Here is a 72,089-nt window from a genome sequence, read left to right as displayed (position 1 = left end):
TTGCTCCAACTCATGTAATCGAGCAGAAGATGCAGGCCTCTGAGTAGACGATGATCCAAGGTCTCGATACCTCCCAAATCCTTGACCGCGAACTTCCCTACCAGGCCTAACACCTAATGTCTCCATTCTCCATCAAGATCTCTCGACCAACCTCTACAGGTACAGTAATATCTTCAGTTGGTGTGCCCTCAGGATGTTGTGTAGCCAATTGCTCTAGTAGTGCATTCTTCTTTACTACCATCTCATCCTTAAAAAAAATTTAAGAGAACATTAATGTTAGAAGAAAGTAATATTTCGTCGCATAAAGACTACTAGCATAATAAAAACACTTACATAATGACTCTTCACTGCATCACTAGTCCACACTCCCTGGCCTTATTTGTATAAGCCTCGCTAAATGTATCTATCTCAGGAAACTGTGAACCTTCCTACAAAATAATAAGAACAAAACACCCCTAAAGACCACCTCAAGGACAATAGATACCGAAGCCAAAACCACCGAAGACAAACAACTGAAGCCAAAGCAGCAGCTAAACAAAGATCCTCACGAAGAGGAAGACCCCAGCAGACTAAGCAGAACCAGAGAACTCCCACCATAAAAAATGGCAAAAAACCAGCAACATAAGATTGCTTTATGGTCGAAGAAGGTGCTCCCATGAGAAGGGATCGCAAAACTCAACACAAATGAGCACAACCAGCCTTAAAAAAACAACACCAGGAGAAAATAGAAGAAAAAAACCAACAAAATAACCTCAGTTGAGAGCAAGAAACCAGCAAAGAACCAAATGGATGGTCTAACAGAGTAACACTAGCGCTCCAAAAAATTTAAACAGCAAAACTACTACGCCATAAGCAGTCTAAGACAATGAATATAAAGGCAACATTAAGCAACAACAGCTTAATATTTTGAAGCAAATATTTATGTGGATCTTTCCTTGATTCTATAAAAGCCAAATATAAAAGCAAGAAACAACATTGAAAACAAAAACATTCAATCTAACCATATCCAAAGGATTAACATCAATGCTTACCTCAACAAGTTTTTCATATCACAAAGAGAAAAGTTTGGAACCACCGTGATGCTCATATTTCTTCTTGGCTCAATTTTCTTTATTAGCCTTGCATTGCTTCTGCAGTAAGTAAACATTTACGTGAGTTTATGATATTTTCTAAATAATGAAAATAATTGAGTTAATATTACCACAAAAGTTGTGTTAGCATTTCAACCACATCTATCAACTTCCCATGCCTTTTTGAAGAAATCATGGACATCTGTTGGACAAACACATAAAGAGAATACCATAAAGGAATTTCATAAATGACATTAATGACTTAAATAAACAGAAGTGGAAAATCATTGCGTTAATTGTGAAATTACTATATAATGGTTTGACTTATAAATAAAAATAAACACCTTTCTTTCTAGTTTTAATCATCATCATCATCATTTACATCTTCATCTTCATCTTCATCATTGTTAATGAAGACATCATGACGAACTCTATCAATCTTTCGTAATGGATCAAGATCAATAGTTATAGCATTGATCTCAATAGGAGGAACATCAAATCGAACATCTGGCATAGCAACCCCTCCATCTTTTGTCGGGGATATCCTTTGTTCTAAGGAAGATGAATCTTCTTGATAAACATATACTTCTATGTTGGGTTGCACTTTATTCTTGTGTGGATGTCCCATATGTTTCGGTGTGTCATCTCTTGAACCACTTTCCAACCATGTCCATCCTTATTATCGTCCAAATAAAATATTTGTTGGGCTTGTGTTGCAAGGATATATGGATTATCTTCAAACCAACGTGTGTTTGTGTTGACCGATTTCAAATGATAATTGGACTGAACATTACCTCTAACTCGAGGGTTTGTGTCATACCAATAACACCTAAATAAAACCACATTATAGAGTTGTCTATATTGCACTTTAACCACATCTATCAACTTCCCATAAAAGTCTATTGATTGTGTTTCTGAAGATTCATGGACATAAACACCCCTGTTCTATGTACTCAATTTGTCATCACGCACCTCACCGATAAACTTGTTTCCATTGACAACACAACCCACATATGTTTCAAATTTAATTGGCCCTGAAGCCAACTCAAGTTATTCCACAATATTGTATAATGGGGAACCTTCTTTTCGTAAATCCTCCATCTAATAATAAATATGACAATGTGTAAGGTCAACAATTCATAGGAAAAAGTCTCTTGGGAAAAATGTGAATGATGAGGTGAAATACATACTCGTTGCTTAAACCAACATGGAAATTCCTTCCTATCAGTCTTCCACGTTAAGCGTTGAAGTGACCATCAATAGTCTCGCATGCTCCCTGAAAAGCATTGATTTTTTTAAAGGTAGGTTTTCGACCACAAATAATAAGTTAAATATAATGGAATAACTTACTCCATGTATTCATTCACTGCTTTGCAATTTTCCAAGATATACCATTGAATCACCTTAATCTCTTTTTCGAACAAAACTTTAGTCGACCTCTAAAAAAATGGGCGAGCCCTCTGTGCAAACACGTCAATTGTTTCGTTTCGCACACCACCATCATCATGTCTATAGATTAGGTTGAATGATGTCTCAACATTTTTTAGGTATATTGAACAAAAAGTAAGAGATTCCTTAGAGATGCTTGTCTCCGCTATAGATCCTTCGGGATGAGCATTGTTGAGCACATATTTCTTATATGTGCCCATCATTTTGCAATAGTATAAGCAAGTTTCAATATGATTAATTAAGAGTACATTAAAAATATTGAAATGTTAGGTTACCTTTTGATAGGATACATCCAACGAAAAGTTACAGGACCTGCGATCTTAACATCACGAGCCATATGCACCATCAAATGGATCATCACATCAAAGAAGGCTGGAGGAAATACTTGTTCAAGCTTGCGTAGAGAGAGAGAACAATCTCATCTTCCAATCTATCCATATCAGAGACTTTGATAGATTTTGCACATAATTGTTGGAAAAAACATGATATATGCATGATTGGATCAACAACTTCACGTGGCAAGTACTTGCGAATCCTTATTGGCAAAAGACGTTGTAAAAGTACATTACAATCATGTGTCTTTAACCCCGTAAGTTTTCCAGTGTCAATATTAACACAATTGGCTATATTTGATGCATAACCATCTGGAAATTTGATTGATGTCAAAAATCACAAGAATTCATGCTTATTTGTTGGCTTCATTGTGTAATAAGGATAAAGCTTCAAAAACTTATCACCTTTCTGCTCCAACCATAACTTTCGCTTGATCCCCAAATCCATACAATCTCGTCGTGCTTTAGCTGTATCCTTTGATTTTTCCTCTATGCCCAAAATTGTGACTACGATACTGTCACACACATTTTTCTCAATATGCATCACATCAAGATTATGTCTAATTTTCAGCTTAGACCAATACGACAACTCGAAGAAAATACTTTTCTTGGTCCACATAGGCTTGGAACTCGTATCCTTAGGAGCAATGGCCTTGAGATATGTCCTCTTTCTTTTTCTAGCATCCATCACAATTGGATGCTTATCTTTCCGACAAAAATCGATGATCTTGTTCAATTGGGCCAAAAGGTCGTCACTAGAATACTCTCTTGGTCGAACTCTACTTTCAGTGCTTCCATCAAATGCTGAAGCATTCATATGCCATGGGTGATCATCTGACAACCAACGACGATGTCCCATATAACAAATTTTGCCTCTTATCCCCAAAGATGTGACATGTAATATCCTGACCCGATTATACATTGTTCATAGTACTTTGATGCATTAATCAAGGTGAAGTGAACCTCGGTGATTGTGAATCGGGATTTGGGGAGAATAAAAAGTAAATCAAGATAAAAATACGAAACTATTTTTAATAAATGAGGGATTTAAAAAGAAAATTTTTGACGTGAGAATCACTCAAATCAGATTTAAATTGAATTTATTATGAATTTTTGAAGTTAATTGAACATGTTATTAAGGGGTGTCTTTGAAAGAGGGGTGTTTCTACAAGGGAAAGATTGTATAAAAGAAAAATAAAAAAATAGCCTCTTCTTACACGATTTTCTCTCTCTCACACATTTTCTTTCTCTACATCACATGTTCAATGGCGATCTTTCATTTCCGACGATGGTGACGGTCGAGCTTGCTACCAAAAGGAGAGTATGGACGAGACGAGCATAACCTAACTTGAATCAGGTTGAACGGAGGTCCAGTTTGGGAGAAATCGCGGATTGAAGTTCCAGCCACTATGAACTTCTTTTAGTCGATCCGGCCGATTCTGATGACGGTTTGGCTTGATTCAGGTACCTATGAGTTCATCTCTTCGAGCTCTTCAATTTGATGTAAGATTTGGTAGGTTTGGGTGATCGAACCGCCGACGGCGTTGTTGGCTAGGTTTGGACCGAGTTGACCCGGTTTGACCCATTTGACCTGGTTTGACTCGGTTTGACCCGGTTTGACCCATTTGACTTGGTTTGACCATTGACTTTGATTGTTGACCATAGTTGACCGAACATATTTTCACTGTATTTTCATATATCGTGTTTTTTGATGTAGACGGTGATCCCGATTGAGATTCTGAGCGGGTTGACTTTCGGAGTCAGGGGTTAATTAGGGACGCGTGGTTGGTATTTGCATCTTGATTTCCAGGTAGGGGTTTTCGTGTCTCTCGCGTGTGATTCTAGGGTTCCGGTTTCATGGACTCTTATTATATTTTGGTTTTGTCGGTTTTCGGGGATGGAAATACGACCTGTTTGTATGTTTTATACGTATTCTTTGTTGATTATCATTGTTGGTATGTTTCTAGAAGTGGGGTGATTGGAGGTGGATGGTGTAGATTATGGGGCCCGTATAGGACGCAGTATATCAGATTTATGGTAGATAATACATTAGACCGGGTAAGTACCTGTAGACGTCTGAGGTGAGGTGCATCACAGGGGATGCTCTCTAGTGTAGGTTATGCTATCGGGATATCCGATCCTCATCCAGTTTCAGTGTGGACCTAGACTGGGAGACACCCTACGGGGATTAGGGTGGGTCTAGGGGTGGATTATAGATTATGGATTATGGATTATCGGAGATCAGTGTTTGTGGTTACGATGCTGTATAGCCTTATCGGTTGTCATGTTACTTGGTTGGATTACTGATGGTTATATGTTTACTGTACTTCATATTCTACATCATAGTCCTTGATTTCTTATTTCTGGATATTGGTGTTCCCTTTCTATGCCCTATTGAGCTTCTTGGCTCATCCCTCTTCTTGTTTTCCCTTTCAGGTGAGTTGGATGTAGGTGACGAGGGTCAGCGACAGGACGCATGAGCTGGTGTGTAGTCTCGAGCTGTTTCTTTAGCTGAGTGTGAGGACTTTGGGTATTGTATTTTGTATATATTACGTATTTCAGTTTGATCTCGGATAGATATGTCTTCTTATCTCCACTGTTGTATAGATACTTCGATGGTTTTGGTGGGTGTATGTATGGTATTTTGGAGAGACTGTTTCCTTATATGTTTCAGGAGTTGTTTTCATTTTATATACTTTATTTGGTTTATATATTGGATTAAGGCTTGGTTCGGGGGATGGGGTCCCCTACCGGTCACGTTCTTGTGGGAATAGGTACACTTCGGTATACCTTAGGAGAGAGGGGTGTGACAGTTTGGTATCGAAGCTGTAGGTTTAGATACTTACAGTGATTAGACTACCTAGGTTATTTCGTTGGCTACACATCATGCGCTTCCCGGCTGACCTGGTGAGTTTTTATTTTTGTGTTTCATGTTTTTAGATTTATGTATACGTGTGTTACATTTTGTAGATATGGTTGACACACGTAATACAAAGGTGCGAGGACATGGACGGGGTAGAGGACGACACGAGGCGGATGAGCCTCAAGGGGTAGAAGAGGTAGGTGTGCCTGAGGTGGCTCTATTAGAGCGTGGGCGAGGACGAAGAGATAGGGGTGTGAGACGTGGTAGGGGTGTGAGACGTGGGAGGGGTAGGGGCAGGCGAGGAGCTTATATAGCTCCAGTAGATGATATTGGGGAGGATCAGGAGGTACCACCGGTACAGCCAGCACCATAAGGGGGTAGAGGCGGTAGTGACTACTTTACGACAAGAGGTCAGGGATGTTACTGAGTTGGTACGAGCTCTTGGGCAGACTGCTACAAGACTTGTGACACAAATTGCCGCTCCAGCTCCAGCTACATTACAGGCTCTTGTTGAGGTTCCAGCATAGGTTCCGACGTTGGGTGGGTTACAGGAGGGTGCAGGACAAATTATGGAGGCGCAGGTAGCTCCTTTGGCGATTCATACATCGATCAAGGAGCTAGCTAAGTTACGGAAGACGAATCCTCCAGTTTATAGAGGAGTGATAGATCCGATGGCAGCAGAGGAGTGACTTCGCCAGCTACGCAGGAAGATGACTTCCTTGCAGATTCCTGAGGAAAGGAGGGCTTTATTAGCTACAGAGTTCTTAGAGGGGGATGCTTCTACATGGTGGGAGGTGATGACAGTTAGTCGGGGCAGGGAGGGTGTAACGACCCATCCCGCAGGATCAAGCCGGGCCCATGGGCCGCTACCCCCAACCCCTCTCGCCTCACAAGGACACAGGTTGTTGAAGGTGAGAATCGAACCTCCCACCTCCCTTTAACATAGGGGCTTTGCCAACCTATGCCACCAACTAAGCCAACAACCCGTGTCCTTGCGAGGTGAGAGGGGTTGGGGGTAGCGGCCCATGGGCCCAGCTTGATCCTGCTGGATGGGTCGTTACAAAAGGTATGCCATGGGTAGAGTTTGAGATAGTTTTTCTGGCACAGTATGTACCACAGACAGTGCGAGTAGCTAAAGCGTAGGAGTTCCTTGAGTTGATTCAGTCCCCAGACATGACAGTGACTCAATATCAGGCTCGATTTGAGGAGTTAGGGCAATATAGGGAGGAGTATATTTCCACAGAGGAAAAGAAGATACTGAGATTTCGGAGAGGATTGTTGCCAAAGATTTCACCTCATTTGGCAGCTCAGACTATCACCACCTATCGCGAGTGTATTGATAAGACATTCGGAGTTGAGAGGATATTAGTGGAGATTAAGGATTACTGAGAGATTCATAAGAGGAAGTTTGAGAGTTGTACATCTGCTACTGGTGAGAGTAGTCAGTACAGACGGAGGACTGATACCCGTGGGTAACAGCAGAGTCAGGTGCAGAGTTCTCAGAGTCATAGATAGAGTTATCGGGGACCTTGGCAGGGACAGCAGGGTCCTAGACTGGGTCAGCAGGGTCAGAGACAGGGTCAACAGAGGCAGAGATCGGACCAGTAGGGATAGGCTTCGAGACGGGACTAGCAGCCCCGACATTGCTATGTATGTGGTCATATGGGTCATATGCGTTGGGATTGTCCTATGGCAAACAACCCGTTATATTTTCAGTGTGCTTTGCCAGGACATACTCGGAGAGATTGCCCATAGGGTGGAGGACCTACTCCGCCAGCACCTCGAGGTTAGAGAGCTCCAGCTCTAGCTCTAGTTCTAGTTCCAGCACCAGCACCGATTCCAGCATCGAGAGGTCCTACAGGACGAGGTAGGCCATTAGCTCAGCAGCAGCAAGTTCAGAGAGGTGGAGTGTATGCACTCGGCCCTGATGTAGTACCAGCAGAGCGAGATCATTTGGGAGGTAGGTTTCTCTTATTCAATTCTTGAGCACGTGTTTTGTTTAATATTGGTGCTACGCATTCATTTATTTCTGCATCATTTGCTGAGGCACTGGGTTTAGGGATTACGGGAGTGGCGAGGAGATTTATAGTTGATTCGCCCCTAGGATCAGGTACTATGATTAGTGGTATCTATAGGGACTGTGTATTTAGTTTCGTAGACTATGAGTTTAGAGCGGATTTGTTTGTGATGTCATTTACTGATTTTGATGTTATTCTCGGATTGGATTGGTTGACTGAGTATGAGGCGATTATAGAGTGTGCTGAGAGAAGGATTACACTAACCACACCTACGGGGAGGGTTAGATTTCGTGGGACAAGACTTCTTCCGTGTCCACATTTTCTAGATAATCCCCAGTACACCGATTGTGTTGTAGCGGGTTTGATTACCTCAGAGTCTAGGGAGGAGTCTTCTGCGTCTCTACCTGTGGTGAAGTACTATATGGATGTTTTTCCTGATGATTTACCAAGGTTGCCACCACAGAGGGAGATTGACTTTGTGATTGAGTTGTATCCGTGTACAGATCTTATTTCTATACCACCATACAGGATGGCACCAGTAGAGCTAAAGGAGTTAGATACCCAGCTGACAGCTTTACAGAAGTTGGGTTTTATTAGATCGAGCACTTCACCTTGGGGAGCACCTGTTCTGTTTGTGAAAAAGAAAGATGGTACGATGCGGATGTGTGTGGACTACCGACAGCTGAATCGGGTGACAATGAAGAATAAATATCCGTTGCCGAGGATTAATGATCTGTTTGATCAGTTGAGGGGTAGTCATTATTACTCCAAGATTGATCTCAGATCGGGGTATCACCAGTTGCGGATCCGGGAGGAGGATATACCGAAGACAGCTTTTCGCACACAATTTTGTCATTATGAGTATTTGGTTATGCCATTTGGCCTAACCAATGCACATGCATTGTTTATGGATTTGATGCATTGGGTGTTCAGGCCGTATCTGGATCAATTTGTGATTGTGTTCATTGATGACATTGATTTATTCAGCTACTGAGGAGGAGCACGTCAGACATTTGGAGATTGTGTTGCAGACGCTCAGGGAGCATAGATTGTATGCCAAGCTGAGCAAGTGTGAGTTTTGGGTGCCTAAGGTGAAATTTTTAGGGCATGTGATTTCACAAGAGGGTATAGCAGTGGATCCAGCTAAGGTGGAGGCAGTGATAGCATGGAGGAGACCGAAGAATGTAAGAGAGATTCGCAGTTTCTTAGGGTTAGCAGGGTACTACCGACGTTTTATTGAGGGGTTCTTGTAGATTGCAGCGCCGATGACACAGTTGATCCGAAAGGATGTTTCGTTTGTATGGTCAGAGGAGTGTGAGCAGGCTTTTCAAGAGTTAAAGACTCGACTCATGTCGCGACCAGTGTTGGCGGTACCAGACAGAGGTATTGGTTATCAGGTATATTGTAATGCTTCATGAGTTGGATTGGGTTGTGTGCTGATGCAGCAGGACAGAGTGGTTGAGTATGCTTCATGTCTACTGAAGTCGCATGAAAGGAATTATCCGATGCATGATTTGAAGTTAGCTGTTGTAGTGTTCGCACTTAAGCAATGGAGATATTATCTTTATGGAGAGAGATTCGAGGTATTCTCAGATCATAGGAGTCTCCGGTATTTGTTTACTCAGAGAGATCTGAACTAGAGACAACGCAGATGGATGGAGTACCTTGAGGACTTTGATTTTACTTTATAGTATCATCCAGGCAAGGCTAATGTGGTGGCTGACGCCTTGAGTAGGAGATTGGTTGTAGCTCGGTTGGCTATCCGTGAATTTGAGTTAGTGGATATGCTTAGCCAGTACCGACTAGACATAGAGGAGCTTGGAGACTTATTGAGTTTACGGAGTTTGATAGCTCGTCCGACACTTACACAATAGGTGATGGATGCATAGTTGGGGGACACACTATTTGATGACGTTGAGTATATGGGGGGATGGATCAGAGGCACTAATGGTGGAGTTAGATTTCGGGACCGGTTCGTGGTCCCAGAGGATACCGAGTTACGGGAGGAGATACTTTGGGAGGCACATTATTCGTAGTTTGCTATGCATCCTGGTGCTACCAAGATGTATCGAGATTTACGGAGATAGTATTGGTGGAGTGGCATGAAGAGAGATGTTGCACAGACCGTGACTCGATGTCTTACCTGTTACAGGTAAAGGCGGAGCATCGACGACCCGTAGGATTGTTCCAGTGGAAGTGAGAGCATCTTACTATGGATTTTGTGATGGGTTTACCTATGACTCCGCGGAGACATGATGCTGTTTGGGTTGTTGTAGATCGGTTGGCAAAGACAACTCATTTTATGCCTATTTATCAGACAGATCTGATAGAGTCGTTGACCAAATTGTATGTAAGAGAGATAGTGCAACTACATGGCGTACCATCGAGTATTATGTCTGATAGGGATCCCAGATTTACTTCACGGTTTTGGGGTAGTTTTCAGGAGGTTCTGGGGACGAAACTGAACTTCAGTACAACTTTTCATCCTTAGATTGATGGGCAGAGTGAGCGTACCATTCAGATTCTGGAGGATATGCTTCAGACTTGTATGGTAGACTTCCGAGGAGATTGGGAGACTCATATTCCTTTGGTGGAGTTTGTGTACAATAATAGCTACCAGAGCACTATTCAGATGCACCATATGAGGCATTATATGGGAGACCTTGTAGATCACCATTGTGCTGGTCAGAGGTTGGTGACAAACCACTATTAGGTCCAGAGATGGTGAGGCAAACTACTGAGGTGGTGACAGTGTTGGGTCTAAATTAACCTTACTAGCAAGTGTACTAGTCGGCGACTACAGCACAATGATAAGCAAGGGTCGAATCCACAGGGACGGTGTTATGTCTAATCCAAATGTATATTTGTATGTATGTATGGACAATGCAATCAAAAGTAAAGTTGAACTCAAGATTGTTTGGTTTGGTAATTAAACTAAAACAAGCAAATAGCAAAGTGTTTTTGGTATTTTCTTAGAATAAGGATGCAACTAATGCAAATGAGATGAGTTAACGAATATGAGATGAACACCAAGGCTTTGGAATCCCCCTTGGGAAATGACTTGCAATGACACAAATTCACACACATATTTGCTAATTTGGGCATAACGAATCCGTACCTAAGTCGGTTTTAGCGCACTTAAGCCAAATCTCCCTAAAATCGATTACTAGCCATCTTATTGGTCTAGGTCGGATATTCCTAAATACATTCTAGCCATCTTATTGGTCTAAACATGCATAGGAATTCATAAAGTTCTATGGAGATTAGGATTCATACAAATTGTCACCTAATTAAAGGGAGACACATTCATAATCAAGTGTTTCAAGAAGCATAATCTACTTGACATATTATTGTCTAAGCAAATTCTCCAAACAATTTCATCCAAAAACCTAAAGTGTTGGCCAAACACCACAAGCATGAAGAAATTGCAATCAAACATAGAAACACAAGATTTATACCCAAATCAACTCATATATATGTAAATCAAGTCATAAACAAAGTCATCAAACCCAAGGCTTCATCCTAGCCTTGGCAAAAGAGATTTAGTTACACATAATAAGAGAAAAACAAAAAAGGAGAGATGAGAAAATCATGAATAAACCCAATTAGTTGAGTAGATCCAAGTTGAGCTGAAGAATCTCTCCTCCTAGCTCCAAGAGTCGCCTTCCCCCTCTGATTTCGCTCTCCAGAAAATCAGTTCTAGGTCTAAAAAGTCCCGCAGCTCGGACAAATCGCGACTTAAAACACCCCGGAAAATTGCTTTTTGCGCCTAGGCGCGTTGTTTTCACGCCTAGGCGTACCACGCCTAGGCGCACGCCTAGGCGCAATCCTAGGCGTGCACAACTTCAAATTCAAGTCCAACTCTCTGGACTGGGCGTGCAGGAGTGATCTTGGGCGTGCATAATTTGTGCGCCTAGGCGCGTTACCCCTAGGCACATGATTCAAATGACCATAACTTCTCCATATGACCTCCGATTTGCATGATTTTAGATGCTACGGAAAGCTTAAGATGTCTAGTTTCCAATGCCTTTTGTTGCGCTCGATTCCAATAACGTGACAGAAAGTTATGACTATTTGAACACACGAAGGTCGGTGGACATTTTCTTCAATTCAGCCCTTTTTCCGTCGCTTTTCATCCAAACCGCAATCAACCTATCAAAATACAAATCAACACATAAATACACTCATTATTTATCAAAAGAAAGCTTAAGAGGGGGATATTTCTACCAAAAACAATAGGTATTATCATACCTATCAGACAGTGATTCGACAGCAGCTTCTGACAGCTCAGTCACGTCAGAAGAGTTACGCGGATAGGAGACGTAGACCTCTAGAGTTTCAGGTGGAGGATCACATGTTTCTGAGGGTTAGTCCGAAGTGAGGGGTACAGAGATTTGGGAGAGCGGGGAAATTAGCTTCGAGGTTTATAGGACCATTTGAGATTTTGGAGAGAGTGGGGACAGTAGCTTATCGTTTAGCATTACCACCACAGTTGTCAGGGGTACATGGTGTGTTTCATGTGTCTATGTTACGGAGATACCACAGAGACCCTTCTCATGTATTAGATTGGTCTACCTTGGAGATTGGAGAGGACGCTACTTTTGAGACACATCCTATCAGGATTGCGGATAGACAGGAGAGACGACTACGATCGAAGACCATACCCTTAGTCAAGGTGATATGGCAGCACTAAGGTGCTGAGGAGGCGACCTGGGTGTTGGAGTCTGACATGCGAGCTAGATTTCCGAAGTTATTCACTACCTCGGTACGATTTTAATTTCGGGGACGAAATTTTCTTAAGGGGGAGGATGTAATATCCTGACCCGATTATACACTGTTCATAGTACTTTGACCTGTTAATCGAGGTGGAGTGAATCTCAATGATCGTGAATCGGGATTTGGGGAGAACAAAAGAATGTAATATCCTGAATCTCACACATTTTCTCTCTCTATATGATAGGTTCAATGACGATCTTTCATTTTCGGCGACGGTGACGGTCGAGCTTGGTACCAAAAGGAGTGTATGGACGAGAGGAGCATAACCCAACTTGAATCAGGTTGAACGGAGCTCCGGTTTGGGAGAAATCGGGGATTGAAGTTTCGACCACCGTGAACTTCTTTTAGTCGATCCGGCTGAATCGTAGGCAGCGTTGTTGGCTGGGTTTGGGCCGAGTCTAGCCAAGTTGACTCTATTTAACCCGGTTTGACCAATTTGACCCGGTTTGACCCATTTGACTTGGTTTGACCCTGTTTGACCGTTGACTTTGAGTATTGACCATAGTTGACTGAACGTATTTTCACTGTATTTTCGTATATCGTGTTTTTTGATGTAGACGGTGATCCGATTGAGATTCGGAGCGGGTTGACTTTCGGAGTCAAGGGTTAATTAGGGACGCGTGCTTGGTATTTGCATCCCGATTTTCAGGTAGGGGTTTCCGTGTCTCTCGCGTGTGATTCTAAGGTTCCGGTTTCATGGACTCTTATTATATTTTGATTCTATCGGTTTTCAGGGGTGGAAATACGACATGTTTGTATGTTTTATACGTATTCTTGGTTGATTATCATTGTTGGTATATTTTTAGGAGTGGGGTGATTGGAGGTGGATGGTGTAGATTGTGGGGCCCGTATAGGACTCCAATATATCGGATTTATGGTGGACAATACATTAGACCGGGTACGTACCTGTAGACAGTCTGAGGTGAGGTGCGTCACAGGGGACGCTCTCTGGTGTAGGCTATGCTATCGGGATATCCGATCCTCATCCAGTTTCGGTGTGGACCTAGACTGGGAGACACCCTATGGGGATTAGGGTGGGTCCAGGGGTGGATTATAGATTATGGATTATGGATTATCGTAGACCAGTGTTTTTGGTTACGGTGCTGTATAGCCTTATCAGCTGTCATGTTACTTGGTTGGATTACTGATGGTTATATATTTACTGTACTTCATATTATGCATCATAGTCCCTCAGTCTTATCATTTCTGGCTGCCTAGCAAGCTAGCACCAAAAAATAATATATATTTATATATCCTACATAAGACAAGACAATACAGGACAAGACAAGACATGGGTTCATTGCATGTTATCACTAGGCTAAATAAGTATAGGTAAATAGAGTGGGTGTAAACGTTAACACCCTATATGTCTTTTTGATGTCTTCCTATGCATTATGTTACCTAGTGTGTGGGGGTTACCGAAGGCCTGGTTAGCTACTTGGCATGTTCCTACTCCTCCTCTAGCTCTGCAACTTGTTGCTGCCATTTTTCTGGCCTACCATTTTCTAGGATCACAGGATCTCTCTATTTCATTCTCCAGGTACCATTCTCGCATATTCTCAATGAACTACACGATCAAGATATCAACTGGCATGACTGTACTCCACGTTTGTATTGCAATGATACTCTTTAGGAATTAGGACGGTAAGTTTAATTTCACTTTTATAGTTGCCAACGAGAGCATAGGTGTTAAAGTAGTATATGCATTCCTTTTGTGTGAAGCTTTTGACTGCTAGTCTTGCCTTGAACTTATCAATAATTTCATCTATCTTCATCTTCTTTTTGAAGATCCATTTACAACCTATTAGTTTTGAACCCTTAGGTAAATCGATTAATTTTCAAGTCTTGTTACCTATAATTGATTCCATTTCATCATTAATTACTTCTTTTCAAAATTAGGAAACTAACAAAAAACAATTAGAGCACTAACAAAAAAATTTGGGGCTGATATGTTGTCGCAATAATGTGAAAACAGTTGCAGAGAACACAAATATTATTTTCCCAAAAAATTTGTGAACCCAAAAATGGGCTACAGCTCTACTCTATGTATATATGGTAGAACAAAAATGACATGTAGCCCATCAGTTTGGTAGCCCATGAGAGCTTATCAGGTTTATTTCATTAATTTAATCAATGGAATAGTTTTATTTCCACTCTTTTATCCCATAATTCATTTATCCAAAATTTATTGTTTTAACATAGATTCTATTGTTTTTTAAAGCACAGTCTATAATACTTTATTTTAGTTCTAAATTCATTGTTTTTGAAAATTCCATTGAAAAAAAATAATGAAATTAAGAAATTTTATTTAAAAAAACAATGGAATTAAGATTTACCCGATAAAACTCATCGACAATGGATCTTTTTAGAAAGAGTTTTATGCGTTGATTCTGAATATATATTTTTTTTTAAAAATCTGATATGTATTTTGAGAGTTAAAACGTTTTAAAATTTCATTTAAAATACTTAGCTCCCATGGGCTATCGATATATGTACTACTTAGCACTACTCATGATATAACCATTAACTTTAGATTTGATTTGGATAAAAAGTAAATAAAGTAAAAGAAAGAAAGAAAAGCATATTCACAAACTAGCAAAGAAAATTAGGAAATAAATTAATATGATGTATATCAACAATCAACAACATATTTACAAACTAGGAAATAAATTAATTAATATGATGTATATCAACGACATATGTACAAATTGGGAAATAAAATTAATATGTTATATATCAACAACATATTTACAAACTAGGAAAAAAATTAATATGATGTATATCAACAACATATTTACAAACTAGGAAATAAATTAATATGATGTATATCAACGACATATGTACAAATTGAGAATCTAAAAGAGGAAATTTTATTTCTATAAATAAAAAAAAAACACCCATATTTTCCAATTGAATATAAATCAAACTATCAGAAATTATAGAAAAAACATCGAAAGAAATGGAGAAGCTTTCACTCAAGACAGGTTTCTTGGTGGTCATCCTAATCATAAACCTGTGTAAGTTATTGATTTACAGTGTATATATATATATATAATTAATATATGTATATACATAGTATTTAGTACTTACATATATATGATCTTAAAAAATGCTGGCCGTAGGTTTTGTGTATGTAGGTGAGGCTGAGGTAGAACCCCAAATGTGGTGCCACACTGATGATGACTGCGACTTGCATAAATGTCGTTTTGCTTGTTTATGGACCTACTGTGACTTGCATAATACATGTATATGTGTATTATCAAGAAATCAAGTTATTGTGCCTTGCTTGTCGGATATCGAGCCAAAGATTTGAAATTAATTTGATCTTAAACCATGTATGATCATCTTGTTGATCTAAGAATAAGATTTCAATCATAATTATAATAATGATCTTTTTCAGTGTTATAATATATATATGTATGTGTTTATTGGACTATTAAAATTTCTCTATTCTTTTTGCAAGCCTTAAGAGACTTTGAAAGCAATTAATTCAAAACATCTAAGAAATTAATAACAAAATAAAAAAAGTAACAATTGTAACAATTACTATACTTACACAATAATTATGAATTTCATTCATTACATTTAATGAATGGTTATGGAATTTAATAAGACAACAACTAAACAATTTAATAATAATTTAAACACATTTACCAATATTACATAGGTGAAATATAAAATACACTGCAAAATATCCATATATGAGAAAAATAAACTTTTAAAATATTTGAGTGAAAGCATTCGATTGCTTTTACAAATAATAATCTTATCCAGTAATTGCTTTATCATATTAAAAATATATATTTCATTATTCAATCTAATGACATACTTAACTAATGATAATTTATATAATTATGGTGATATTGAAACATAAATATGCGTATTTCAAAGGTATATATTTCTAATCTCATTTAAAAAAAAAAGATTAACAGTTTTGGTATAAACACTCTTAGCATTTAACTTTTATGTAAAATGAAATCAACATTGACCTCCTTATAGAACAACAATAAAAAATAAAAAATATAATAGAATCAAGAAAAACCAAGAGAGATGTAATGAAGGGCCATATTTTTTGGTCAACTAAAGGCGAAAAAAATGACGATGTAAAGTTATTTAAAAAATCAAAAACACAAAAAGGATTTTTTTTTTTAAAAAATAAATTTTAAAAAATAGAACAATCTTGTTACGGACAATTGGATGACTTCAATTATATTGAATATATTTTAGACATATCTATGCCTACATATAACTAATAATATTTTTAAAATTATAATATCACATTGAATAAGAAAATAAAGAGTCATATTAATGATGACCTATTAATTACATAGAAAAACAAAAGGACAGAAGCTTAAATAAAACATATTCATAATACAAGTATAGAATAACACACAAAAATATATAAGATCACAATGAAGTTCAAAGAAATTCTATAAGAACATAAGGGGAAAAATGAACAACTTCAACAAAATCCCTGATACTGTGACCCTGCAAATAATGAAAATAGTGCTCATACAACAACCAAATGATTACGAATCAATAAGGCAAAGGTGCACATATTATACATTTTTTATTGCTTTTATACATTTCAATAAGCTAACTATAACATTTTCAAAAATAACTTCAACAATAATATGAGTTTTTTGATGCCAACATTTGTGCATAATTTTTGTGATAAATTTTTGTAGCAAGTGGTAATAATATCTCACATTTTTTGAGACAGCATGTAAATAATTATTTTATTAATACACTCACCTGGTCTTAATTATGTAAATATGTTATCATCCATCTTTTTTTATTTTAAGAAAACTTTATCCTAAATTATTCGGACAATGTGTTTTTGAGGATTCGGTTTGTGATGCTTGTGAATATGCCAAACACAAACGTGTTTCTTACTTGTCTACTGATAATAAAAGTTCTAGACCTTTTGCTACTATTCACTCTGATGTATAGGGTCCTAGTCCTGTGGTGTCTTTGCATGGCTATCGTTAGTTTGTCACTTTTATTGACTGCAATAGTCGGACCACCTAGGTCTATTTGATGTATTCCAAAAATGAGGTTTTCACTATTTTCAAGAAATACCACCAGATGGTTCGCACTCAATTGCAGATGAAAATTTAGATTCTTCGAAGTGATAATGTTACTGAATACACTAACGGAGAATTTGAAGAGTATACGATAGAGCAAGACATTGTCCATCAAACTAGCTGCGTGAACACTCCTGCTCAAAATGGGGTTGCTGAACGAAAGAATAGGCACTTAGCTTGTTGGAGGTCACATGGGCACTTATGTTTACTATGCATGCACCAAAATCCTCTTGGGCCGATGCTATTTTAACAACAACCTACCTTATTAATTGTATGCCACTTCGAACATTAGGCTTCCACACTCCTTTAGAGCTGCTCCAAGGTACCTCTTCCTATCCTATTACTCCGAAGGTCTTTGGTTGTGTTTGCCTTGTTCATGAACATCGGCCTACATCCAAGAAACTTGTGACTTGAATTAAATATGTAACTATATATAAGGTTAGAGTTCTGTGAAGAAAGTGAATGTACTGTGTCTTAAGAAAAATTTATAAACTAGAAATGATCACAGAAGAGCAATTTATTGAATGATACTATTTGACTCCCTACGTGAAGACATAATCATGGGCCTAGGGCTTCGTTTTGCACCAAAGAAATGGAGTTTAGTCCAGTTGCAATTGTCCGTTTCACAATTCTCGTGTTTAGCGGTCAGTTCCGTTGCAACTGAAACTACAAGATTCGCGGTTTCATTGGAAGCTCGAAGAGCTACTTCGATTGTGACCGGCATTTTGCAAAACTAATTTTCACTTAAAAAAACACAAAGTTGTCTTTTGGTGTCAAAATCTCATGAATCTCTGACACATTTGCCCTCGACAATTCTGGTTATTACATGCCCTATCCCTATGTGCATTTTAACCTAAATCGCAACAAATCTTTCCAAGTGCAGCTCTCATGTTCTCTCCATTTGCTTCTTCCTTCTTCTACTGTGACCGCTTTCGTCTTGAGCATCACTTGTTGGAAAAACAATGAACAATAATAGACGATTAGCCATAAACTCTCAATTAAATGACTATAACATCTCTTTTGAAACTCGGCCATAAAAAACTTCTTTTTGAAATAATATTTACAACATGACTGCAGGTATTTCCCCCTTTGATTTTTCTAGTGTGACTGTTCTCTTCTGATTAAGCTTCATCGTGCTGTATTGAATTATATGGGTTTTGGGTTTGTCTTTTTGTTCATTCGTTTGAGTTATTTGTTTCTTTTATTTTGTATGTCTTTGTTCATTCGTTTGATTTAATATGGATTATGGGTGCTGGAACTATCGTATACTTGGCACACAAGGGGGAATGCCAAGCTATTACATTTTATAATTAAAATTTGACAAATTACATTATCTCATTGTGTTCATCCAAACACTAAACTGCACATCAATTCACTTCACCATAATTTTTTTTTGACCCTCAAAATGTTTTTTGTTAGCAGAACTCACCTCAAAGCACCACAACTTTTTACCTGACAGCATCTCACCTTGGTTGCTCAAAATACAAAGCACTCCCAAACGGATCCCATATGTATTAGATGAACATTATTTACACCTCACAGTTTATTAAGTACAAAGTGTTGATTTGTGTTCAATGATTTTAGAGAGAAGGAGATAAGAACGAGAAAGACTTTGGATCAAAATGATGAGAGAGAGGAGATTGTAGATGAACGGGCGATTAGGTTTCTAGGAGTGTAGATTGTGTTTTTTTAGAAAAAATAATAAAATGGGTGTACTCATAATTATTATATTTTTTACTGAAGAATTATTTAAAGTGGGGTGTATTTAAATAAATTGTGGGGTGTAAATAATGTTCATCAATGTATTAGGATTAGTGCTGTTAGGAATGATTGCGATTCGTTCGTCTCAATAATAGATATGTTTTATGGAATGAACCCACACAATTCGTGGAACCCGACTTACTTTTGTAGAAGAAATGGGAATTTTAATTCTAGGATCCTATCAACCATGGCTTGATCACTCATGAGTGATCCGTACTTTTTTCTTCTTTCTTTTGACATCAGATCCCACAGGCCACAGGCTAGAGGATTGGGGCACGTAGCATTGGTCCTACAACCAGTGTAACATTTTGGTGCACCAAAAAATGTTAAAAAAGTTTTTTAAAAAATCATAAATATGTAGTAAGTGTGTTTGGTTAGAGTTTTGAAAATAATTTTTAGTTTTTAAAAATTAAAGTGGATGTGAAAATTCATTTGGGTGTTAATTTTTAGAAATTGTTTTGTAAAATTGAAAACCATTTTTGGTTTTCAAAAACGAAAATTGATATTTAATGTTTTGTAAAACTCTTCCATCTTTCTCTTTCCTCTTTCCTTTTTCATCTTTCCTCTTTCTCCATGCAGAATTATTTGTCAAATGAATTTTGTTTTCAGTTTTATTTCTTAAATTTGTTTTTTAAAATCTAAACTTAAAATCAATCTTTAGAAACAAAAAAGCAAAAGCATTTCCTAACATAAGTGTTTAGAATGATGAATCTAACTGTATTTTTTTTGTTCGAAACAAATATCAAATTCCTCATGATCAAAAATCTAGTGTCTTAAGTTTATATCCGACGGTCTAGAATTATCATGTCTTTTTCATGTTGATTTTGATTTTTATTCCCAAACAAAAAAAATACACCCTTGAATTCATCATACTAAGTACTACACATTTATAATTTTTGCAAAAACTTTTCAAAACTTTTTGGTGCGCCGGATCCCAGGCTAAATAACCTTCCCTCACCCCCACTCACCACCCATGGTGTTCAAACTCAGGACCATGGTCCTGCGTGGGGTAGCCTTACCCCTGGGCCACCCCTCAATCCCAAATAGTGATCGACTCAGTCACTGATCCCACAACTTTTTCATAAACAATCAATTGATAGTTTTACTGCTATAACTAAATACACAATTTCTATGATTAGAACGAGTTTTGACAAGACATAAGGTTTTGATGAGTTCTCCAATATAATCCTTACCATCTGTGATCACCGAGTAGATCTAAAATTAAGCTTTTCAATAACGAACTCCATTCAACTCTTCTTCTTTCTAGCCCTCTTTAATGCATGAAGATGCCGAGATTCATCAAGATATGACATCCAGCATTAAGCTAGTTTGGTTTCACCACTTTACTTGAAAGAATGAAGCTTTCGCAATTCACCAAGACAATGTCTCTTTATATCCTCTTCCCTATACATGGAAGCGATTGGGATCCCGATAAATAAGATCCCGATCATCTCATGTCCATCAGTTCACTCTAATTCAATCATCAGATTTTATGAATCCCTACACTTACATCAAACAAGAAACAAGATGAATTACTAGAATGACTCGAGATCCCTAACATTTTTATTTCATTAGAAGTGAGTACTATAATCATTTTTTGTTGTCTTTATCAATATCAAATAAAAAATAATAGAAATTATAAATTTAACAACAAGAAGATTCAATTTAATATATTACTAATGGTCGGGCATGATTCAAATAAGGCTAGGAGGAACATGAATAAATACTGTGGCAGAATTAGTTCAAATTCTTTAATATGCCATATGCAACAGACATTTAACAGCATAGAACTCATATCACAACAAAACAGATAATTGGAAATTAGAAAGGTCAATAAACCATCTCAGCAGAAGCAAAGCACACATCCAAAAACACTACACACTCCACGGATTGGAGCTGCAGGAGGGTCATGAACAATAATCAGACTGTTGGGCTTTGTTCCCCAAATTTTGTTCCAAACAGTCTCAGAAGTTTATTCATTGTGAGCAGAGTTCAAACCGCTAGAATTTAAGCCAGCCAATCATCCATCTAGCTAAGGATCCCGTCCTTTATATGGCATTTCCTGTGTAATAACAAAATACAGAAAAATGTTCAGTTAAGAATTATACTTATCCCACGACTATAAGGCAGATGATCAACGCATGAAAACTGAAAAGTATTTCTTCATTAAATGTTCATAACGAAATCGTTTTGAAAGTTAAAGAAAAATGTCAAGTGATCCAACTATGAATGTGCTTTGAAATAAACTGACAGCACTCTGTGTTTCCAATAATGCTCTCCTTGAAGCATTCCGCTCATATTTAAAATGGTCATTTGCGTCTAAATGTCCATTTAACTGCTATTATCATAAAGAACACTTCCCTCTTTATGTACCAGGGGGAGAAATGATGGTTCATGTCCATCAACCTGATATAAAGCTGGACCATGGTCGATGATCAAAGCGGTGTACTGAATGAAATTGCATGATATATGTACCAGTATAAAAATTATCGGTTAGATACAAATGAGAACAAAAAGGTTCATAATATATGTGTCTGTGCTATGTAATATGCAGAAAAAGGATCTGCATTCCTTACCGGTTGGTAACTGGGCATGTACAAAACTTGCCTCGGATGGCCAAGAAGCATCTGCTGACCAAACTGCAAAAGCATGATACATGGGTAGTATTTATACCATATTCAAAACAAAATCCAGCAAGCTCACTGAATACCAAAAAACAAAAGCACTGTAGCACCTGATGTCCAGTTGGAGGAAAATATGCTTGAGGTGTCTGCATTGAAGCAGCCTGAGGATCAAAAAACACAGGCTGGTGCCCACTAAATGATGGTCCAATCTGCAAAATTCATGAAATTAAGCCAAACCTTAAGCAACTCCGGCATCTACATACATTCAAATACTCCTTTTGGCCAAGTTTCTGTTCTCTTTTTTTTTTTTTAAATGGAAACAATCCCACTTCCTCAAACTTGATGAATAAAGAATCAAGGGGGAAACTTGCATGTATTTTTCACTCATGCACAATTATCAGCAGTACTCTTTCCATATTCTGAACTGTGCAACAAGGGAGCAATCATTTAAAGAACTAACTTAACACTTGCCACGACATTTATTGTGTAAATTAGACTAAATTCCCAACTGCAACGGCCACGAGGGTTTAGAACCGTCACAAAGAATGCAATTTTCAACTGATAAAAGATCTACACAATGACTGAAGAAAATAAAAAGTAACACCTGCATTGACTTTCGTTTCCATTGAAGTTCACTCCAGAAAAATGGACAATCACCATCAAATAAGTCTCATAATACATATGCTACGATGATAAAGAGAAGATGTCAGTTTAACAAGCTACCACTTAAGAGGTTACTACTGCCAAATCCCAATGAAACGCTTATTTAGAGTGTACCCAAAGGCAGTAACTTACTATGTTTCAAACACATAATTAAGGTCACTTCAAAATAAGAAACCCGTACACACACATCCATCATAGTGAAAGAAATGATAGGATAGTACTTACCCCTACACCCATAGGCATGCCAGGCATATGTGGTACAGCAGACACCCCAGATGGATAATAGAAGGAACCGTCTGACACAGGGGAAGCAGGTCTAACAGATATTTGAGAGGGCATGAAACTCTTGGCATTAGGATTGAGTCTAAATTCCTGATGACCCAAAATAAAACAGGGAGGGACAGAGATCCATATATATTAGCCACATACATGAATGACAAAATGAACGACAGAGAAAAAAAAGAACAAAAACAGACCCACATAGCTTCCTTCCAAAATAAGTGACAGAAGGGAATATATGGTTAACAAGCATACCTTAGCATGGGGGTTCAATGTAGATTTCTCAGAAGATAATGAGCCCATAGATGAGCTCGGTGATAAACCGAGACCACTAGAAGCATTAGCGGCACTAACAAAGCCAGAACTTGATGATGCAGAACTACCGGGCCGCCCACAAGCATTCGATTGTGCTTCACTGGGTACCTTAGTAGATACTGCAACCTCTGACAATTCAACAGGAGTACTGATCCTCTCACGGCCTGTCAATGAAACATGAGATGGAGGAGAATATGCCGTGGCAGTAGAGGATAGAGCCCCATTGTCCAAGCCATCTTTATTGCGAATCAGCGATGACTGTGAATCTACATGCCATATAATCGCACAATCAACAGCAAAACAGTGAAGATTTATAACTCCTAAACAATTAAAAATTAAAATTTCTCAATACAAAAAATGAAGTGTGCAATTTTGGTTAAAGGGAATGGAAAAGGCATGCTACACTCCACACACAAAAAATTAAGAAACAAAGGAACATTAAAAAAGTACCAAGTAATGAATGCTATAATCACTCTTTCATGTTTCACTTTCATCATCAAGTTTTAGCAAAGTAAATAAGCTTTCAACAAGAATTTCACTCACCCACAAGTTTCGACCATTGAGCATCCTGAACCTTCATTGATATGGACAGAAGGGGAAAAAAAACAGATGTTAGAATAACTAAAATAAATCCTAATAAGAGGCAGTCCCATAAGGAGGAAAATTAGAACAGTTATGGAACTTTCTCTTACCATCTGTTCTTGAATAAGTTCTTTAGAAATATCCTCTGCTCCATGTGCACTGCGTGGATTGTCCTCAATCCTGCAATTTCCAAATATTGAATTTCCAACAAAAAAGAAGAAGGCACAGACTAATCCATCTGCATAATGCCAATCTCATGAAATAGCATGCAACTTATATTAGTATAATGAAAAATTGAAAACAAGATTTTAAAAAACAGGATAAAGTTTATAAAACCTGTTTTCACATTCTGAAATGGAGAAACTCCTGGAAGTTAACTCAGAAGCCAGCTGACTAGATTGATCGAAAGAACCAGTGTGACAAGACTTTGCACCATCATTTGATTGCGATGAATTTGCCTCATCCTACATATAAGAAGATGGAAAAATATATGAGTAAATACAAAAGCTTGATAGCAAATCCAAACATGGTCATAAAAGCATTATATAGAAACAAGGCAATATAATCCAAACAGTACGACGATTTATAAGTTATAGTCATCACGGTGCAAACATGAATGTCCATGTTTCAGATGCCACTTGATGGCCATTGGCTGTATTTCTATATAGGATTTGTTTAAACAGTATTAATTGCCTTAACCAAGACATACTTCCAGACACATTTACCCGATGCTGCAAGAACGATTAAAAATAACTTGCATATTAAATTAGTCACGAACCATAAAAATAAACAAAAAAATAACATAGATAAATTCTAAATCTATTTTAACTAGATGTAGGAGAAACCATAGAACTTTCAATATTGAATTCAGTATTTCAGTTTCAGTTCCATCTGCACTTTTTTCTTTCTATGGATATGAAAATGCAATTTTTGTACCAGATGACAAATTTAAGCATGCAAAGTACTATTGATATTGGACATCATTCTAAAATTTGGAGGTGAGCCGTATGGTATTCCATGCAACTCAGAGAATATCTCTAGGAAGAGTTTTACATGGGCAAGAAACTGAAGATTGCCAGTGATTTAGGTGGGAGTTATGAAATCATTGTGTTTGTTGGCTTTGGGTGATCCTACATGGCAGTTCTCTTAAATTACCTCCAATATGAGACGATTAACCAATGAGGTGACTCCAAACAATCCACTCTCACTTCCAATTAAGAAGCTTCGCATGCTTGCCATCAAAAAATCAGGGAAAATGAAAACGAAACAACATTTTGTAACTCTTGTTTACACTTTCTCAGATCCCTTCCACAAAGTCTAGCACTTTAGTGATTTGAAACATCCCCAGACCTAACATGTTCTCAATTTAAAGTAGTCAGACAAAGTGCTAAATAATACTCCCTCCATCCCACTTTGTTTGTCATCCTTTGAAAATCTAACTTCTTAAGGAGACATGATTTAATGTAATTTAACTACACGAAATGCCTATGTTATTCCAAATTTTTCCTTATTTATGGCAGTACTTTTCTTTCCTTGAAACAAGGGTAATTAAAGTAACAACGATAATTTTGGAATACAACAATAAAATTGTTAATTAATGAAGAAAAGTGACACTAATTTTGGGATAGCCCAAAATAGAAAGATGGATAACCAAAATGGGACGGAGGGAGTAATAGGCAAAGGTTGTGTAGATTAATTACCCACACATTTGTGGTAAATGGAAAACCGGCCAGAAAGCACAACCACCTTGACAAGTAGGTATAGAGGAATCATTCCACTCAACTCAGGAATGTTTCCTTAGTACACAATCCAGAGAAACAGCATGTCCATTCATCATATTCGTTCTCTTCTATAGTCACAACAAAGAAACGAGAAATTCACAACAGACTCCTGTTGGAGCCATCATGCCGAAAGAGCAGATAAATAATTAATAAAGACAAGCTGAAAGCATAGGATGTTTAGGGGAACTAAGTGTTCCTAAAACAAATCAGACATAAATATCACGAGATAATGTGCAAATTTTATGGTTCTATCCAAATAATAGGGCATGAGATGGCTAGGCCAAGAGTGTCCAAAAGGGGCCTAGATGGTATGAACCCATGCAAACACATTTCAAGATATTTAAGTTGTATTGCACCTTCTACCCAAGGACCATCATACGATTATGTTATTCCAAAGTCCTACCATAAACAAACATTATCTTCAGGTTTATCATGGAACTACATGTATTCAAATCCAATAGCAGCCAAACATTATAAGTTGTTTACATCACACGTAAAGCAGAAGAGTCATCTATAACAACACTTAACTTTCAAAAATCTCAACAAAGCTTCATCAAAACACGATGTAGCGAATCATAAAATCATTTTACAAAAGCTAATTGTAATAACACAGAATGGGATATAGAGAACTACCAGTAAGGAAGAGCTCGGTAACAATTGAGCTTCATCACTGTTTTTCCAATGGATCAAACTAGTGTTCCTCTTGACGACAGGAGCAGATGATATTCCAAAGGTCTCAATATTGCATGAGTCCAATGATCTATCCTCATTTTCTTCATATCCACTATCATCATCCCTCCTACCCCTATCAACTGAAGAGAATCTGGTCTCCTCGTCAATATCAAATTTATCATGGAAACTGATACCTCTTTCCTATTAAATAAATGAAAATAATAATATCATTTTCCATTCAACAAACATGATAAATGCATGTGAGTTGGATGAACAAATTAATCTGATAGAAATGGTGAAAGCTACAAGACAACCTCACCTCTGCCAGATGAAGATCATGGGTTTCCTCATCCTCAATTTCCCTGGCAATCCTTAAGGCTTCCTTTTCCAGCTCTCTCATCTGAGGACCCCTCTCAAGTTTTGTAGTGTAGAGTTCCTCATCAAAAGTGCTTTTTACTCCAAATAATGTTTCATTTGTTTCAAACTGATCCCAACCCCTAAAATCAGAAAATGAACAGGAATATAGCAGAATATCTAACAAACTGGAAGCAAAAAAACATTCTCAGGAGTTAAAAAGAACAAAGCAGTAGAAAGAAGTAAACAGACACTCATGAAAACTACTAATACATGGGAAGCAGCAACTGAAACCTATTTCACAATGCAAATTTCTCCGATATGATGGTGTCTTGTTTCCATCATTCCATTGACCTTTTCACTCACACCATATGGTCTCAATATGCAAGAAATATATTGCTCATTTAGATTTTGCTTTGCCTCTCACACCAGCAATCAAATATAAAATGAGAAGTGCAAACATAAAAAGAGATTAATAAAATGAATCTGCATCCTCAGAGTGGCCACCTATTACATCAGAATTCCACCTGAGAATTTCATGATTGTAAAACTTGACTGGAAAAAAAAATCAAACCCAGTAGATGAGAATATATCTGAGTCTATCACGTAGATGGCAGCACCCCCTTTATGACTGATATTGATATAGCATCCATGTCACACTGCTCCCAGACCGAGAGGCCAAATAAGCTCGTAGGGCCACATACTATTTCCCGCCTAGCTAGCATACACCATGTCTATGTATGATACCCAAATACATATTATTATTTATTTTAAAAGAAAAATGATCCAATTGATTTTGGGTTGCATCAAACATGAACTTCACAAATCTAAATCTCTCTTATAACCTAACCCTAATTAAGCAACTCAGCAGACACCAATTCATACAGATTTTTGTTCCCTACGGCATATGCATAGGGGGTGCCAAATGCCAAGAAAACTTATCTTGAGAAGACTCATCAAAGCAAGTTTTTTTTGCTTGGTTAAAAACAAGAAGCAAGTAAAGCAATCAGTTGAAATTGGAAAGAGTTAGGTTGATGTGCCTAGAATAGGGTTGCCATTAGAAACAACAAACATCAATCAGCATTGATCCTATTTAATTAGATAAAATTTCTGAAGAGATAACAATTACTAAAAGAATAGTGTGAAAAAAAGGAAGAGTTACTTTAGCAACCTATTCCAAGGGCCATCAAATATATCATCCAGTTCCGGACACTGTGGATCATCGTTATCGGGGACCCATCGTCCCAGTTCTCTCTCTACATCAACAAGACGAGAATGTGATATGTAGGAGTCGAGTAAAATTTCCTGGTGCTTCTCATGTTGCAGATCATTTGAAAACCCATCTGTCGAGACAGTCACATCCTGGGCTCATTAAGAAAGTAACGAGATCAGGCAACTAAGTAGCATGAAAATATTACAAACAAAGTCCATATATGCAAAATTTAATTAATATTCACTTCTGTTTTGTTGTAAAAATAAAAATTGCAACTTTGAGGCATGTTTTACATTCAAAAAAAAATATTTGTAGCATGAAACAAAAAGCCACAAGTCAACTACATCAAATGGAATACATCAAATGACATCAGACAAAGAATCCCCATTGAAAATGCAGAGAATCATTCAAAAAAAATGAGTGGAACCTTTGCCAAAACTTGTACAAGCTCTTTGCCGGGTATGATAAAAGTTTTTGTGGGAGGCTTGTTAACAAGCTCTGCCCTCGGCCAGCGAGAAGAACCATCCTTTGTCAGGCAAGCCATTTTCAAAATAACTCCTAAAAGCAACAAGCAACCAAGTATTTACTAAATAGTGTAAGTGACAACATAGGGAATGGATTGACATTTGAGTGACAAAAGCACAATCCTTTGAACAAAACCAAATTGAGCAGAACCTACCAAATTCCCGGTCAGCAGTGGATGGGTGAACCAACCCAGCATGAAATATTCCAGAATAAATGGATCCATCTTTCAACTGTACTTCCACAGGTTGCCCAATAAGGCATGTTGTCATATAAACTAAACGATCACGAGAAGGACCCTCAAATATTCCAACTTTGCCACCGACGGATGCACCTGTGACAACTAGTATTAGACAAATAAACATTGTATTAATAGAAAACGACTCGTGTCAGAAGAGTTTACCAGTATTATTTAATTTGTTTGTATATGATTTTCCAGACTTACTCTGCAGCCTAGTCCCCAAGTCCCTCTCACCTCGCCGTCGAGCAAACCCATTGGAAGAAGGTTTGGACTGTACAACTTGTTGCATATTCATCTCGGTTACTGTACTCACTCCTACAAGGTTACAACAAGAAAGCTTGGAATAAGTTTCACTGATTCCACAAGCAAATAAGAAGGATGAGTGACGGAACATTCAAAGAGAAAATAAAAGCAGTCGAACAGAAAAAAGGGTATAAGAATGCAATGATATCAAGTGGAATGAAAAACAATACAGTAAAGCATATGGTTTTGAAACATTAGAAGTTAAAATCAACATATAGATCCATCAGAAAGAAAACGGCAACCAAATGATTAAACAACCAAACCTGTGAAACTTAAAAAAAAAAGAAAAGAAAAGAAAAGAAAAAAAGAAAAAAGAAAGAAAGAGCCAGAAGCAACCAAATTATTCTCTTGAATACCTACAAGGTTTCAAGATACTCTCGGAAGGTACTCTACTTCCAGAACGCAAGACTTGCAAATTCAAGATGATGACGGAAACACCCAAGAAAAAAAAAACTTTTTTTAATGCAAGGAAAAACAACCCCTTTAAAACTCAGGCATCAATGCCCCAACCTCCAGCAATCTAGGAAGTCATTGAATGTCTCAATTATGGCATCTTAATGATGAAGTTTTTGGAACTACCAATGTAGAATTTGTTTAGGATTGAGCAACCAAAACCCTAACCCCAAATTAAACCGAAAAATTTAAGAACCCTAGGACAAAAATGTCCAATTCCTTGAGAAGAAACTGAAACAGAACTTTCAGCAAACAAGAAGAATAGAAACTTAAACTTCTAAGTTGAAACCCTGAATCTCTAATGTTTGGGTCGGATAAACTGACTTTCTCTTCTCAGTCTCTCACCAAGCGTGCGTAAGGAATCCCTCCTCTTGCAACTTCGCATAAAAACTCTCAATTATTATTCATTCATGAATTACATCCATATATATAGACTCTTAGTAATCCTAATAACATAGAAAACTTCCTTCAAATAAAACTAGGATTCCTAAAAGTAAACTAGTATGACTTCAATTATAACTATGACTTGACTTAACAAAATAACCTAATAAAAGACTCTCAAAACAAATAACTAATACTAAATCCGAAATTCCAACACACCTGGAAATTCCGACAAGTATGAAAACTAAAAGAAACTTAGTTAAAATAGACCTGATAATAGACTAACTAATAAAACACCAAATTAATAGTCCTCTTGCATCACTTAACTTATCCTATGACGCAGCCTTTCCAAGCTAAAACACTGGAAACCAGTCTCTAAGATTCTACAACAATACCTTAACCAAATGGGAAATAATGAGGATTTTTGAGAAAAGGTAGATACCCCCCATTAAATGAGCGTGCACTAGGAATATAAACAAGCACTAATGATAATGGTTGATATGATATTTGTAATACTACTTGGATTAGAAAATAGAAAAACAAGCTAACAAGCTCATTGCTACAAGAACAACTTCAAACCTCAATGGGGAGGATTTTTATATGCAACCAAAAGTGGCAACCCACACGACATTTGATTAGTCAATTTGAATGCGAACCCACACCATAAATATATAAACGAAGATATGTCGCTCTCAATTTTTTTTGCGCCTTGCTATTAACAAATCACACACCACAGGCAAACATGTGGATTGTGGACCAATGGTAGAGTTGCAAGGGTGCAACCCAGAGGTCTCATGTTCAATTCCTAGAAACAACATCTCAATATATTATGTGAGGGTAAGGTTTGTGTACATCTTACTTGTTCCCAACCCCGCCCACTGTGGGAGCCTTGTGTACGGGTGGTGTTTACCTTTACCATGCTTCTAACAATTCCAATTCCCAATAAAATTTTTAATAAAATAGGCTTCACAGTAGGCCTGTGGGATGAAATTTTTGGTATCCTTGAAGTGCTACTCTTCTTTGGGATCAAAGCGACAAAGCTTGAGTTCATTGAGTCCACAAAGTCACCATGAGTACAAAAATCTCTGAAAACAGTATTTTCTCTAACATTGTTGTCCAGTGTTTTTCTAAAAAGCAAAGGAAAAACCATCAGGGCACCACGACCTGTCTATCACCCACCAAATCGTCAAGGGTGAGTTTTATTTCCTCCTCAAAGGGTCTTTCGATCCAAGCACCATCATCCTCAACAATTTTGTACAACTGGATGTCATCCACTAATGGCATCCTGGTGAAATCTTCTACAAACAAATCCTCATAACAATTGCAAATTCCTGTCCTTAATTTCTCATCCACATTATTCTGTCATCTACTTCCAGCTTGGAGATGAAATTGGATCTATACTAGATACTAGACATGAGATGGAAGAGTTTCTTCCATGTCTATAAAAAATTCAGCAGACTGATCTTAGCCATGATGCTGTCTACGTTCTTTCTTTAGTTCTTATTTCCCCAAAAGTTACTTTCTTCCATCTCTTGAGATTGGACTTGATAGATTTCAGTTCAGACATGACTACATAACTGGAATAACCACTGGGTGGAAGATTTTCCCAACAATTTCTGATCGTGTCAGTGAAACCAACATGCTTCAATGACACTTTCGAAAAGGTATAGGGGTCCCCACTTTGTACAAACAGATTCGAGTATGAGTGGATGATGTAGTTTGGGAACTACTAATGTAGATTTTGTTTAGGATTGAGCAACCAAAACCCTAACCCCCAAATTAAGCCCAAAAATTAAGAACCCTATGACAGAAATTCACAATTTCCAGGTCTGAAACTGGAACAAAATTCTTGAATTTTTGAATCAAACAAAAAGGACCCTGAATCTCTCAGGTAGGGTTGGATAAACTCACCTTCCCCTCTCAGCCTCTCACCGAGCATGTCTAAGGAATCTCTCCTATAGAAAATTTGTATAAAAACTCTCATTATTATTTATTCTTGACTTGCATCCATATATATAGACTCCTAGTAATCCTAATTACATCAGAAATTTCCTTCAAATAAAACTAAAATTCCTAACAGTAAATTAATTAATATGACTCCAATTATAACTAGGACTTGACTTAACAAAATAACCTAACAAAAGACTCCCAAAACAAATAACTATTACTAAATTCAAAATTACAAACACCTGAAAATTCCGACAATACCCTTACTGTGAAAACTAAAAGAAACTTAGTTAAAATAGACCCGATAATAGACTAACTTATAAAAGACTATATTAATGGTCCTCCTCCTGCATCAGTGGATGCTGATCTGAGGTAAACATGGGGAGCAGCTTTTGGATAACATCCGGGTACTGTAACAGAAATCGAGATTAGCGATCATGAATGGAAGGAGTTGGGAATTCCCTAAAGACCCAAATCAGCTTTTGATCTCCAATCAAAATCCCAATTTAAAAAAATAAATATATTAAATATGAATCTCAGCAATCTTTCAGCCTGAGCATTCACAAATTTGATGGCAGTTATATATAAGTAATTTTCATATTTTTATCAGTAGCTAGTACTATATATTATTTGATATGAGGCCAAAGAATAATAACTGATAACCCACCACAGTCCTCTGTTGCAAAAAGATGAGCATTATAAATACCCCATATTTTACTAAGTACATCCCAACCTTAATAAACCTCAATTAAAAACATAACATTATCAAGTATATCCCTTTTCCTGTCTTTTCAAAAAACACAATCTGTACCCCAGTTCTCTTCTCTGTCTATCATACCCTTCTTTTCTCTCTTCCACTCACCTCCACTTCCCAATCTCTCTTCCCCACTATTACCGTGGTTGCCAACGTGACCACCATCACCACAATTTGCACTATTAACATCATCCTCCTCTTCTTCATCGACCTCCAAATTCTCACTATCAGTCCCAAACTCTAAATCCCCACAAGTCCCAAATAAATCACTACAGCCACCATCACTTTGCCCCTAGAATAGTCATCGGGATCCTTTCCAGGCACAATCTTGCAAGACGAAATTGAAGCCCACTCCTCGTAGAGTAACAGAGCCGATAAGCATAGGAGGGGCAACAGTGGCCTCCAATAGCCCAGGGCCATGGCCAATTTTTTGAGACAATGATGACTGGAGTCTAGGGTTTGGATTGGCCATTGCTGTTGACCGTCTCTGTAATCGCAACAACACCATTTTTCAGTACTAATTAAATTCGGCACGGTTTGTCAGACCGAGTTCTAGTTCGTTATGTAGCCTGCTTTGTTCTTCAAAGTTCAAACAAGGAATGAACACTCGGCCGGCTGAGATTTGCCCCGGGTCTCCATCTTCAGCTAAGGGAAGAAGAAGGAGGGAAGTATTTGGGGCTGAATATGGTAGTGACAGTAGGGTGTTGAAAGAATAGGTTTTTTAACGAGTTAATGGGGTCTACTTAGTAAAGCGCGGGTATATAGCGCTCATCTTTCAAAAATTGCAATAAAATGCCCATGCAAAGAGGAAAAGAATACCACTTTCTTATTCGCAGTGAGGGGTGAACAACTCAAGCTCAAAATCAAAGAGCAACTTCTACAGTTATATGGATGTGTTAACAAGGTTGCGTGTAACACGCCCCGCACAATCATGCATATATATACTCCTAAAATATCCTCAGCATTGCATTTCTATGTTCTAAGTATTTGACAAGCAACTAATCAGAAAATCAAAAGAATGATATAACAATAAAATTCTATGAATAGCAGATTAACAATCACTTAAGACGAACAACAAGTAGATACAAGAACAAAATTGAGAACCGCGATTCTCACCTGATAAGTTTAACTGGCGGACAATTCAATTGATGCCGCCTCGAGCTCCAAGAAAAAGAGAGGGATTGGTACAAGATGATTAGGGTTTCGAGTGGAGGCGTTAGTTTAGGGTTTGAAGAGGGAGTGAAGGAGCAGAGGACGAATCAAGACACAAATACATATACATACAGATTATACATAGATATACGCGATGTATATAGGAGAAAAAGAAACACAAGGAGCTGGTTTTGATCTGAAGCAACCGAGCGAGCGAGCGAGCGAGCGAGGGAGAAGAGAAACTGGAGACACCGTTTTTTTGTGTATTTTTGTTTCTCTCTGTTCGTTTTCTTTGTAATGTCTGTGATCTTGGGAGGTAGAAATTTTGGAGATCAAACAAGACTTGAGTAATGGAAAGGGGGAAGTATCGTCTGTGGCCGGATGTATGGGGTGTCTGATGGATTGGACCTCATCACCGCGTGATTTCCTTTTGGTCATCCATTGACTATTGTGGTACTTTTCTTTTTCTTTTTTTCATTTCCCTCCTCTCTTTTTTTTTTCCTTCCTATATTTTTTCTTTTCAAGTTTTATTTTGGTAGAAATAAAAATAAGAGAGTTGCATTTATGGAATTATTTGTGAAAAATTAAAAGCAGGTTTGGGAAATTTTTGCAAACTCCCCTCAAATTTGCTTTTAACATAACACAATGGTTTTTAATTTATACATTTATTTCATAATAGTTTCAACCTAAGTAAAACCAATTAATTAATCCTGTGGAAAGAAAAACAATCAATTAATTCCTTGATTTTCCAATAGTCAGTTGTCAGAAAATATGTGAACAAAAAATGGGCTCCCACTTAAAATATGTCTTTTTGTGAAAAGGGGCGGTTGATAAAGTTTCATCTACTCAAAAGAGTTAGATCGTTTCATTTAAAATAATAAGACAATATTGTTGGTATGGATGTAACTCTTCATTCTAAAAGACATGATCATTCATTGAAAAGAAATATGTTTTACATGGTGTCTCATGTGAAAAGTCACCATAAACTTAAAAATAAAGTCTTCCTCCAACCATTTCATTAATTCAATTTTTGTTTATTCATCTAAATTTATTGCAATTTAGAGAGTTCCTTATCGATGTTAGATTTATTTATTGATTTTATTGATTTGTTAAACTAAAAAATAAAGTCCTCCTAGACGTTCTAAAAATATGTTATGGTTCTTGGGTGATAAGCTCATATATTCTCTCATTTTAGTATTCTCTAAACTTGGTTTTTGTTAGAGGATTGACTTTAAAAAGGACTTATTACTTTGTTTTCCTCATTTTCAGTTTTCTCGAGCACTTGGATGATTTTTGATGGAAAACAGTCTATTTTGAGTATTTTGAAGAACCGTAAATTGGAGAATAAAGCTAAGACCTTGAAGAATGTTGGAGAATATTTTGGGAATTTTTGGTGAAGCCAATTGACCCAGATTTTGAAGACAAGTTGAGCTAAAATATGATCTCGGCAGAACTGCGCTATCTGTGAAGAAGTGGGTCTAGAAGATTCCACAGAATTTTGCTAGAGACGTGTGAGATAGACCTGGAAAGCTAAGACATAAAGATTCAATTTACATATTTTTGGAGATTTTCTGAAGGGCGGAACATGGGAAAAACGTCCAAGACATCCAACAGTGCATTTTCCTAATCATAGAAGAAGTCAACCTCTTCCCTTTTTGTTGGGTTTATTGTTTTGGAAACAAGGGTAAGTTTCCTTGGAGTTTTAGTAATTATTGTAGAGGAAGTCTAGGGTTTGAGAGAGCTATTTAAGGAGGACTTCAGAGGATTCTCATGGCACTTTCGGAGGTTCAGACACTCAGATATTCAGTCGACTTTTCTAGGGTGTTCTCCAACCTTTCTTGTGGTTTTCATTCATGACTATGTGTAACTAAACGCTTTTGCTAGGGCGTCATGAAATCTTAATATGATTCTCTAGTTTGTTTATTGTTCTTATCTTTGATTGCTCCTTTGATGTTGGATTTTTAATCACTGTGCTATATACTTGTCTGATTGTTTGGATGATTGGCCACCAACTAAGTTTTCAATTAAGTAATCTGATGCAAACTCAAGTAGATACCATACGGGGTTTGGGACCAGCTTCTTGTGATTAAGAATTGGGAACGCCTAGGGTAGATACCATACTCCTAGGGTTTACATGGCATGTTAATGAATTCTTACACTTAAGGACATCTTGCATATTCATATTTGAGTTAGATACCATAAACAAATTGCATGTTAAGATAAACGAATTAGCCTAGATACCATAGGTAATTCACGCTTTAGTGGATTCACCAACAACATCAATCGAGTGGATTAAAGGTGAGGTAATCAACAACTAGAGAGGATTATTAAGATGGATTCATTGTCCTAGTGCTTTCCTAAATTTGTTTTCACAACCAAAATCAACAATTTTTTGTTTTCTTTACTTCGTTGCTTTAATTTCGTTACTTGCTATCTAAAATCAACCATCTCCCAATAATTATTTCTTTTGTTAGGTTTAGTATAGTAGTTAATCGTATTGTTTATCCAATCCTTGTGGTTCGACCTCGTTCTTGCATAACCTATTCTACTACGGTCTTGTGCGCTTGCGAGTATTTTAATTTGAGATTTTTGTTTGCTCATTTTAAGCGATCGAAAATTACTATCATTGGGTATAGGATTTTATGATGTGATTATTCTATGTGTTTGAGCATTCCAGGACTTGTTGTCAGTCCAAAGAATTTGATATGGAATTGCACATTAATCTGACATGTCACCAAACGAGTTGTATGTAGTTTAAGAATACAAAACTACTGGTTTAAGGGTGTCTTCCCGAAAAGAATTTAAAATTCATTGAGTGTCAAGTGAGAAAAACAGGAGATAGAAAACAAACACCAAAATGAAAGTACTTCTATTGAAAATAACACATCGCTAAAATACATTAGAGTTTTCATTGAGAATATATCTTGGAGTGTATAGAAAAGCGTGCTTTACAAGCTAAAATAACAAAATAGCCGCGGAGGCTTGAAAAGAAATAAACTAGGTTTAAAATAGTTGACCGGAGTTGTACTAAGTAAATGATAAAGTTTAGAGATGCGGAGTGTGTGTTTGATACAAGGTAGTTGCAAATTCTACTGGTCTTCCTTCTTATAATAGTCTTCTTGTTCTTTAATGGTGGTCATCATGTCTTGTTTTCTAGGCATGATCTTGCCATTACATGACGTAGTTGAACATGGGAAATTGCTTGTTGACTTGCTACTCAGGTTACTTGCCTAGATTCTCCTGTAATCTTCGTGTCTTCAAAGTGGGTGGATAATTAATGCTTGATCTAGATCATGGTCTTCTTTCAAAGTGGATGTATGCTTAATACTTGATGATTTTGAATTTATACATTTATTTCATAATATTTTCAAGGTAAGTAAAACCAATTAATTAATCCTGTGGAAAGAAAAACAATCAATTAATTTCTGGATTTTTTTTCCAATAATTAGATGTCAAAAAATATGTAAATAAAAAAATGGGCTCCCACTTGAAATACATGTCTTTTGTGATTTTGTGTTGTTGAGTTTTTGTAAATAGTTGTATGTGTACTTTATTATTATGTTCGCATAATTTATTAAATGTTAGTTTCCAATTTAATTTTAGATTATTGAATTATTCCGTAATTGAAGATTACTTCTATTCTATGAATGCAATGACTACTCTCATTCAACCTCGAACTTTGGAGAGAAATCCAAAAAATTCAATGGAATTGATTGTATGATTGTACTGCATGGAATCTTGTGAAGTTACAAAAATGTTAGTTTCCAATTTAATTTTAGATTATTGAATTATTCTGTAATTGAAGATTACTTCTATTCTATGAATGCGATGCCTACTCTCATTCAACCTCGAACTTTGGAGAGAAATCCAAAAAATTCAATGGAATTGATTGTATGATTGTACTGCATGGAATCTTGTGAAATTTCTTTGTAACGAGTATCTTATTCTTCACAAGGGTGATGGTCAACAAAAGAAAAGAGAGTGGGAATGGAAAGAGGTTCAAAGGAAATTTGAAGTGATAAAGGTGATGAATAAGATGCAAAAGTTAATAAATTCGATCGAAAACATGAGACATTGTATCATTCACCAAACTATGATGACGCAAACATGACTCAATTTCGAGATTTAGTTGTCCGAACAACTATTTAGCCCTACATTATGAGTTTTTTTACATTTTTATTATATGCAAAAAAAATATTCATGATATAATTGTATGATATTAAAAATATTAATATTTATATATATAAATATTGAAAATCTTAAATATAATTATTTATATTCTTATAAATTATTTATCTTTATTTTCTAAATTGTTTGTTATTTATTTCAATATTTATTTCCATATATTACAACCTAAATGCATTATACCCCTATAAGTAATTTACCACTATATTTTCAACAGGTTTATGTTACCAGCAAAAATGCAACCAAACGCCACCAGCATTTCATATAGCATATCTGGTACTATTATTATTCATCATATCTACTACTACAATATATACTAGAATATATGCTACTATTGAAATTGTCTGCCAAACAGAGTCATAACTACATAAGTAAATTGCTCCCAAATGAAGTTAGAATGATAGACTTTATAGAATATAAAGAGAATTTTGCCAATCCGGTTACTAAATATTTAACAAAGAGCAAATAAATTACACATATAGGGGAATGAAGATAAAGTTCTATGGAAAGAAATTGTACTAGCCTCTCTCAGGGAAGAGTTTGCTTACAACAACAATTTTCAAAGTAGTTTTGAAATGACACCATATGACGCATTGTATGGAAGACCATGTCGACCACAACTTTGTTGGGCAGAGGTCGATGAGGCCGCGTTTATGAGCCCAAAGTTAGTAAGGGAAACCACCAACAAGGTGGAGTTGATACAGAAAGGACTGAAGATGGCACAAGACTGATAAAAGAGCTATGCGAATAAGCATAGGAGACCGCTTGAGTTTGCGGTTGGTGATAGAGTGTTTTTGAAAGTCTATTCAAGGAGAAGAGTAAAACGTTTTAGCAAGGAAAGTTGGCACCGATGTTCATAGGGTCATTTGAGATCCGTGAGAGGATTAGAGTTTGGTGTATAGGTAGGCATTACCACCACAGTACTCAATAGTACATGATTTTTTCATGTATCGATGTTGAGGAAGTATGATATGGATGTGTCTCATGTGTTAGAGGTGGTGGAGGTTGTTCTTGCGAATGACAGTCCTACTTAGTTCAACCCATACAAATCTTAGATCGAAAGGAGAGGACTTTGTGCTCCATGTTTGTCTCGTTGGTAAAGATTTTATGCCAACACCACAGAGTGGAGGAGGTTGTTTGGGAATTGGAGTTTTTGATGCATGAAAAGAACCCAAAATTATTTCCAGTATTGGTATGTGATTAATTTTGCGAACAAAATTTATTTTAAGCAGGGAGGATGTAAAATCCATACTTTTTACATTTGTTGTAGGGTCAACACGTGTTGAGTACGTATCCATTTGAATCGGAGTAGACTAGTTTGAATAGTCAAACTTAGGGTTGAAAACTTTAAGAATTGATACCAAGTGATTCGAGATTGATAATATGTGTTCTGAGTGCATTTTAGAGTGTTATAATTACTTGAAATGGATCCAAATTGAATAGGGAATGTTTTAGCTAAGGAAAAACAGTTTTAAGGAATCAGATCAAAAATCGAATGATCGACTACGAGAGTCGATCGATCAACAGAGCACCTTTTCAAAAATGAGAAAGAGTGAAAGTCGCTTGAGCGCCCCTATGATCGCTTGAACTACTCTAAAAAATCTGCATGGATAAGTTTACTTTTCAATCACATAAACTCATCTAAAACCTTATTTCCTCTCAAAATCACTTCCCTTCATAATTCAAGATCATCAAGCAAGGTAATCTTACTCTAACTTGAGTTGTTTTGAAGTTGGTTAAATGATTTTCCTTCTATAACCCATTTGATTCTATTTCTCCCCTTTATGTCAAACTTTTAAGATTCGAACTCTAACTCGAATCTTTCAGTTTGAGGAACCTTGAAGGCCTAAAAATAGTTCAAATTGGTTTCATTTACCTTATTTTTCATCCTTGGTAAGACTCCTAAACCTAGAAACGTGTCATTGAATTGTAATTGTATTTGTTACAAATTGGTTACCTCTTCATAAACATGCCCGCTGCTCTCTAGTGGGATTTTGTGTTTTCGTTAAAATGTGGGATAACTCTTACTGCCATCCGATTCATCTAACAGTCACAACCAATAATCATATTCTAACCCAACTCTGACCCACATAATTCTCAGGACCCGATTCTCCTGCGATTTCGTCTTTCTCGATTTCTTCATTCGTGATTAGTACATGGAGAGTCTCCATAGGCCAACAAGAGAGTTGAAGTGGTCCTCCATCTATATTGAAAACAAGCCTCTCTCTCCGTCAAATGATTATTAGATCTCACGATTCACTCGATTTCTCACTACAATTCTGAGTTCCTCATTCATCGATGTTGCGATGTTGCTACTCTGCAGTTATGGAATTGGGTTTGTTTGAGTTATAGAATTGGGTTTGGTTGAGTCGAAGTTGTCCTCCATGTACTTGATTCCTTGTTAGGGATTTTGGGCCTAAATGAGTTATGGAATTTTGGGTATTTGTGCTACTTTGGAAATATTTCCTAATTAGGGATTTTATAATTTTTTTACTTTGTGTTTTTCAGTTTCTTGTTTAGATTGGATGAGTTATGGAGGTCATATTGCATCCGGTGGTTTTGTGACTGTATGAGGTGTATGTTTTGATTGCCATGGTGGCCTGTATCAGGTGGTTTCAATATAGGAAGAAAGCACGTGACTAAAGTGATTTCTGTTGACTATGTTCTAAATGACATGGTGATTATGCAAGGAGCTAGGGTTGTGTGTGTGATGCATGCTCGTGTGGAGTGGATTGTGAACCCTTTAAGCCCTTCAGACTGCTATACAATTGAAGAACAGTTGCTCAACTCCTATTGAAGTTGGCTGCTATGAAACAAATCAACTACAATTAGAGCTTTTAGGGACCGAAATCAGTTTACATGTAGCCTGCTATTATGTAAAAAAAACTCTAAATTTTATCAATGATTCAATATATTAGTCAAAGAGAATTGAAGTGAGATTACTGATTTAATAAACTGATCCTCCCAACAATCAATATGCCATTCAAATGACTGATTTAGCTTTAACAATTAGGAGTTCACAACTTAAAAAACTACAGTAACTGTCGATGCTAAATTTGCACCGAGGTATAAAATATGTTTAAAGTAGAAAGATTCAAGAGAATGACAACAGAATTTACGTGGTTTGGCAACTTGCCTATGTCTACGGAGTCTAATCTTTTATTAGAGTTGAGTGTCGATGATTCTTACAAATGTAGAATGATATGAATTTATAGGCTTGGGATTTGTCAGTTGATGCGGTTATGGCAGTTCTTAAGACAATTTAACTGCCTCTGGTAACCTCTCCTTGTAACTGCTCGTGGTAACTGTCGGTAACTGAACTGTAAGATAAACTGCTTCTGGATAAGATTCTTTTGTCTAGGAGCTGCCAAACTTCTAGAGTTGATTCGGAGTGTGTAGTAATTTACTCCACAAATACCCCCAACCTTTTATTTACCTTAATAATTTTAGGATAAATTTAAAGGCTTTTTCATGTTTATCAGGAAGTAGTTTCCTAGTTGGATTAGGATGCTCTCAACAAGTAATCTCCTTCTCCTAGTTGGATTAGGAGTCTTGACATCCTCTATAAATAGCTGCATTGTGTGAAGATTTTTTTTCTTTTCTGAACTTCATATGCTTCAAAGGTCGTCTCTTTTCTGCTCTTCAAGAGGTAATTCTTTTCTCTGCTTGAATCTTTTTATTGAATTTACAACTTTTCTTTCTTTTTTTTTATTCGTGTTTGGATGGAGACTGGGGGTCTGGCCCTCTTGCCAGATCTCTTAGCCGAACCCAGTGAGAGGTTCTACGGGGTAGGGGGTTCGGCGGACCCCCACATGGGGGGTTCGGCCCAACGACCCCCACATGGGGGTTCGGCCTAACCCCCATGTGGGGGGTTTGATGCCGACCCCCAAATGGGGGGTTCGGCCCAACCCCCCACATTGGGGGTTCGGCGCTGACCCCTCTAGGGGGTTTGGCCGATCCCCTCCATGGGGTTCGGCACCGACCCCCACGTTGGGGGTTCGGACCAAATCAAAAATTTTGTTTTACTTATATACCTTTGATCTTGCAGGTTTTGCCATGGGTAAGCTCAAAGATTTGATTTCTTCTCCAGAGAACTTAGCTGCATTCAAAGCGAAGCATCGGATTGTACCTCCATTCGACATTCGTGTTCCTTTTAATGACTATAGGGATTCTGATCCCGAGTTCATCAAGGTTCCCATTTTCCTATTATCGGAGTGCAAAATCCACATTCCATTCTCGTCGTTCTTTCAAGAATTTTTCATGTATACGGATCTTCATCCTTCGGAGTTAGCTCCGAATGCTTATCGGATCATCGGTGGTGTGATACAAATGAATTCTTTCTTGAAGAAAAAACTTGCTACTATCGATCTTCTCAGCTGCTACTCAATCCTCAAGAATAAGAGTTCAGATGGCAAGTATTACTTGTCTCCAAAGTGTGATTCTGCATTAATCCATTGTCTTCCAAATTCCAGTAAAGACGTGGATTATATGCTTGTCTCAAGGCATTGGAGCGGCTTTACCTCCCATAAAGGGGAACCCCTAGGTATGCCTTTGCTCTGATCTTTGATTTTCTTGTGATATGTATATATATGTGTTACTGCTTTTTCTTTTTATTGCAGGTCGTATTCCCGCACTCCCGGATGTGCTTAGTGAAGTTGTGCAAGAGGTCCTTGATGATTCTTATGCTAACTCCAAGCCTGGTGGTAAATTTTGGAGATCTGCCCCAGTGTTATTTGGCTGTAAACCCTCTTATCGTGGTTTTGCTCCTCTCCCTATGGCGTATCCATTGAAGAAGCGTGTGAATACTTCAAGTTACCCCCAGCTCGGCAGCGACAACAGAAACGTAAGAGGGATCATTATTCGGCAACAGTTGCTCTTCCTGTCACTTCTTCTCCCACCGTGATTGGATAAGAGTCTAAGGGTGAGAGTGAGGAAGACCAGGATGATGATGAACTTCAGGATACTTCCAGCGAACATTCCTCTTCTTTAGGTGTGTTTTTCTTACTTAATTTAGTTGTTATTATATATATATATTTTATTTTATATATGTATTTTTATATACGTACCATTTATTTCGTATGATTGTAGAAGTTCTTCCGAGTAGGTCTTCCGGAGCTCTAAGGAGCGTAGCCATCCCTGATCTCCCTAAGACTAAATTTAGTCCTTGGGCAAACATCTTTGGATCTCCTCGGCCTATTGGAGGATCCTCAACCTTATTTGCCAACTTTTCTTTGGCTAAGTCAACATTGTCTTCTCCGTCCCCAGGGACTCGTCTTAGTCCTAATTTCCCTTCCTTTGGAGTATCCAGTGGTGCCGATGGTTCTTCTTCTACGTTTACACCCTATACTCTTGGCAGAACCGCCTTGAGTCCTTCATCTTGGAATGCCGACAGTATGTTTAAAGGTTTTATGGATAATCCCATGTCTTTTCATGTCGGATATTCACCTTTCTTCATTGAGAAGCTTTGTTCTACTATCTCCAATGAAGATAAAGAATTCTTTAATAAACTTCCCAAAGGCGAAGACTTTGGCTTGTAGATGCTTCTTGGGGTTTTCCTATTACTTACTCTTATACATTAAATATGTGTGTGTATGTGGATTAATTTGTACTAACCTTTTCTTTTTCTTTGTTTAAATCAGGGATCTCAAATGTGTCTTCACTACATAGTTGATTTGAAGCATCAACTCTTTGAAGCAAAGGCAGAGCTAGTGAAATCAAAGACTTCTCAAACTGAGTTTGAGAAGATCGTGCAAGAGAAATCCATTCTTGAAGAGAAGCTTGCTGAAGCCAACGAAGAGATAGAGAAGACCCGAAGCGAGCTTTCCAAAGCCAAAAACCAATTGTCCAGAGCTGAGACAGAAAAGATGAAAGCGGTTGAAGAAAGCATAGCTCAGTGCTGCAAGAAATATACGGAAACTCTTGCTGTTGAATCCAACGAAAACTTTGGACTTGGGCGTGGTTGTACACTTCTCGCACTCAAGATTCCTCCAGAACATGAAGCCTGGTCGGAGGACTTCTTCCAGTGGCCTTGTATTTGTGGATAATCCCATGTCTCTTCATGTCGGATATTCACCTTTCTTCATTGAGAAGCTTTGTTCTACTATCTCCAATGAAGATAAATAATTCTTTAATAAACTTCCCAAAGGTGAAGACTTTGGCTTGCAGATGCTTCTTGGGATTTTCCTCTTACTTACTCTTACTCATTAAATATGTGTGTGTATGTGGATTAATTCGTACTAACCTTTTCTTTTTCTTTGTTTGAATCAGGGATCTCAAATGTGCCTTCACTACATAGTTGATTTGAAGCATCAGCTCTTTGAAGCAAAGGCAAAGCTAGTGAAATCAAAGACTTCTCAAACTGAGTTTGAGAAGATCGTGCAAGAGAAATCCATTCTTGAAGAGAAGCTTGCTGAAGCCAATGAAGAGATAGAGAAGACCCGAAGCGAGCTTTCCAAAGCCAAAAACCAATTGTCCAGAGCTGAGACAATAAAGACAAAAGCGGTTAAAGAAAGCATAGCTCAGTGCTGCAAGAAATATACGGAAACTCTTGCTGTTGAATCCAACGAAAACTTTGGACTTGGGCGTGGTTGTACACTTCTCGCACTCAAGATTCCTCCAGAGCATGAAGCCTGGTCGGAGGACTTCTTCTAGTGGCCCGCCCCAACCATCCTCGCCCAAGCCTACAGAAACTTCGTGAAAATGGCATTAGCCTGGACACCAATGCTCCTGGGACTACTTCGGCCACTGATCCTAGTGGACAATAGGAATATGTTTAATTAATTGTATGAATAAAACCTTTGGGCTTAGACTTTTCTTAGTCTGTTTCTTTGAATATTTGGCTTGGACTTTTCTTAGTCTGTTTCTTTGAATAAAGCCTTTTTGGCTATTTTTTTTTGGAATAATGCCTCTTTGGCTAAGACTCATTTGTCTTTTTCTTTGAATAAAGCCTCTTTGGCTTTGTTTTTGTATAGCCTTTTTTTGTAGCGATTTATTCAGAAAGTACCTTATTCATTGCATAAAAGGGAAAAGATACAATCTTTAGATGGACTAACTGTCTAAAATAGATTTAGCACGGGCTGATAGATCCAAAAGAGACATCCAGAGCCTTTGTGGGTCTTGAGCCATTGCTGCTACCCAGGCCATGTCACATAGCTGGATGAGTGAGTGTTGAACAGTTTGCAGAGTGCCTAGGAGCTCCTTGTTGCAATTGTTAGCAGTATGGAACTCCCTCTTCAGATACTGTAATTGCTCTTTGAGATCCTCAGTTTGGTCTTCCGCATTCCTAGTTAGGATTCAATTCTTCTTCATCCTCGTCATCTTCGATTTCAATCACATGCTTTGGTGGATTGTTTACTGGTTGCTCAAGGATGACCATGTCCTCATCCTCTTGATATTCCAACTTAGCTTTTTTTTGGAGGGAGGCGTCTGTTGGATGTTTAAGATTGATCAAATCGTCATCTTCCTCGTTCTCCATCGTAGACCTTTTCTTTGGTGGGACATTGGTGGGACGTGAAGAGGAACTCATTGTTATAACAATTGTGTTTCTTTCTTTTTCTCCGTCTCTCTGTACCTTTCTCATGTCCATTTATAGGTGGAAGAAATAAGACGGTTGAGCTGTGATGAATAACAGCCGAGACGTGTGGTGTAACTGCTGAGACGGTTGAATGACAGTTTTGAAGTAACTTCTGGCCCTCTTTCCAACCGCAAGTAACCTCTGGCCTCTTTTTCAACCGCAAGTAACTTCTGGCCTCTTTTTCAACCGTAAGTAACTTCTAGCCTCCTTTCCAACAGTTTCTTAGTGAAAACCACTTGATTGATTTTTTGACTAAGAATCAAGAATCAATATTCTTAGTAAATTGAAGCCTGAGTAAGAATCAGATTACACGGCTGAATCTTAAAACTTTCATAAATTTAGTTAAAGAAATAGCAAGAAGTAGCTAAATGCAAAATTAGATGAAGAGGAAACTTATTCTTTTATTGATGATACGTTGCCGAAGGCTTAAATCATCCATAATCGGCATTACACATAAAATCTCCTTAGGTTGGAGATATTCCAAGTTCCGTGGACACTTATGCCATCTTGCCTAACTAGCTTGTAGGCTCTTTGGCCGACCTGTGCTATGACCTGGAAAGGTCCTTCCCAGTTCGGACCCAACTTTCCATCAGTTGGATCCTTAGTCTGAGATAAGACTTTTCGTAAAACGAAGTCCCCAATTTCAAAGCTTCTTGCCCTAATATTTTTATTATAGGATCGGGATAACACTTGTTGGTAAACAGCTAGACGCACCATAGCCTGATCTCTTCTTTCCTGCAGTAAATCCAGGTTCCTCTCCATTGCCACATTATTGTTACCTTCCTCAAACATCTGCGTTCGGAGAGTTGGAAGCCCTATTTCTAAGGGAATGACTGTCTCCGCTCCATAAGCAAGCACAAATGGGGATTCTCCTGTAGACTTGCGAGGAGTGGTTCTGTATGCCCATAATACTAACGGGAGTTCTTCTACCCACCCTTCTTTGGAAGACTCCAATCTTTTCTTAATTCCGTCTAAGATGATCTTGTTGGACGCCTCTGCCTGACCATTGCACTATGGGTAGGCGGGGGTGGAATAGAGATTCTTTATCCCATATCCGCCACAAAATTCTTTAAACTTGGCACTTGAAAACTGAGTTCCGTTATCACTAATCAAGGCATGAGGGATCCCAAAACTTGTTATGATATTTTCCCAAACGAACTTCCTTGTTTCTATATCTTGGATTGCTGCCAGAGACTTTGCCTCGATCCATTTCGTGAAATAGTCAGTGGCGGTAATTAAGAATCTTCTATTGCCAGTAGCTCACGGAAGCGGTCCAACAATATCCAATCCCCATTGGGCAAAAGGCCACGGACTTGTAAGAGGACAAAGATCCCCAGCCGGTTGGTGGGGGATTGGTGTGAATTTCTGACACTTTTCACACTTTTTTATGTACTGCAAAGCATCCTTCTGCATGTACGGCCACCAGAAGCCTTGGGTGATTGTTCGAAATGCAAGCGTTCTTCCCGCTGCATGTGCTCCACAAGAGCCTTCATGAATCTCAAACTACAGTTCCTCCACTCTTCCTGGGTGGACACATAATAAGTATGGACCTGAGAAAGACTTTTTATAGAGCTTCTGATCAGGAGACAACCATAAGTGCGCTGCTTTGACTGCCAATTTTCTGGCTTCTTTCTTATCTTCGGGAAGAATACCATCCTTTAAGTAAGCAACGATGGGATCCATCCAACTTGGCGCCTGCTCTTCTGCGCATAGTATCTCTTCTGGCAACTCATCTATGCTTGGTCGTTCAAGCACTTGTACTTGGATAACCCTCTTCACCCCTATTTGGTCGGCCGACGCAAGGGTAGCCAAAGCATCTACATGATCGTTCTGCTCCCTTGGGATTTGTATTACTTTATAGTCGTGAAGTCGGTCGAGCAATTGCTTAGTTTTTTCCATGTATGCTGCCATGGTTGCTGTCCTGACATTGTAGAGTCCAGTAAGTTGATTGACTACCAATTGAGAGTCTGAATAAATCACCAACTCCTTTGCCCCAAGTCTTAGAGCATTCTGGACTCCTTGAAACAAGGCCTCATACTCTGCTTCATTATTTGTTGCTGGGAACCCTAACCATATAGCCATCTCCAATACTTCTCCTTCCGGTGCTATGAGTACAATTTCTGCTCCGGATCCTCGTCTTGTTGAAGAACCATCAACCTGCAACTCCCAAAGATGCGAAGGAGTTACCTGTACTTTCCATATCTTGTTGGCTTCTTCAGGCTGTTGCTCCGTAGCGAACTCGGCAACAAAATCAGCTAAAATTTGAGCTTTAATGGCAGTTCTTGGGATGAACTGCAAATCATACTGAGCCAATTCGACCGACCATTTGACAACTCTTCCAGACATGTCCGTTTTCCTAATAAGGTCTTCAATGGATATTCTGTCACCACTTCCACTGGGTATGCCTGGAAATAATGGTTCAACTTCCTAGAAGCCATTACCAATGCCAAGAGAAGCTTTTCCAAGGGCGAGTACCTTGTCTCAGCATCTAGCATTGTCTTGCTTACGTAGTAAATTGGGTACTGGACCTTTCTTTCTTCTCTTAGGATTACGGCGCTGATGGCATGATCTGACACTGGCATGTATAGTTGAACCGTGTCTCCTTCCTTGGGAGTTGCTAACAGTTGGGGTTTTTGCAAGTAACTCTTAAACCCAAGAAAAGCCGCCTCGCATTCATCATCCCATTGGAAAGCTCTCCCCGACTTAAGCAGTCGAAAGAAAGGTCTGAATCTGTCTGAGGATCTACTGATGAACCTGTTAAGTGCCGCCGTCATTCCAGTTAACTTCTGTATCTCCTTCACCTTGGTGGGTCTCTCCAAGCATTGAATGGCCTTGATCTGCGTTGGATCGGCCTCAATTCCCCTTTGTGTAACGAGATGGCCAAGGAATTTTCCCGTACTATCTCCAAAAGCGCATTTGCTAGCATTGAGCTTTAGATTATTTCTCTTTAAGACATCAAACACCTCTTGAAGGTGCATCAAATGGTCATGCTAAAATTTGCTTTTGACCACCATGTCATCTATGTAAACTTTCATAGTCTTACCAATAAAAGGTCCAAAGAGTTTTGTCACCATCCTCTGAAATGTGGCACCTGCATTCTTTAAGCCGAAAGGCATTACTTGGTATCAGAATATTCCTTTTGGGTGATGAAAGAAATCTTCTCCTGATCAGATGGATGCATTGGGATTTAATGGTACCCTCGATATGCGTCCAAGAAGCTCATCCTTGCCATTCCTGATGTCATATCCACCAATTGATCGATTTTAGGAAGCGGGAACAAATCCTTTGGACATGCTTTGTTCAAATCAGTGAAATCAACACATACCCTCCATTTTCCATCCTTCTTTCGGAGCACCACTGTGTTTGAGAGCCATTCGGGATATTGTACTTCCCTTATGGCCTTAGCTTCAAACAAGTTTTCTACCTCTTTAACCATGACCTCCGTATGTTGAACGACTGACCTTCTCCCCTTCTGAATTACAGGTTTAAAACCTGGTTTGACATTTAACCTATGGATTGCCAATTCTGGATCCACCCCTGACATCTCATAGGGAGTCCATGCAAACACCACCACATTTCTTCTTAACATCCCAATTAAGGATTCCTTCTCTGGTATAGGCAAGCTAGTCCCAACCAAAAAGTATCTGTCAGGATTTTCTGGTGTAACTTGAACCTTCTCAAGCTCTTCCATTGACTTGGTTGCTGGCTCCTTTCCAACTTCCTCTAGAACTGGAGCCTCTTCTTCCATCATCATTATTCTTCCTGCTTGCTTTGCTTTTGCCATAAAACACTCTTTTGAGGCAGTCTGGTCTCCTCTTATCTCCACCACCTTGTCCCCAAAGGGGAATTTGAGCATTTGATGATAAGATGAGGGAACAACCTCCATTAAATGGAGCCAAGTCCTGCCCATAATTGCATTGTACGTCGAGGGTAGATCTATAACAAGGAAATCCACCTCAACTGTTCTTGGACCTACCGTTACTGACATTCTTATCCTTCTGAGCGGCCAAACTGGGGCTGCATTAAGTCCCACCAAATGTGTCGGAATAGGAATCAAATCTGCATGAGTTTTCCCTAACTTCTGGAAGAGTGAATAATACATGATCTCTGCGGAACTCCCTTGGTCTACCATCATTCGCTTCACTGTTGCTGCTCCGATTTGTAGAGAGATCACAAGAGCATCATTATGTGGAAAGATCACTCCTGTTGCATCTTCCTTGGTGAAAGTGATTGCAGTTGCCTCTCTTGGTCTTTTGATTCCCAAATGGGGATTAAAATCCATCCGCATTACCACTTGTTGGTGTCGGACCCTCCTATACATCACCAAGTTGTACATCTGGTACCATTGCATCAATAAAATTAACCACGTAGTGTGAAGGTTCTCCCTGCTCCTTTGATTGAGGTTCTGCCTTCTTTTCGGCAGTAATTTTCTCTTTCTCAATAAATTCCTTAAGATGTCCCTGTTGAACCAATTCTTCCAAATGCTGTTTGAACTCTCTGCAATCTTCTGTCCTGTGGCCTTTGTCTCTATGATAGGAACACCATTTGGACTGATTTCGAGTGGACGGATCCCCTGACATCTTATTTGGCCGTCGAAAATACGGCTTGTCCGCGATCTGAGGTAGAATTCGGAAAATTGGGTCCTTAAATATTGTTTTTACCACCTCGTAAGAAGGGGCCTTTGGATCCTTCTTCGAGTCTTTTTCTTTCCCGTTCTTCTTTTTAAACTTCTTACTTTCCTTTTTTATCCCTTCTTGAGAAGCAAATTGTCGATCCCCCTGTTTGTCTTCTTCCAGTTTGACGTATTGCTTAATCTTGTCCTCGAGCGCGGCCATACTTTTAGGTGGAGCCATCGTCAAACTCTCTCGCAATTTATAGTCACGAGGGAGCCCGAGGCGAAAAGTAGCCACTACGGTCCTTTCATCACAATCTTCCATATCCGTATAGGTGTCTGAGTACCTGGCAGCGTAAGCCCTAAGTGATTCTCCTCTCCTTAGATGTAAAGCAAATAGCGTATCCAATGTTGCTGGATCTCGACTATTTGCTATGAATCTTGCTACGAAGATCCAGGCGAACTCCCTCCAAGATGAAACCGAGTTCTCTGGAAGTTGGTGGAAACATTTCATGGCTGTTGTCCCTAGGCTTGACGGAAACATTTTGCACATGAGTCCGTCTCGACCTGCCCAAAGAGTCATCTTATGCGTGTAGGCTGAAATATGTGCTACAGGATCTGTTTTTCCATCATAGACTGCAAACGCCGGGGGTGAAAACTTGTTTGGTGGATCTTCCAATCGCAGAACCCGTACAAAGGGTGTGGAAGTCATCTTTCTGAGGCTTTGCTCGGCTTTCTTCTGAGCACTCCATAAGACCTCCCTGGTATCTTTCTTCATTCGAATTCTTGGGGAAAGGCTTCAGCGCCTTATCCTCCTAGACGGCTGCGGGGATTTGTTCCTTGCACCTCTTGGAGATGGAGTATGCCTTCTCCTCTCCGTAACTGGTCCCCTCCTCCGATGAGACCTCCCAGTGCTCCCACTGTCTTGCTCCCAAACACGCTTTGGATCTGCTTCCCTATCGCCTCGGACAACACTCTGGATTTCGCTAGCCAAACGCTTCCCCTTTCTCCTCATGGTTTGAAGTCTTTCCCTTAGAGCTTGAGCATGCTCTTGTCTCTTTAGCAAATCTTCTTCTGCCTTAAGGAGGGCTTCTTCCAACTCCAATTCATTTTGAATTTGCTCTTCTATTTCATCATGATTATGCCGAGTCCTCTCCTCTTCTGGATGAGGCAGTTCCTCCTGTCGTGATACTTCCGCTTCTTGAGACATGGCTTATATTAAAGAACGCTTTCCCACAAACGACACCAATTGTCGATGCTAAATTTGCAACGAGGTATAAAATATGTTTAAAGTAGAAAGATTCAAGAGAACGACAACAGAATTTATGTGGTTCGGCAACTTGCCTATGTCCATGGAGTCTAATATTTTATTAGAGTTGAGTGTCGATGATTCTTACAAATGTAGAATGATATGTATTTATAGGCTTGGGATTTATCAGTTGATGTGGTTATGGCAGTTCTTAAGACAATTTAACTGCCTCTGGTAACCTCTCCTTGTAACTGCTCGTGGTAACTGTCGGTAACTGAACTGTCAGATAAACTGCTTTTGGATAAGATTCTTTTGTCCAGGAGCTGCCAATCTTCTAGAGCTGATTCGGAGTGTGTAGTAATTTACTCCACAGTAACATAATGCTTGCCTAAAATCCTGTAACTAGTTAGCTAAGAAACAAAATGCTACGTAAAATCCTTCACATAGACTAAGCTTGGAGAGACCAACACCATCCACCAGAAACAATAGCCACAAGCAACAACCAACTAGCATAAGAATCATTCAATAAACTTTTGTTGCATCATAGGATTGCTAAGGCATAGTTTCCCCCAAAGTTTGAGAATGCGATGCCCTGTAAATACAGTTTAGAAAATTATATAAGATAATGAACATAAAAGAAGCAATTTTCACATGAGAACAAAAACAATCAAATTAAATTACTCACGCATTGTTCAGTGTAGGACAATTCCTTTTGTCATGTCCTGTTAGACCGCAGCCATGACAATGTCTATTCTTTGTCATGGCCATTTCTTTACCCCCTTTAACCGCTTTCCACAACCGTTTGCCCTGACTATGTCAGGCTCATTGTAAATTGGTTTCGAAAGACCAACACTCGGTGTAGAGTGTTTTTCATCAGATAAAGTCATGGACTTAATATGGTTGTGAAGAGACTCAAATGTTTCTTTTGCCAACACACAAGTCTCGCGAGACATCTATAATACCCCGATCCGGAAATATCTAAGATTGACTAAATTTTAAAAAATATATATATACATATATATAATAAATAAATAAAAATTGTAAAAGAAATGGTTAGTTCAAGCATAAGAGTAAAACTATAATTCTGGAAATTTAGAGGACATATTAATCATTTACAAAAAAAAAGAAATGGGAGAGAATCGGCCTCCCCCCTTCTCTTTTTCTTTCTTTTTCTTGCCTTTTTGGTTGCTCTCACTTCTTTCCACTCTCCTCCACAAACCAGCAGCTGCCACCTCCCACCAACCACTTTTCCGGCCATTTTTGGTCTCCAGCCAGCCAGGTTTTTTGGCCAACATTCATGCAAGCCTTTAGTTCACCTATTTAGCTCCAAATCAAGGTATGTAAGTCAAACTTTTTCTACTCTCCTTAGTTGCTGGAAATTAGGTTTTGACACATCAAAATCTTGTTATTTAGGTGCAATTGAAGGAGTCTACACTTGGGTAAGATCTCTACAACCTTGTATTTGAATTTTGGGGTTAGATTTGAGGAAGATTAATCTTAGGGTTTTATGGGTTTTTTAGATTTGGGGGAAAATCGTTAAATTAGATGAAATTAGTGATTTAATAGGTTGATTTAGACTTGTTTATGGTTGCATATCTAGATTCTATTGTTGATTGGAGTAGCAAGCTTGAGTAGGTGAAATTCAAGAATTTGGAAAGTTTTGGGTAAGAGAAGGTAATGGTTTCTTGATTTATTGGGTTAATTTGTGTTAGATATGTGAAATTAAAGTTGTTTATATATTGATTGGAGGATGGACTTACCGAATAATAGGTTGATTGAGGCCGAAGAATTCAAGGTTGAGTATTGGTTTACATAGTTAATTTTTGGGGGTGCGAGGTAGGGAAATTTCACCCTTTGTTATTCTCTTTGAATATATCTACTATTAAGAACGTTATCTTTTCTCATTGTTCATTATGATTTGTTCTCGTCTTAATTGCACCTAAGGGAGAGCAACCCCACTTTATGATTTCTTCGTTGTATGATTTGAGTTATATTGCATACCCTACTTGTTCAATCTTCCATTGAGCATAAATTATTCTTGAATATGCATCATGTAGTATATATATATATGTAGGTTGTATGTATATCCTATTGCATCGCCATGTTGGACACGCATTCTAGTTGCATGGTAGATATCGGGTATAGACCCGTATATCTCTTAGGTTTGAGTGATGTGAAATGTGGAATGCTGGTGGGCAGTTCAGGGTCCCTATGAGTACGGGAACGCCGGTGGGCCGAGTCAGGATTCCACATGTGCTCGAAGCACCATTCGTTGATGTCGTTGTGCTGTTCAGGATCCCGATATGTATAGGGATGCTGGTGGGCCAAGTTAGGATATCGTATGGTGTGGTTATCTACTTGTGTTGGTGTACATGATGTTAGCTATCATATTGTTGCATTTGTGTCTTTCTTTATTATTTCAGCCTTATATTATTCACTTACTCTTTATTATTCCCTACTGGGCCTTCGCTCACCCTTTTCCTTTTCCTTATTCCCTCCTTGCAGGTGAGTCTAGTTTCGGTACCAGGGTTGCGGATCAGAAGGAGCATGCGTGACATGGATAGGCCCCTAGAGAGTAATAGGACTAGATGGTTCTAGAATTTGATTATGTTACTAGTAGTTTGTCATACTTGTTTGATTATACATGTTATTGTGTGTGAAAATTTATACGTGATTGTTAGGTGGCCTGAGGCCCTGCTTAGATTTAAGAATTTATTGATGATATGATTTGTTAGGTGGCCTGAGGCCCTGCTTAGATTTGAGAATTTATTTGTGACATGAATTGTTAGATGGCTTGAGGCCCTGTCTAGGATTGGGAATGTAATTGTGATATTTGCTGCGCATTGACTCCAGGTTGGCATCCTCCGTAATAGGGGAGGTGCTGCTGAAATTTTTGGTGACTTAATGATTGAATTATTAGGAGATTGAGTAAGATGATACCAAAAGTAACGCATTCCCGGTCGGGAAGTTACAACATCAAAGCATCATCAATTATATTCGATGCAAGTTTATGTAACGTCATGTGATGCACAACTAGAGAATCCTCACAACTATCCTTCCCAACATCACCTCCAGGCCTAAATGTACTAAATGATTTTACAACCTTCGTCCATCTAGATAATATAGAAACACTAGACAATGGTTGTTGTAATTGAATCTTGTTGAACGTAGCAAAAATATGTCGACAAAGAATTTCACAAGACTCAATAACTATTGCAGGAGTCATGATAATGATTCTGTTGTCTCATCACTTAAGAAGGCACAAGCTAAGAGTATACTCTGACCGTGATGATTCACTCCCACAAATGGTGTAAATATCAACCCGTAACGGTTAGTGCTATAAGTTGTATCAAAAACTAGTACATCACCAAAGGCATGATATGCTCTTCTACATATAGAATTAGCCCAAAAATAATGAGTAATCTAGTTGCTTTCATCATCCATTTTGATTGAGAAAAATATTATGGATTTTTCTCCTTCTTAGCTTGAAAATACTCAAACAACATCTGAGCTTCATGTCTAGCATAAAACTTAACATATGCACCATTCTTGGTGTTGTAAGTATATGATTATGGATCTCATTAAATTGTTTGACAACAAAAATTGCACCTTTCTTCACAACATTCATCTTTGCCTTGCAGCCTTCTCGAGTTAACCCACGTTTTCTACTACAATTAGCTTTGGATCTTTCATCCTGAATCCCTTCTTTGAAGCAAACAAATTCCTATCTAATAATCTCCTTGAATATTTTTTTCTTCGTAGAATAATTTCGAACATTAAAACCAGCATCCCTAGCATATTCATTGTAATAATTTTGAGATTCTTCTATTGACTCAAACCCTTGTCCAATTTTAGGAATTTTTTCAAACACTACTTAAGGCACATATGCAAATTCGCTAGATGACTAAGTACCCAAATCCCTTTTTGATACATTATGGAATTCAGTATCCATGACAATTGTATAAATGCCCGCAATTGCAAAAAAAAAAAGGGATAAGATCCAAAATGGCCCATCTACTTTAATTTGTTAAAAATAAACCCTTATCCTATGCGAACCGGAATATTTAAGCCCTTATGATGAACTTCTGTTAAATCGTTGCCCACGTGGATTAACGGCATCGTTAACTTATGACGTGGACTGGCCTGTCCAAATCAGGCTCTGTACAAGGAGATTCTCTACGACTTAAAAAAATCATGTCAATTAAAAAAGTTCAGAACAAAAGTTATCAGTCCATAGAAAACAGAGGAGGCGACCGTCTACGTAACATTATGTAATCGAAAACTGAATGAAAACAATCAAATAGATTCGCAAAGGAAATTGAAGCTCTCGCATAGAAAAAAAGACTTAGAAAACACAATGACTACACATCAATGATGCGTACCAGGAGGGGAAGAAGCAAGTGTCGAAGCAGGCTTGCTCTTTGTGAATGCAGAAGCACGATTTGGAAGAGAGGAAGAGAGAGTGATTTAGGGTTTTAAAATTTTGAGAGAGTTATTTATGTTTTTCGTTTTATAGATTCATTTTCCATTTTTTTTTAAAAATAAAATCCACATCACAATTCTTATGCCATGTCATCGGTTATGGATGGCAAGGGCTTACTTAAATGTTCTGGTTCGCATAGTATAAGGGTTTATTTTTAACAAATTAAAGTAAAGGGGCCAAAAAGACACTTTTGCCAAAGTAGAGGGGCCATTTTGGATCTTATCCCAAAAAAATTATACCAGCAATGAGTCGTGAGGACTACCGATGAAGACTGGGTTTAGGTGAAAACTTATCTGCTTATGCTGTGAGTGGGTTTATGTGAAGACTTCTGTGAGACTACCGATCAAGACAATCGATCAAGACTACATATGGAGACTCTCCATATACTGATCACGAAAGACGAAATCGCGAAAGAAGAAATCGCAGGAGAATTGGGTCTTGGGAATTATGCGGGTCAGAGTTAGGTTAGAATAAGATTATTGCTTGTGACCGTTAGATGAATTGGAAGGCAATAAGAGTTATCTCGTATTTTAATAAAAACACAGGATCCCTCGTGAGAGCAGCAGGATCATAAACATACCAGTCAATTTCCAGTGCACACTTCTGCATTTTCATCTCAAATCAATATAGGAGATTTAAAATCTTGTCCAAAACTAAGCACAACGTTGAATCAAAAATTAAAGAATATTCATCCTGCCAAATTCTCTCCTAATGTATTCATGACAATTTGATGGGACAATCTTCTTTGATCCCACCAATAATTACATCAACAACAACAAAATCAATTATATGTACTTATAGTTTTTTTGGGTCAAAAAATTAACTAATACATATTCAAAGGGTCAGCGCCAACATCAGTAGTTGAATCAATCCCCACTTGCAAACATAGAGATGAACTTCCACTAGTTGCCATGCACTAGGATTGTCAATAGTAGTACTACTACATCAGTGTGATAAAAAAAAAAAAGAGACAAAATTTGAATGGACAAAAATCAAATCCCCCCATTTATGATTTGTTTATTTTAGTGTTTTCTTTTAGTTTTTATTTTTAGAAGTCAAACTGGCAGAGGCCTGTTAACCCGGAACTGGCCGTGCTCGGCCCGACCCATTTACCCTTCACGAGCTGGGCTGGGGTTACTTGTCTATGCAGCCATATTCTGTTCATATGTTACTCAGCACACCCTTGAGAAGATCCAGCCCTTCAGCTGATATACTCCTCCTTTTATGGGATTTAGGGATCTCAATCCGAGGAGGTGGATCCTGCGAGAAACAGACCACCACGACTGTTAGATTGTCGCATGTATTGCGTTGTAGAGCTTCCTTCACAAGTGCTTTACAGCACCTCTCTGGATCATTGTGCATCATCAGCTCTTTCCTCACCATTGTCACTGCACATTGGCTACTCATCACATCCCACAAACCATCACAACCCATTATCAAATACTCGTCTTCTTCTGTAAGGGAAATCTCCTCCAACTCTGGCTCCGAGCTCAAGGGAGATTTTGTACCTTTCGAGCCCTTGATGTGCCAGTCACCAAGTGCTCTTGCTACTGATAACTGGCCATTGAGGTACCCGTCGTATATGACACCACCAAGTTTCTCGATCCTTAGCCTTTCGGCTATGCAGTTGGGTTTGTGGTCTTTGGACAGCTCGATGGCTCTTCCTCGTTTGCCCAGAACTGCGCGAGAATCCCCAGCATTGGCGATAAACATGGTTCTGAAATGATTGTAAGAACCAGCATGATCAAGACACACATACATCATACAAACAAGTAAACCAGAAATTTATAGAAGCAAAGATAAGATCCTCACTTTCCCAAAATAAGGGCAGTCAGAGCAGTGGTGCCAGAAGAACTATCGAGCGATTTAGCATCCGCAAATGCATGATCAGCCCTCACAAAAGCACTCTTGATTGCCTTTTTAGTTGTGGATTGGAAGTTGGAGTCGTCGACGATGAACTTCAGGATGTTCATTCTGGTGAACTTTGCAGCATCAGTGCCACCATGTCCATCGAATACCTGTTGAAGTATATGCCAATTTCAGTCACCAATCTCAATAAATCACAAAAATGATTGAAGTTTTAACAACCTAAGAGCAAATGACACACCCCATAAAATGCTCCAGGAGAAGGGAAATCTTCAGCTTGTCCTAGATGTTCCTGGAGATTATCTAAACAAATATATTCATCCTCCATGTATTGTTTTGGCCCCTTTTCCGAACAACTTCCCGATCGAAATACCGGTACAAACCCAGAATTTTCACCCGGCGGTGACTTGTTAAAACCCATAATCCCATTATCTGATTCCTGCATAAAGAAGAATGGACTACAATAATAATATCTCCTCTTTGAGATTACATACATATAGACAGGTGAAAGAATGAACACATACAGCCATGTAAAACAGATCAAAATAGGCTCCCCTATAATGAAGTATGAAATCAGGATTGAATAGCTGTCTAACTTTCCACAGTTTAACTTCTATACTTTTCAAGGAAAGTGAAATCTGTGTGCACTTATTCACAGGCATCAGTATTTGATTATATGGAGAGTGATACAGAAGTGCATCAGAAAGCTAAAACAGTAATATTGCCAATCCATCAAATGCCTCTACTGAACTAATAATAAGGACAGACAATCCAAAATGACAAGAGACATTCAAAAATTGATAATAACTAATGATATCCAGTTACAAGACAAGATATGGAAGAAGAACAGGTCTTTTGGCTTACCAATTCTGCCAACCATTGGGAACTGGTGCAATGCCTCATAGTGGAAAGGTTTCTTGGAGGTTTTCCAGCGCTCACTTGGTTTAAACCATCAAAGTTATCATCTTTCGGATCATCTAGGGCAGACACTGTGCCCTTACAACCACACTTACTCTCATTCAATATGCTTATCTGAGAAGAAACATCAGTCGCTGGAGCCATTTTTCTCCCTCACAAACCCTAAACTCTGCTTTCCATAGTCAATCAAATACCCAGAAACCCTTTTCCGAAATGAGCAAGCCAATTCACTAATTCCGCACTAATTACCCAATCTATCAGGCCTAAACAGAAACAAACAGCTGTCGCTTTGAAGATTCAGTTTCATTCACTCTTTCCCAGAAATCTGGAGAAACTGCAGATCATGAAAAACAGGTATTTGGCTATCGATTTCTTGAATTTTGCAAAGTAACACATACATTTCCATTGCAATGTTTAATTTTCCTCTGCCTTGCAGCAATGAATCATCGAGACTCACAAAATCCCAGATTAAACCGACTGTAGAAAAAGAACAAGAATGCAAATATAAGAGAGAGGAACGAAAAATAATGGTGTTCACAGCATGGTAGTCGGGTAGGGAGGACCATTAAAAAGGAAAGAGAGAGAGTTTAGTTACTTCTTATATCACACAAATGGTAAGTGGCGATTCCAGGTTTCCCGGCTTGCTATTGTAGGAAGGGTTGAAAGTGCTGCGTGGTGGGTTGCTGATGCGTGCATAAAAATCAAACATAGGAAAAGTATCCCAAAAATCCCTACACTTATAAAAAAAAATCAAAACAAACCCTTATACTTTTTTCTGGATTAAACAAGTCACTCTATTTTGCAATTCGGGTTCTGGTTCTGTTAGCCTTTATAGTAAATTGCAATTAAAATCCGCTGATATGACGAAAAATATATAAAATGATTTTTATTTATTTCTTTACTTCTCCTCATGTTTCTTTCCATTGTTTCTACGCTCGCGAATTGCGAACTCAAGACATGTTTTCTGAGTCTCTTGCCGTAGGGTTTCAATTCGATATTTTAACTGAACATTCATTGTATTTTCATTCATTCAACCAAAATATTGATTGGATTTTTAGGAAGCTTAACACAGTTCACTTATATATACTAACAGTGATTCATATACAAACTTGTTTCTGGCATACAAGACCTGCACAAGTTCATGCTGAGCCACGCATCGACCACAGCATACACACTTCAATACATATTTAGGTGAATAAATATACAGAACATTATGCAGTAGGGTAAGAGGCCTGCATTGCAATGCCACAAAGACCTTCCTTTGCAGCAACATCTTTCTGCATCCTTATGTACCCTTTTTCGCCCCATCCCGTGCCCCACGAGTTCTTCACAAGCCAATATTTAGTCCCTCCAACCGCTCCGTAACCAACAGCAGTAACACCATGGTCTAATTCAGTGCCGCAAGATCCTGTAAAGATGCCACTGGAGTAGAATTGGAAATCATACCCTCCAGCATCAATGGCAACAGAGATAGGTTGGTTCGCAACAGCCTTCATTAGTGCTGCCTCGTTGTTGGCAGGCACATCTTCATAACCAGTTATCTTGGCAGCATGGTTGGCATCTTCCTTGGCGTTGCAAGTTCCATCAGTAGCCTTGTAAGGGTAGTTAGTCTCAGTGGTGAGACCCTTATTTTGAATGATGAATTTGAAGGCATCATCCATTAATCCGCCATTACAGCCTTCATCCTGACCCTTGACATCACAATCCACAACCTCTTGCTCAGAAAGGGAGATCAATTTACCTGTTGATAGCTTAGTAATCCCTTCCATCGCGGCCACCGCAGAAAATGCCCAGCAACATCCTGTATTTTGATTGACAAATGAGTTAAGCAACTAAAAATATTCTATCAACTGAGATTCTAAAAAAAATGAATTGAATGCACATACCACATTGGCCTTGATCCTTGATGGGTGTTACTGCTCCTTTTGTTCTCCAATCCATGGTAGCAGGTACTGCAGTAATATTTTCATACTTGAAAGAAACTGCATCATTAGAACACGTATGGCCCTTGAATCTATTTCTTGTGGCCTTAAACTCTTCATTGGTAAGATCAGCAAACTGGTTGATGCCCAGCCTGTAAGGCTTATCCCCTGCATTGTTAAAAGATTCAATGCGAGCCACATTTTCCTTGAAAACATTGAAACGTGTCTCCTTCTCATCAGCATCCTTGTAGACTCGTCCATATTGAGCCATCCATAGTTCATGCCTCACATTCATTGATGTTTCCAGGAGAGTGCGAGACATGGAAAGGGAAGCACAAGCTCCCAGAATGAAGATCAGGGTCACAAAAAAAGTAGCCATGATTGTAATAGCTGCAAAGATAGGATTGATGAACTCAAAAGTTGTGATCAACAACGTTGTTTCTAAGGTTTATATATAGGGAAAGATTTGGGAATTAATGTCAGTGTAGGCCTTGCTTATCTAATCTACGTGCATTTGCAATTGTTATGATATAGAAATTTGGATTACTACTCTAACATCTAGGGCTACTAACTTGTCGCTTAGATGATTCCATTGATACATAGTGCATAAAAGATACGATAAATTAATAATAAAATTGAACAAAAAGTGCCATCACCTTGCCGTTTACTTCCAGTTACATATGTGTTTTAAGGTTTTTTATATTAGTTGATTCTACTAACTTGTCTCTTATATGATTCTATTGATACATAGTCTGTGAAAATTTAATATAGCGTATGTCTCCATTTGTAGACAGAATTACATATCCAAAAAAAAATGTCGCCATTTGAACTGTCTTTGACAATTATATAAATGAAACCAGACCGAATATATATGAACTTGGTGAAGAACATAACGAAAACTTTTTTTTGGTTTTCAATAATCTATGATCTCAAATGAAGTCATGTAACCATTTTTGCATCAGATTTCTCAGTGATTATACCTTTTTTTATGTAACCATTTGATATACAAAAGTGTTGAAATGAATAAATTGTGATGAGAAGGAATGAAAAATGTTTGGAGTAAATCTAGTGCAAAATGTCAAGGGTTCCAATATGGACCTTATATGGATTTTTCCTGTTTACCATCCATTCGCATAGAATACGGCAGATGAAACGCACAGTGAGTATGGAAAAAACAAATGTAAACAAGTGCAAACCTGCTATGTGACTTATTGCCTTGACATTTGGTGTGTGTTTGGATTGAGGGATTTGGGGGGAAGGGAAGAGAAGGGAAGAGAAGGGTGGGGAGAGGGAGAGGGAGAGGGAGGGGGAGAGGGAGAGGGAGAGAAGGGAAGGGAGGGGAAGGAGGAATATTTTTCTATCTCCCATGTTTGGATAGATAAAAAAGAAAGGAAAGAAAATTTATTTAATTTACTAATTTATCCTTATTTTTATGTTAAAATATTATTACAATGTGAGAGAATAATTTGAGATGAACACGTGTCAAGGCTTATTGGACATGCCAAGAAGTTAAATGTATACCAATTAATGACCCCGTGATCTTCAAGCGTGATCGGCCTCAAAATCAGATTGATTTGGAGATTAAGCTCTATTTTGTGATTTTAAATCTTGTGATAATCTTGAACACCCTCCAACTCTCAGCCCTTTGCCACTGAAACGGCCACCGGCAAGTAGAGACCCATTGATGACCTGACTTTGATGGGTATTTGACATTTCGATTATTCGTTTGGATTTTCTTGGGTATTTGAGATTTCGGTTGGGGTTTTCATGGGTATTTGAGATTCCAGTTTGAGTTTTATTTTTATTTTTTGGTTTTCGTAGGTATTTGAGATTTTGGTTTGAGTTTTCATGGTATTTGAGATTTCGGTCTAGGTTTACATGGGTCTTTAAGATCTTAGTCTAGGTTTTCATGGGTGTTGTAACAATGTCATTGTGAGCCAACGAGCGGTGGCTCAGTTAGCAATCGATTGGGTTAGGCACATGTGTGCCCAATGTTCGATTCTAATGAGAAACAAATTTCTCAATGGTATTTCAAAAAAGAAAAAACAATGTCATTGTGAACCCACTAGTATAGATTGAAATTGGATGAAATTTTTATGAGATTTTATGCTCTGCCTTCTTATTACACTTTGAATGTAATTAATTACGTTGTCAATATAATAAGCCACTGATGAGTAAACTGGGCAATTCTGGCTTATTTAGTTTGACAGTGGTGGCTTAGTAAGCTTGGTGGGGGTTTATTACACATTGAATGTAATTAGTTATGCTGTCAATGTAATAAGCCACTGATGAGTAAACTTGGTAGTGTTGACTTATTTAGTTTGTCAGGGGAGTATTACACTTTAAATGTTAATGTTACACTGTCAATGAAATAAGACACTTAAAATTAAACTTGGCAGTGGTGGCTTAGTAAGCTTGGCAGAGGCTTATTACACATTGAATGCAATTATCAATGTAATAAGACACTGGTGAGTAAACTTTGCATTCGTTGTCCAACCTATATAAATTCTTGACATTTTAATATTCGTCGTTTGTGCTTGTAGATCAAATATTGCAGGGCTCACGTCGAATATTCAGTGATGCTCCACATCTTCTAATCTCTTTGTTGATAGAATACCCAAAAAAATTGACATCTTCTTCCGCACTAATCACCAACGCGAAATCCTAAATGAATCTCATAAAACTTAAAATGAAATCGCTGCTCCATTTTTTGGCCGTGGATGTTGCAACTGAGAGAAAAATAGAGAGAAGAGAGATAAGGAAGACAAATGAAAAAGACAAAAAGAAAATCATGAGTGAGAGAGGCAGAAAAAGATAGGGAAAAGTGGGTTATCATTTTTTATTTATTCTTTTTAATCTAGGTGGCATGTTGAGTAAGCATGCTACCTAAAGTATGAATAATTATGGATATTATTACAAAGAGTAGTGTGCAGCTGGCATGATGGGTATTCTTTGCCAAGTGCCTTCCGGTGAAACAATCCAAATCTACAAAATTTGTACAATATTACAAATTTTGGCTTTATATAACATATATTTATATCATATATAAATATATATTAATTTATTGTGTATTATAAATTAGAGATTCAATGAAAACTATGCAAAATAGATTAAAAAAATGAAGTACAAAGTATAAAAAGGCTTTTGTGAGAATCGAACCGAGGCCTGCCTTGGGTAACCAACTACCTACCTCATAAGCATCAGCCCAACGAGGACTTTTTTGACAAACATGCAAACTAGTTGACAAAGCTAGTAAAATATTTTCAAAATCCAGGGGGCCAAAAAAGGGCTTGTACGTGTTCTCTATTGATGCAGTTTCTTTCGAGTAGAAAAATGTTACTGCGGGTAGCTTTTACTATGGATTGGAGAAATAAAGGGGCAGTAACACCCATCAACGAAAATGTTACTACGGGTAGCATACAAGGTACCTTGATATCCTTGATGGGTGTTACTGCTCCTCTTGTTCTCCAATCCATGATAGAAGGTACTGCAATAACGTTTTCATACTTGAAAGAAAATATGTTTTGGTGTTGTATGTGAACTCCATTGCAGTGATGATTGCTAGCTAGCAAAGGTGAATTAATGAAGTAATAAATGTTCAGATACATTGGGATTTTTCAGCATGTCACTATTTAGAGAAAGTTTGCTAATCAAATTTCCGTCCACTCCACGAAAGCTTAATTTGCTTATCTACGTGATTGATCAAAAAATTCTGATTTGGACAATTGTGATTAACTCATTTGTTTGATATGGTCACACTGTGTCTTAAAAATAAAAAATAATATTTAAATATAGATTTATTGTACATAAACGATGTGGCATGACAAGTCATAAGATTCATTTTAAATGAAATTTAATGGGCCACAACTCATTCCGAAAACGGAAGCACTACATGTCTATAATTGTCTATTATTGTCTATAATCTAGGTGGCATGAAGAGAAGTGTGGGGGACCATTTAATAGGGTTTAGGGTCCCCACATTTCTCCTCATGCCATCTAGATTATGGACAATTATGGACATCAAAATTATGGACACATATCATTTTGGTTTCCTAGTTCTCTCTCTTGGGTAATTTTAAAATGACTTTGACTTTTTCTCTCTACCTCTCCCTCTCTTGGTTTTTTTTAAAATTTAATTTCTTCTTTCTTTCTCCACCATTCTCTTTCCTATTTGCAACACCATTCTCTCTCCATGTTCATAGGGTCTCCATCGAACCCGAGCTCCACGCCAGGACTGTGATTGGCAAATTCTCAAAGAATTCGGGATGCGGGGGACTCGGCAAATAAAAACTATACTTTTTAAATATTAATCTAAAGTCTTATTTATAAATATTGGTTATATATTCTAATTGTTTTTTTATACTAAGGTTTAGGTTTCTTTTGTTGTTGCCTAGGGCTTTGGATGTTGTGCGACTTTGGTGCTATCCCAAAAATACCCTCAAAAAAACGTTAAAAATATTGGTGTGGGTCAAACCCAACCCACTTCAAGTTATTTGTTGTACTGTGCCTTAGGCAGGCCCAAGCCCAAGTTCTAAAAGATTGGGCCTTAAATAGCTGTCTGACATCTGCAAAGGAGTTTAAGTAGAATCAAATTGTCTGTAAAGGTCTCTTATATTTATGAGTCCACTCAAATTGTTCTTCTAGAGATGATAGATGGCGATTGGGTTTTTCTGGAGATGACAAATGTCGATTGGGTTTTTATGTAGATGACAATTTTTACGTAGATGGTAGACAAATCTCATACGAGTAGTCTATTTTTTTTAATGGAAAAAGAGACCATATACGTATTATGCCGCATCCATATCCCTACTGCACCCAATGCAGGTGCGGTGACATTTTTGGCATGTCCGTGCTGCCTAGGGCATATGGATCTTATGGATATATCATGACATACTTGATTTAATCCTCTAATGATAATTGGTTTTTCTCTCTAATATAACTCTTATCATTTAGGTAGTTGATGAATGCTTACATACTAAGCTATTAATCAAATCTGGATAGATGAGATTGATTTATAGATAAACACATTATTCTACATGATTTTATCTCGTGAAATCAAGTTTGTGTATAAAGGACACAAAGTCTCTCATGAAGACGTCCATCGAAGCAATTGATAATAAAATCTACAATACTTCCATAACAGCTTTATATGTCCGTTTAGATCTTTCCTGTACTTTAGTGATAAGTGATTAAATGTATTAGAATTAAGAGAGACTGTGGTAAGCAACTATTGTGTGAATTGCTGATGGAGACCATAACAGTGAAGAGCTCGTGGTGGAGAGATGATTCATGTTGGTGGATTTCAAGAGAAGTTCTACACAACACAAGTATTTGGTGGGCTTAGTGGCAGACCTATATACAATAGTGAATTTTTTAAAAACCCATTAATGTATATATAAGTAGACATATATGCCCCCAATGAATTCTAACTTTGCCCCCAATGAATTTTTAAAAATTACAACTAAGGATTAAAACTCTCTCTTACCACTCATGTGATTGGTCATTTTCTATTTTATATTTATTTTTTATGTTCATTCTTACGTATGTAAAATAGAGATTATGCCATAAATATCTTATAAATAAGTAGTTGCATTGGGATCTCTAATAAATTTGTATATTGGAACCAATTTTTTTTAATACGGTATATAGGCTTAGCCACAAGGCCTCAAACCAAAACATTTCAGTCCTCTAATCCATCCAGTCCAACTATCCAAGTCTAAGCCCTTAGCCCTCCCCTTATTTAGTTATTTGCACGCAACAGCCAACAACAGTCAATTGAGAGTGCAAACAAAGAAACATCTTTCTTTTTCTTTGGTGTATTGACCTTTTAAGTTAGCATTGATTTTGCCTATAGCATGAAAAGTATTGAAACACATTTTTCGGGAATGAACATTGTCAAAGACGAATTTATTACTTGAAAATATTATTAGTGATTATCTTCGTGCCATATAAATAACCCAAAAAAAATTTCAGAGGTGAACCCCCGCTTAGTTGTGCCCCCAATGAATTCGAACCTGGGTCCACCATTGGGTGAAGTCCAAAGCAGTTGCAGCTTAGGTGGATTCCTTCTATGTCGAAGCATACGCTGAATCTAGGATGTAAATGTGTTTGGTGAGGCTGAGTAAAGCCCTTGTAATCTTCGTTCATTATGGTAGATTGTTTCGAAGGTTGGTCGCTATATAGACTCGAGATTTTTCCCCGTTTGGGTTTCCTCGTAAAAATTGTGGTGCTTGGTCATTGTTTATTATTCTGAAATTTTTCCTAAACTGTTGATTAACTAGTGTGTAGGTACACACATTTTAAAAATCTATTATTTGAATTATATCTATCTAGACTACTAGACGACATTAAAAGGCACAGGGCAAAGTTATTGGACTGAGATCATATCACTGCAAAATTAATGGTCTCATTATCTTCTATTCTGTTTGTTCATAGGTTTCTTATCCTCATATGGCTCTGGTTAGCTGCTCAGCACAAAAGTGCACAAAAGATGGTATTTTAACTGAACATTCATTGTCCTTTCATTCATTAAACCCAAATTCTGGTAGGATCTTTAGGATACTTAACATAGTTCACTTATATATACGAACAACAATTCATATACAAACTTGTTTCTGGCATACAAGGCCTACACAAGTCCTTGCTGAGCCATGCATCGACCACAGCATACACACTGTAATTCACAATTAGGTAAATAAACATATACAACATTATGCAGTAGGGTAAGAGGCCTGCATTGCAATGCCACAAAGACCTTCCTTTGCAGCAACATCTTTCTGCATCCTTATGTACCCTTTTTCACCCCATCCTGTGCCCCACGAGTTCTTCACAAGCCAATACTTAGTCCCTCCAACTGCTCCGTAACCAACAGCAGTAACACCATGGTCTAATTCGGTGCCGCAAGATCCTGTAAAGATGCCACTAGAGTAGAATTGGAAATCAGACCCTCCAGCATCAATGGCAATAGAGATAGGTTGGTTCGCAACAGCCTTCATTAGCGCTGCCTCACTGTTGGCAGGCACATCTTCATAACCAGTTATCTTGGCAGCATGGTTGGCGTCTTCCTTGGCATTGCAAGTTCCATCAGTAGCCTTGTAAGGGTAGTTAGTCTCAGTGGTGAGACCCTTATTCTGAATGATGAATTTGAAGGCATCATCCATTAATCCGCCATTACAGCCTTCATCCTCCCCCTTGACATCACAATCCACAACCTCTTGCTCAGAAAGGGAGATCAATTTACCTGTTGATAGCTTAGTAATCCCTTCCATCGCGGCCACCGCGGAAAATGCCCAGCAACATCCTGTATTTTGATTGACAAATGAGTTAAGCAACTAAAAATATTCTATCAACTCAGATTCTAACAAAAAACGAACCGAATGCACATACCACATTGGCCTTGATCCTTGATGGGTGTTACTGCTCCTTTTGTTCTCCAATCCATGGTAGCAGGTACTACAGTAATATTTTCATACTTGAAAGAAACTGCATCATTAGAACACATATGACCCTTGAATCTATTTCTTGTGGCCTTAAACTCTTCATTGGTAAGATCGGCAAACTGATTGATGCCCAGCTTGTAAGGCTTATCCCCTACATTGTTAAAAGATTCAATGAAAGCCACATTTTCCTTGAAAACATTGAAACGTGTCTCCTTATCATCAGCATCCTTATAGACTCGTCCATATTGAGCCATCCATTCTTCATGCCTCACATTCATTGATGTTTCCAGGAGAGTGCGAGACATGGAAAGGGAAGCAAAAGCTCCCAGAATGAAGATCAGGGTCACAAAAAAAGTAGCCATGATTGTAATAGCTGCAAAGATAGGATTGATGAACTAGAAAGTTGTGATCAACAACGTTGTTTCTAAGGTTTGTATGGAGGGAAAGATTTGTGAATTAATCTCAGAGTAGGCCTTGCTTATCTAATCTACGTGCATTTGCAATTGTTATGATATAGAAATTTGGATTACTCTAACATCTAAGGCTACTAACTTGTCGCTTACATGATTCCATTGATACATAGTCCATAAAAGATATGATAAATTAATAATAAAATGGAACAAAAAGTGCCATCACCCTGCCGTTTACTTCCAGTTACATGTGTTAAGGTTTTTTTATATTAGTTGATTCTACTAACTTGTCTCTTATATGATTCTATTGATAATATGTCTCCATTTGTAGATAGAATTACATATATATCCAAAAAAAATGTCGCTATTTGAACTGTCTTTGACAATTATATGAATGAAACCAGACCGAATATATATGAACTTGGTGAAGAACATAACGAAAACTTTTTTTTGGTTTTCAATAATCTATGATCTCTAATGAAGTCATGTAACCATTTTTGCATCAGATTTCTCAGTGATTTATACCTTTTTTTTATGTAACCATTTGATATACAAAAGTGTTGAAAGGAATAAATTGTGATAAGAAGGAAAGAACAATATTTGGAGTAAATCTAGTGCAAAATGTTAAGGGTTCCAATATGGACCTTATATGGATTTTTTCTGTTTACTATCCATTCGCATTAGAATACGGCAGATGAAACGCACACTGAGTATGGAAAAAACAAATGCAGACAAGTGCAAACCTGCTATGTGACTTATTGCCTTGACATTTGGAGTGTGTTTGGATTGAGAGATTTGGGGGGAAGGGAAGAGAAGGGTGGGGAGAAGGAGAGAAGGGAAGGGAAGGGAAGGAGAAATATTTTTCTATCTCCCATGTTTGGATAGATAAAAAAGAAAGGAAAGAAAATTTATTTAATTTACTAAGTTATCCTTATTTTTATGTCAAAATATTATGGGAAAATTAAAGATTAGTCCCTTATTGAAGAGTTTTGTTCCAAGAAGGACACTCTTAAAAGTCCTATTCCATAAAGTCCATGTAGTTTGAACTAATATTCCAAAAAAGATAAAAAGTTAAAATATATGGTTTTATTGTCTAAAATATCATCATCTTCATCCTCAAACATGATACACACCTCCTGCACATGATTAATCTCTAACTTCAGTCGGAAGCTTCATCTCCGTCGCCGAAAGCTTCTTCTCCGCCCCTCATGGCTTATTCGAGAGTTCTATGCCATTTTTTAGTGATTTTTCATTCCGATTTTCGTTTTATTCGAACTAGATCTACTCATACTCACCATGAGACTTATAGATCTTGTTGTTTTCCTTCGATTTGTCATCACATCATTATTTTTGACATTTTCTGTAGTGATTTTCGTGGTTTTTTGGGTTTTCAAGACTACTGGATATGTTATCTGTTTTGATTAATTTGATATCTGTCATTATGTTATCTGTCTAGTCAAAATGTTATCTGTCTTTAATGAAATGCTATATGTTTGAAGTTTCGAAACATATAACATATCAGAACAGATCCGAAACAGATATTATATCTGCAGATTCAGATCTGATTTTCAAAAGGAAAAAAAAGAGTTCTAAAAAGCAATAAAACCTCATAGGTGATGCGCATTGGTCCGTGGAGTTGATTGGGGGCGTTGATAGTCGCCGGCGTTGGCCATATTGGCTGGATCTAGCTCTTTTTCAAACGTTGACTGTGATTTCACGAAGATTTTTCGGCGACTCAAGTGATAATGGATTGTGGGTGATAGTTGGGCTTTGATCGGGCTAACTTAGAGCTTCATTTCGGTAGTTGGCTCGTCGAAAATGATGGACGGACGAACAATTTCCGATATGGTGGAGCAAGGAAGGAGGAGGAGGAGGAGTAAGAAGAAGAAAGAAGGAAGAAGGAAGAAGGAGGAGGGACGGTATTTTTGTAAGTATGGAGGTTTTGTCATTTTTTCTAAAGTTTTTTTTAGGTTGTCCTTGTTTGGATACAACTTTTAGTTTTTGTCCTTGTGGATAAAAACCCCAAATATTATTACCATGTGAGAGAATAATTTGAGATGAACACGAGTCAAGGTTTATTGGACAGGCCAAGAAGTTAAACGTATCCCAATTAATGACCCCGTGATCTTCGAGCTTGATCGGCCTCAAAATCAGATTGATTTGGAGATCCCAATTGATCAGCCGAACTCCTAATTCCTTCGCTATATAAAGAGAAGGCACACCCCAGCGTAAGTTTTTAAGCTCTATTTTGTTATTTTAAAGCTTGTGATAATCTTGAACACCCTCCAACTCCCAGCCCTTTGCCACTGAAACGGCCACGGGCAAATAAAGACCCATTGATGACCTGACTTTGACGGGTATTTGACATTTCGATTATTCATTTGGATTTTCTTGGGTATTTGAGATTTCGGTTGGGGTTATCATGGGTATTTGAGATTTTGGTTTGAGTTTTTTTTTTGGTTTTCGTAGTTATTTGAGATTTCGGTTTGAGTTTTCATGGTATTTGAGATTTCGTTCTAGGTTTACATGGGTCTTTAAGATCTTAGTCTAGGTTTTCATGGGTGTTGTAACAATGTCATTGTGAGCCAACGAGCGGTGGCTCAGTTAGCAATCGACTGGGTTAGGCACATGTGTGCCCAAGGTTCGATTCTAATGAGAAGTAAATTTCTCAATGGTATTTCAAAAACGGAAGCACTACATGTCCATAATTTTGGTGTCCATAAGTATCCATAATCTAGGTGGCATGAGGAGAAGTGTGGAGATCATTTAATACAACATGGTCCCCCACATTTCTCCTCATGCCACCTAGATTATGGACACTTATGGACATCAAAATTATGGACATATATCATTTTGGTTTGAAAAAAGAAAAAACAATGTCATTATGAACCCACTAGTATAGATTGAAATTGGATGAAATTTTTATGAGATTTTATGCTCTGCCTTCTTATTACACTTTGAATGTAATTAATTATGTTGTCAATATAATAAGTCACTGATGAGTAAACTGGGCAATGTTGACTTATTTAGTTTGACAGTGGTGGCTTAGTAAGCTTGGTAAGGGTTTATTACACATTGAATGTAATAAGTAATGCTATCAATGTAATAAGCCACTGGTGAGTAAACTTGGTAGTGTTGGCTTATTTAGTTTGTCAGGGGAGTATTACACTTTAAATGTTAATGTTACCTTGTCAATGAAATAAGACACTTAAAATTAAACTTGACAATGGTGGCTTAGTAAGCTTGGCAGGGGCTTATTACACATTGAATGTAATTATCAATGTAATAAGACACTGGTGAGTAAACTTTGCATTCGTTGTCCAACCTGTATAAATTCTTGATATTTTAATATTCACCGTTTGTGCTTGTAGATCAAATATTGCAGGGCTCACGTCAAATATTCAGTGAAGCTCCAAATCTTCTAATTTCTTTGTTGATAGAATACCCAAAAAAATTTGACATCTTCTTCTGCACTAATCACCAACGCAAAATCCTAAATGAATCTCACAAAAATTAAAATGAAATCGCTGCTCCATTTTTTGGTCGTGGATGTTGCAACTGAGAGAAAAAATAGAGATAAGAGAGATAAGAAAGACAAAAAGAAAATCATGAGTAGAGAGAGGCAGAAAAAGATTGAGAAAAGTGGGTTATCATTTCTTATTTATCATTTTTAATCTAGGTGGCATGTTGAGTAAACATGCTACCTAAAGTATGGACAATTACGGATATTATTACAAAGAGTAGTGTGCAGTTGGCATGATGGGTATTCTTTGCCAAGTGCCTTCCGGTGAAACAATCCAAATCTACAAAATTTATACAATATTACAAATTTTGGCTTTA

The 72,089-nt window shown here is 37.9% G+C and overlaps 5 protein-coding genes across 12 annotated transcripts; all 5 read right to left on the bottom strand.

Annotated features, from left to right (window-relative positions):
• Positions 1 to 21,011: 21,011 nt before the first annotated feature.
• LOC120016215 (polyadenylate-binding protein-interacting protein 3-like) lies at positions 21,012 to 33,908 on the bottom strand. Of its 7 annotated transcripts, none has more exons than XM_038868919.1 (15): positions 33,557 to 33,907; positions 28,765 to 28,917; positions 28,519 to 28,695; positions 28,267 to 28,397; positions 27,789 to 27,988; positions 26,592 to 26,769; positions 26,234 to 26,473; positions 24,156 to 24,283; positions 23,930 to 23,999; positions 23,781 to 23,811; positions 23,178 to 23,503; positions 22,869 to 23,015; positions 22,091 to 22,189; positions 21,933 to 21,995; positions 21,012 to 21,418 (listed from the first exon to the last, which is right to left on the bottom strand). In XM_038868919.1, the coding sequence occupies exons 2-15, from the start codon at positions 28,895 to 28,897 to the stop codon at positions 21,389 to 21,391; spliced, it is 1,953 nt and encodes a 650-aa protein (XP_038724847.1). In that variant the 5' UTR covers positions 28,898 to 28,917; positions 33,557 to 33,907; the 3' UTR covers positions 21,012 to 21,388. The 7 variants fall into 7 exon arrangements, with proteins under 7 accessions (XP_038724847.1, XP_038724856.1, XP_038724805.1 ...); XM_038868928.1 differs by having other exon boundaries at positions 27,798 to 27,988; positions 33,557 to 33,906; XM_038868877.1 differs by lacking the exon at positions 21,012 to 21,418 and adding an exon at positions 21,448 to 21,804 and having other exon boundaries at positions 33,557 to 33,908.
• Positions 33,909 to 49,663: 15,755 nt separating this feature from the next.
• Positions 49,664 to 50,740, bottom strand: LOC120009394. The gene has a single exon (XM_038859981.1). The coding sequence runs from the start codon at positions 50,738 to 50,740 to the stop codon at positions 49,664 to 49,666; it is 1,077 nt and encodes a 358-aa protein (XP_038715909.1).
• A 5,651-nt stretch (positions 50,741 to 56,391) lies between these two features.
• LOC119980746 (probable protein phosphatase 2C 47) lies at positions 56,392 to 59,156 on the bottom strand. Of its 2 annotated transcripts, XM_038823543.1 has the most exons (5): positions 59,074 to 59,156; positions 58,425 to 58,955; positions 57,802 to 57,999; positions 57,507 to 57,712; positions 56,392 to 57,411 (listed from the first exon to the last, which is right to left on the bottom strand). In XM_038823543.1, exons 2-5 carry the CDS (start codon positions 58,620 to 58,622, stop codon positions 56,856 to 56,858), a joined length of 1,158 nt encoding a protein of 385 aa, XP_038679471.1. In that variant the 5' UTR covers positions 58,623 to 58,955; positions 59,074 to 59,156; the 3' UTR covers positions 56,392 to 56,855. The 2 variants fall into 2 exon arrangements, with proteins under 2 accessions (XP_038679471.1, XP_038679475.1); XM_038823547.1 differs by lacking the exon at positions 59,074 to 59,156 and having other exon boundaries at positions 58,425 to 59,063.
• Positions 59,157 to 59,532: 376 nt separating this feature from the next.
• LOC119981944 (senescence-specific cysteine protease SAG39-like) lies at positions 59,533 to 60,742 on the bottom strand. Its single transcript, XM_038825084.1, has 2 exons — positions 60,365 to 60,742; positions 59,533 to 60,279 (listed from the first exon to the last, which is right to left on the bottom strand). Exons 1-2 carry the CDS (start codon positions 60,720 to 60,722, stop codon positions 59,690 to 59,692), a joined length of 948 nt encoding a protein of 315 aa, XP_038681012.1. The 5' UTR covers positions 60,723 to 60,742; the 3' UTR covers positions 59,533 to 59,689.
• A 6,167-nt stretch (positions 60,743 to 66,909) lies between these two features.
• Positions 66,910 to 68,201, bottom strand: LOC119981750 (senescence-specific cysteine protease SAG39-like). Its single transcript, XM_038824868.1, has 2 exons — positions 67,787 to 68,201; positions 66,910 to 67,700 (listed from the first exon to the last, which is right to left on the bottom strand). Exons 1-2 carry the CDS (start codon positions 68,199 to 68,201, stop codon positions 67,111 to 67,113), a joined length of 1,005 nt encoding a protein of 334 aa, XP_038680796.1. The 3' UTR covers positions 66,910 to 67,110.
• Between the last annotated feature and the right edge of the window lie 3,888 nt (positions 68,202 to 72,089).

Source organism: Tripterygium wilfordii, chromosome 2 (genome assembly GCF_013401445.1).
Source record: "Tripterygium wilfordii isolate XIE 37 chromosome 2, ASM1340144v1, whole genome shotgun sequence".
Taxonomy (NCBI): domain Eukaryota; kingdom Viridiplantae; phylum Streptophyta; class Magnoliopsida; order Celastrales; family Celastraceae; genus Tripterygium; species Tripterygium wilfordii.
This window is presented reverse-complemented; position numbering and strand designations above follow the sequence as displayed.

Coding starts and splice junctions, on each gene's coding strand:
- LOC120016215 (XM_038868877.1), bottom strand. CDS start 28,897: ATGAATATGCAACAAGTTGTACAGTCCAAACCTTCTTCCAATGGGTTT. Junction 24,284..26,233: donor TACCGAGCTCTTCCTTACTG/GTAGTTCTCTAT, acceptor TCTTATATGTAG/GATGAGGCAAATTCATCGCA. Junction 23,504..23,780: donor TCAATGGTCGAAACTTGTGG/GTGAGTGAAATT, acceptor TATGGCATGTAG/ATTCACAGTCATCGCTGATT.
- LOC119980746 (XM_038823543.1), bottom strand. CDS start 58,622: ATGGCTCCAGCGACTGATGTTTCTTCTCAGATAAGCATATTGAATGAG. Junction 58,000..58,424: donor CCCAATGGTTGGCAGAATTG/GTAAGCCAAAAG, acceptor TTCTTTATGCAG/GAATCAGATAATGGGATTAT. Junction 57,412..57,506: donor ACTGCCCTTATTTTGGGAAA/GTGAGGATCTTA, acceptor CAATCATTTCAG/AACCATGTTTATCGCCAATG.
- LOC120009394 (XM_038859981.1), bottom strand. CDS start 50,740: ATGAAGAAAGATACCAGGGAGGTCTTATGGAGTGCTCAGAAGAAAGCC.
- LOC119981750 (XM_038824868.1), bottom strand. CDS start 68,201: ATGGCTACTTTTTTTGTGACCCTGATCTTCATTCTGGGAGCTTTTGCT. Junction 67,701..67,786: donor CAAGGATCAAGGCCAATGTG/GTATGTGCATTC, acceptor ATCAAAATACAG/GATGTTGCTGGGCATTTTCC.
- LOC119981944 (XM_038825084.1), bottom strand. CDS start 60,722: ATGTCTCGCACTCTCCTGGAAACATCAATGAATGTGAGGCATGAACTA. Junction 60,280..60,364: donor CAAGGATCAAGGCCAATGTG/GTATGTGCATTC, acceptor ATCAAAATACAG/GATGTTGCTGGGCATTTTCT.